Source organism: Lytechinus pictus, chromosome 7, assembly GCF_037042905.1.
Source record: "Lytechinus pictus isolate F3 Inbred chromosome 7, Lp3.0, whole genome shotgun sequence".
NCBI lineage: Eukaryota > Metazoa > Echinodermata > Echinoidea > Temnopleuroida > Toxopneustidae > Lytechinus > Lytechinus pictus.
In genome coordinates, this window is record NC_087251.1 from 23,940,417 (window position 1) to 24,012,505 (window position 72,089).

General features: G+C 35.9%; 1 protein-coding gene across 2 annotated transcripts; it reads right to left on the reverse strand.

The window, feature by feature from the left end:
- Positions 1–773: 773 nt before the first annotated feature.
- Positions 774–29,021, reverse strand: LOC129264716 (lysocardiolipin acyltransferase 1-like). 2 transcript variants are annotated; one of them, XM_064102288.1, is made up of 6 exons: positions 28,885–29,021; positions 22,523–22,731; positions 18,086–18,274; positions 17,394–17,525; positions 9,641–9,772; positions 774–9,102 (listed from the first exon to the last, which is right to left on the reverse strand). In XM_064102288.1, exons 2-6 carry the CDS (start codon positions 22,539–22,541, stop codon positions 8,603–8,605), a joined length of 972 nt encoding a protein of 323 aa, XP_063958358.1. In that variant the 5' UTR covers positions 22,542–22,731; positions 28,885–29,021; the 3' UTR covers positions 774–8,602. The 2 variants fall into 2 exon arrangements, with proteins under 2 accessions (XP_063958358.1, XP_054758615.2); XM_054902640.2 differs by having other exon boundaries at positions 22,519–22,731.
- Positions 29,022–72,089: the final 43,068 nt, after the last annotated feature.

Genomic DNA, 72,089 nt, shown 5'->3' on the forward strand with positions numbered 1-72,089 from the left:
AAATTAACAGAGAGAGAGAGAGAGAGAGTGGGTGGGGCTGGATTCCAAATATTTAGAATTCAATTTTCATAAAAGAAAAAAGTTATAAAAAAAAAATTGTTGACTAAAATCCATTAGAGAATAACATATAATCATGTGTTCTGTTTAAAGTACTTTTGATTTTATAATGTTACATGCAAGCAGTTCTACCATAATGTTATGTGGATCGAGAATAAATAATTAAAATACTCTTTCCTAAAGTTTTAAAGTTTTTACTTTTGATTTTATAATGTTACATGCAAGCAGTTCTACCATAATGTTATGTGGATCTATAATAAATAATAAAAATACTCTATCCTAAAGTTTCAAAGTTTTTACTTTTGATTTTATAATGTTACATGCAAGCAGTTCTACCATAATGTTATGTGGATCTATAATAAAAACACTCTTATCTAAAAGAAAATGATTTGAGTATTTAATATACATGTATATTCAGACACATTTTAGGCATACTTGTTTCTTTAATGTACTGTATAAAATAGTTATTCATCATGAACTTCAAAAAAACACAATTGATGGAACTTTTGCCAAACCTTCATCAACGTTCCTCCCATTTTCTGTTTTTTTTTTAAATTGAAACCAACTTGACATCGGGATGAAACTCCTCTTGTTTCTTGAAAATGAGTTAAAAACCATTTTGAATTGGGGATTGATATACAAATCTTAAAGTCCAAAGCAGAAGCACAACTGTATTCAGACAGAGTTAAAGAGTTTAAAGCCTGCATCAAGTCAAATAATATATATAAATACATTTTATTCTTAATACCCAACATTCATAACAAAATTGAATAAAACATATCTAAGAAGAAGATAACACAAAAACCAAACTCCACATTTATCACATTTCACAGATTCTCAATTCTATTCAAAAATTAGCATGACTGTATTACGGTTGAACAGCTGTCCTTTGTTAAAGAGGAATTAACTACATGAGAAAAAATAGCATTCCTAACCTTCATTTCTTGTCATTTCCAGATATTGTTATGACTATCATATCCAGATCTAAAAACAATGCACTCAATAAACAGAAGAAAAATTGGTACAAGAACCTTAATTCCATCCACATTACTTAACAACAAACTAATGAACCCTATAAAAAATCCTTTGAAAACATTTATTCACAGTATTTGATACTATCCATATTAGTTTCAACCATAAGGCTTATTTGATACCTGAAATTAGATATCAAGAGAGAAACCTGTATCTGATGCAAACCATAAAAATTACATGTTTCGGGACAAGACATGGCACGTTCCCTGGTCAGTACTTGATCTTGATGTGATGACACAATCTCTTCAAGTGGTCATAAAGAATACGCAGCACCAAAGGAAACATAATTTAGTTGCTACCATTACATAGACTATGTTACTTCAATTGAACTGTTCAGTTCTTGACCAATATTATTTTTACAGGGGATGGGGTGCTGGTAAAAAGAACAGCCTTTTTCCCGGCTAGATATCATGGTGAGAATTATTAACTTGTGAGTGCTATATTTAATCCATACATATTGCACATCCTTGCTGCAACCTATGAATTCATATCACATCATCCCTCTCAAAAACGCCATACAAGATATACATTTGTATTACAGAAAAAGGAAAGACCTGACTGAAACATGTTCCTAATACTGCTCAGAAAAAAAGAAAAAAATATGAAAGAAATTGGCATTGTGATTGGGTATTCTTAGCACCAAAATGAATTGCATCTTGCGTAAAATGTACATTTCTGCTTGTAGAAGAAAGCAAGATTATAAGCCCCCTTTGGAGTCACAGTGAAGACTTTGGCATTAATTCTACAAACAAAGTATATTTTACAGACTTGGCCCCCGAATGGTTTGACATGGACACATTCCTTCCTGAAAACATGCAAATAATGCACAGGTCACAATGTGAATTATAATGTTGCAATAAGCACAGGGCACAAACACTAAACATGTTTGCAAATTGAGAGAAATATCTGAGATGCCTGCATGTGTGTTTGAGTTTTTTTCACAGAGGTGCATCAATCAGATATGATTATTTACAACAAGACCGATCTTTAAGTTCACTATCTGAAATACTTGACGAGGTAACTGTTTCATAAAGCTTTTAGTAAATTACGAGTGACTCTACAAAAGACTGGTGATCCTTTCTTAGGCATTTAATCAACATCAATGAAAATTTGGTGTACATCATTTACAAGAAAGGATAATCAGTCAAACAATACCTTATGAAGAGCATTATGAAACTACAAACTGGGCTCAAACCACCTCAAACCTCTGTTTTAATTTGCAACCTACCCAACATAGCTTGGATTGTTTGCATTATTGGTTTCGTAAAACAGCTACCAGTATGAATTTCTACAAAAATTTGTTCATAAAACTTTTTCAATTTCCACGAATTGTACAGGCAAGGCAGTCACATTTACTTCCCCTTATAACTTGAAAAGCCTAACCATAAAGTATGATGCATATTCATATCACTGTGTGCATGACTCAGTGTACACACCATTGTCAATGCAATAGCAAAGTCTTCACTTGGAAAATACATAAATTATCAGTGTCTCTTTCTTATATGTCCTACAGGTGCAGTGATGCATCCGAAATGCAAGGCCTAGGGGTTTGGTAAAATCAAAGCACCAGCACATGACTTGTACACTTACACTATTGGCTATATTCTTAAACCCTGTTTATATTTTGTTACTATTATTATAATAATAATATGGTCCACGACTCCATTTATATAGCTCAGCTACTATAATTGCATATACTCTACTGAGCTTCATACTTGGTATCATATTATTACCCCGGCTGTAGCTGAGTCGCCATATAGGCGCTAAGGCATTCAAGGAATAAATCCTACCGGGAACCCATTCACCTCACCTGGGTCGGGTGCAGCACAATGTGGGTAAATTTCTTGCTGAAGAAAAACATGCCATGGCTGGGATTCCAACCCATGTCCCTCTGATTGACAGACAAGGGTCGTAACCAAGAGACTATTCCCATTTGTAAATGAATACTTTCCAATTCTGTAGAGCTATTCCAAAAGATACAATAAACACACATTTTTACTTCGTTTGGAGATCTCGGCTGCTATGGATCATTGCATGTCAAATAAAAAATGTAGTTCCAAAATTTGTTACACCTTATAATAATAATAATAATAGAAAGATTGATTATTGAATATTCTAAACATTCTCTCTGAAATATACCTGTACATCAATATTGAACAATGAAAAAGGTCAAACAACCCATCACAAACTTCAAAAGAAATGGGTATAAAATAAATATACAACACATTGCACAGAATATTCACTGTTTCATAAATTTGATAAGTAAAATTCAAAACATCAAAATTCAATGATAAAAGTTAGGTATTCAAACTATTAAAAAAGCTATATAAAAAAAAAACAAGTGGAACGCCTCTGGCAGTTTCACCTGCATCGCGCAATTCAATATAGCAGCAGTGCTGACTTTGAAAACTACTATAAAATAATTATTAAAAAAAACATCATTCATATAAATTATAATGATACAATACTATGTTCATCGACAATAAATGACATTTGACCTTGATCATGCGACCTAAGACTTGTCAGTGATACTTGATTACCCCTATATCCACATTTTATAAACTATATCTATAAACTTTGAAAGTTATGACAGCAATCTAATAATTACCTCCTAAATGGCCAAAGTTCAATGACCTTAAATGACCTTGTATTTGGTAATGTGACCTGAAAATTGTATGAGATGTTAAATGATACTTGATTACTCTTTATGTCCAAGTTATACACTTTGAGAGTTATGATGGTTATTCAACAAATACCACCTACTACAAGGCCAAAGTCCATTGACCTTTGTCAAGTGACCTGAGACTCGCACAGGATGTTCAGTGATACTTGATTACTCTTATGTCCAAGTTTCATGAATCAGATCCATAAACTGTTAAAGTTATGATGGCAATTCAACAGATTTGGCCAGAGTTCATTGACCCTAAATGACCTTTGACCTTGGTCATGTGACTCGAAACTCAGGCAGGATGTTCAATAATACTTAATCAACCTTATGTCCAAGTTTCGTGAACTAGGTCCATATATATTCTAAGTTATGATGACATTTCAAAAACTTAACCTTAGGTTAAGATTTTGATGTTGATTCCCCCAACATTGTCTAAGTTCATTGACCCTAAATGACCTTTGACCTTGGTCATGTGACCTGAAACTCAGGCAGGATGTTTAGTAATACTTGATTAACCTTATGGCCAAGTTTCATGAACAAGGTCCATATACTTTCTAAGTTATGCTGTCATTTCAAAAACTGAACCTTCGGTTAAGATTCGGTGTTGACGCTGCCACCGCCGTCGCAAACTATGAAATGAAATGCTCAACAAATTATTGTCCAAATAAAAACATGCAAGAAAAATATCGGTAAAGATCTCTACTGAGAGTATGGGCACATCACTATTTTCAATATTATTAAATGTTCAATTAAAAAAAAGGGTTTTCATTATGGTACAGTGTACATGTATCTTAAATAGCTCCCAACAGTAACACTAATCTACAACCAAATACTACTTGGTGAATCCAACCATGGACCTACCATGATCCAACTCAACTAGTTAATCACAATTATCTTTTACAATTCACTTAATACAATGAAAACAATATTCATGAATAACTTTGATTAATAGTCATGAAATGGTTTCAGGATTTTCATAAAGACCTAGCAACATCTGTCGCCAAATGAGATTTACTTAAATAAATAGAGTAAAATTCACAGAGCAGAATGCTGAAAATTTAATCATAATTGGATAACAAATAACAAAGTTATTGAATTTAAAAGTTTATCAATATTTTGAGAAAAGTTATATGCACATCATCATTAATATTCATTAGGTGGGCTGATGATGTCAAATCTCCACTTTCCGTTTTCTTATGTTATTATATGAAATCATAATTGTTTCATTTTTTCTTACATGTGTAAATGATGTGTCTCCATTATGATGAAATAAGTTGCGGCAATAAATAACTAATGCACTTAATCGTTTGTGAATCCAATTGTTTTAGTTCTTGATAGAAAAATATTGAATAAACCTATTTTCATATAATAAAATACAAAAGAACAAGTGGGGATATGACATCATCAGCCCACCTAATGAATATTCATAAAGACATGCTTTGAACTGTTTCACCAGAATGTTGCAATTTTCTTTAACTGGCTACATGGCTACTACTTTTTGCCCCACAACACAATCATATATTAGTGTCTAGGATCATTTAAATGAAAGCACTCTTTCTTAGTAGCATTATCATATTTACTGTCATAAAAATACTATATTTTCTCTATTTTGACATCTTTTACATGAAATTAATCATTCACATATTGTCATTTACTGAGGGTGAGTTGGCAATCAGTATATGAGTTGATGGGACAGACATTTCTGGCTGAAATTTTCAAACAAATTGAAGTTCTTACTAGTCACTTGAGCAGATGATATGGAAAACTACTGCATATGGTGTAATGGACACTAACTTGGATAACTGGTTATTACAATACATGATCTGGCAAAAAAATCTTTTTGGCATCATTCTATCAATGCAATATGCACAGACTCATAGATGCTGTTTAATAGACTAACTGCTATAAATTCTGTGTTTACTGAATGACGTTTGGCAAATGAGCAGGGATATTATATTACATCAAACAATATCCATGTAATAACATCGTAGTAAAAACATTATGTATCCAAGAAAACCCTATCACTACCTCTATTTGACCACTATCAATTACATTAACTTGCTGAAAATTGCAACAAATGAACTGCTGAACCTGATTTAAAAAAAAAATCCTAATTTTGTTTATCAATACATCTATAAGACAAAAAACAAAAGGGAGAAATGTTTAATTTAGTTTTGTTCATGTCATGAAATCCGAATGATGTGGTTGTGACCTTTAACATTTAAAAAAGAGGACATACATGTACATTGAACATTTCACAAATATCAATAATGCAACAAAATTATAATAGTCTAAAAACCAACCTTCATTTTTCAGTCTACAATAATAACAATCAACAAGAGCACAATACTGAATATGCTTAATATTTTCAACATTACATAATCAAAGTCTCACCATTTAAAAAATGGTAACCCGTATTAAAGAAACTCCATCAATAAATCAAGGTAATCTAAAGAGACATCATAAAGAAATGCTATGCCTATGGTTGGCAATTTCTTCAGTGGGGTTGTAATAAGCAAATAATCACCACTGTTGAAGAAGATGGGCAAACTATCACTGTCAAGGCAAGCTGGATATAGCTATCTTTCAGAAGCAGCACTGAGGAATAAACATAGCGAGTACATCCAGCTCGCTGAGTTGTGAAAATGATGTAAAGTTAATTTTCCCAGAATTACATTTTTGCTTCACAAAAATGCTTTACAACAGTTTGGATGACCGCTAAAATAAAGACATTAAAAAGAGTTTAAAGTACATTGTCCTCAAAAGATCAGTACTGCCTCAATAAGCATTTTACATTCATAAATGTTAAAGGTTTCCATGAACCAAAAATCTTATGAAAGAACTTGTGCTTACTTTAAATAATAGCATGATGTGGAGTATAATGAGAATCATACAAAATATCTAAAGAATCTAAAAGTACTGTAAACAATGCCCTTTATTCAGCACTTCATGTAGCACTGTCCTGTTATGGCAAAAGGAAGCAAGTAACCAAGGTTAGATCTGTAATTTACTAACATATTTTACATATACAGTGTAATTGAGTTTTTACAGACATGCATCAATCAGATAGGCATTGTATTGTAACTTCTCTATGTAGCTTGGATTACAGGTGCATGCCACAATGCCAATTTTTTTTACCGGGGGGGGGGGGGGCGCTGTTTCATAAAATTGTTTTTATGTTACCTGAGACTTTACAAATGTCTAGAACAGGGGTTCTCAAACTTTTTTTGAAGGGCCAGATGAGACTCCTAGTAAACCTGACAGGGCCAGGGTGAAGTAGATACTTAGAAAAAAAAATGTGCGCGAAGCGCAAAGACTTTTGCGGTCGGGGTCCTAGATGCTCTCTTGTGCAATCTGGCCCTTATTTTGGGAGCATTTAATCCAACAAATTTATAAGTTTCATATGGAACGCAGGCAAAATAATAAAAGATTTCAAAATACAGCGAGAGTCAAAATTAATGATCACAAAATTGTAGTACTTTGTTAAAAGGAATCTAGATTATACCTATACATACCTGGTATTAGGGAGACGGATAATGTCTTGAAGTATCAATATTTATTGTAGTCAAAGTAGATTGAATAATAGAGCATGTCTGTTGTAGACTCTAACAAGGATGTCAGTCTCCTAGTCACTTTCAATATGGGGGAAGTGACAGTCTGTCAGCAACAAGTTGCTTGAACCTTGGTACAAAAGGTGTAATTGCCAGACGAAGGCACTGGTGCAAAGGTTCACTGGTCAAGCAGGGGCCGCAGAAGCGGGGTGGGACTTCAGCCCCCCACTTTTTTCCAAAATCATGTACAAAAACGTAAAAATTACCATATGATTGTGATTTTTTGCATGGCCAGCCCCCCCCCCCCCCTACTTTGAAAACTGTTCCGCGGCCCCTGTCAAAGGACTTCGGTATGAGTTAGTTCTTTAAAATGTTAATTGTGGATAATGCACTTTCGCACCTGTATGTAGATCCAAACATGGTGAGAACAGCGCTGGTCATCTAATAAGAAAGTAGATCGAACAGACAGAAAAGACTCCACTAAACTTTGTTTAAAAGTCAAATTAATTTGACTGCCATTACTTTTATTACGGTCATGACGGTTAGGTCTACATGGATACACAATGTAATCATAATTTTGAGCTATGTTTCATATTGTGACTTAAAAGTGATAAAAAAAAACCCAGCAGGGTCTCGCGGGCCGCGGGCCGGATCCGGCCCGCGGGCCGTAGTTTGAGAACCCCTGGTCTTGAACATGCACTGGATCAGAATCTTATTCATTTAAATCCCCATCAGTCAAACAGAAATATGTTGGTACCTCATTACATAGAACAAGAATGCAATCCAGTTACTGTAATTAGGGCTGAGTCATTACATTAAAAAAAATAGAAATAAATAATGTGAAAGTTTTGATATATAGATCTAGACAATGAAATACAAGTCTTAAAATGGTTGATATTCTTAGTCTTTGGTGATACTGAATTTTTTGTGCATTTCTCTTTTTAGCGGTGCACCGGTCTGGAAGATGTTGCATCAGTGATTGGTGGCATTGGTCGCTCACTGGTGGACCGTCAGCTTTAAATCAGCCCTAATTGTTATGTTATGCATAGTTTAAGAACAGCTTTTGAAACAGAGATTTATAGAAAATATTTGGCCGAAGAATTTGAGCACGTCAAGTAGAATATCAATCACTCAAAAAATGTGATTGGTATGTAACTTGCTTCCTTTGCCAAAGAAGGACAGAGTATACCTTATATAGATTTATTCTCATATCTTCAGAAAGAAAAGGCTTTGTTTCGAAATTACATTCCGCTGTTTTTCTTTGGCTGTAGATAACCGGCATACAGTTAATGAGCTATGATGACTTCTCTCGTGTAGTCCGTCCCACATGCCAGTTATAAGCATTCACCATCAGCCTCTCCATACCACCATAGAAGATCCCGACCCCTGTGAAGAACAATCCAACAATCAGGGTATGCCACCATGCAATGGAAGTGTACACCAACAGACACGTAATGAAGCACAAGAAGGAGATCCAGTAGACGAATGCGAGGAAGAGAGTGATACTGATCGCGGACACATATCCTCTGTCCACGCCGTCCCCGGTGGAGCTGCCGGATACGAACCTCCTGTCTCCGGTGTAATAATCCATGAGTTGGACCTCCTTCGCTTTCCATCTCTCTACACACCAGTCTTCATAGTTTGTATCTTGAGGTAGGGATTTGATGTCATATCGCTTCACATGGTAGTGGACCTCGTTGGGTAGCTTGGCCTTGAGGATATCCATCTCTCCACCTACAGGTATCCTATCAGGGTAGGCCACTGTCACGTCATAGATGGCATCCACTGCTTCATCTGTCAAAAGGTCAAAGGTCATCAGATATCATTCCTGCATTGATCTGATTTATTCAATGCTTGTTTATAACGTAAATCTTGTAAGTTCTATTTTCCATGAAGAAAAAATGATTTCAATGAAATGAAAAGGAAAACTTCTATTGACATTTTACATGTGACATATCATCAAATACAGGGGAATCTTTTCAAGCGTAATATTACATATGAAAAGTAAGAATTGTCTTGATATTTTCATCTCCAATACCACTGATAACAAAATAAATGCTTTAATTTAGCAAGCTATTCAAAGATGAGATGCACTTGTCCAAATATAAAGGGAGTACATCCAAGTAAATCCAAAAAGTGTAAAAAATTACAATAAAAATTGTAACTGCCGTACTGTGACAGCACAAATACAAATAATTCAGAGTTTCAGACCATCAATTTATATCTGTAGTAATGCATTTTTCATACATGATCAACTTGTTTTGTAAATTAGTCTCCAGTTTATTTGCTTTATGTTGTTGCTGTGTTTATTTTTTTTCTTCAAAATACTCACGTTTTCTTAGATGATCCATAATAAATTTGAAACCAGTTGTTCGAGGATGTAGAACATACTCATACTTTGGTAGATTATATTTTGTTGCATAGGAATCACTTCTATTCTTGCTGTCATCATTGTAGTCAGTTCCTGTATATGTAAAATAGAAAATGCAATGTTTGAGTAATCTTGCTCAACAACACAACTAGCAACTCTGAAACTATAGTCTTCGACTCTAGTACATATACAGTAAAAAAAAAATAATTAATTAGGGAAACATGTAAATTAGGAACAGATTAGCACACAAAAAGCATTCTTTATCCAGAATGATTAATTCTGTGTCTGTTTAACGCTATCCTGCTAGGTATCTTAGAACTATGATGCAAATAGTACATTAATGTCCCATTCAGCTAAGAATCATTAATAATTTGCCAGGTAAGGTTTTCTGCAGTAAGCCGCAAGAGCCATTTGGTCTGTAAAAATCAACTTTAGCAAAATATCTGAAAGAATAATTCTTTGTCTATGTGATGTAAAAAAATTGAACCAGATGAAAAAAGTTTATTTGAGACAATTTGATTTCAGACTGCTGAGTTTTATATTAGGCCTATACATATTATGCTTGAGTGAATCAAAATTTAAAGACCTAATTTTCACCTAGTTCATTCGATCTTGCCATGAAATGGTTCTACATTATAAAAAATATTTATACATTCATTTTCATATGTAAATAACATTTTAAATCTTGGGACCTATCAAACCACATCAACATCTCAAAATTAATTTTGGTCCAGTTAATGTGGATTTTAGCTGAGAGGTCACATCTTTAAATTTAATCACTAGAGGAACGCCTCTGGCAGTCTCATCTGTATTACATGATTCAATACATTAGCAGTGCTAACTTTGAAAACAACTAAGATGAAAATGATTCACAAAACACACCATTAATATGATAATATTAAAGTTATGATGACATTTCAAAAAATAGCCCCACATGGTAAGAGAAAATTGACCCTAAAAAAAATTAATGTAGGTTAAGATTTCAATATTGATAACCAAGACATGGTCAGAGTTCACTTGCCCTAAATGACATTTGACCTTGATCGTGTAACCCGACACTTATGCAAGATGATCAGTGATGCTTCAATATTCAAGTTTCATGAACTAGGTCCATATACTTTGTAAGTTATTATGATGATTTAAAAACCTAACTTTGGTTAAGATTTCAATGTTAACGATGCCGCCGCTGCAGTAGTTGCTGCCACTGCCGCCATAGGAAAAGTGACGCCTATAGTCTCACTCTCCTGCAAGACAATAAAGCTAAGTAATGTCATTTATGCAGCTATGTTGCAGGGTCAAACATCAGGGGAAAATTTCCTAAAGGAGCCCATTGCTGAATGAATATGAGTGACATGATCAAGGGATCTACATAGATATCATTCCTATCTTTCAACTAGAGTATCAAGTGGGATTTACTGGGTTTTATGCTGGTGGTAGTTCAATGAAAAAAAAAATGGAAAAGACCATGAATTAGAATTTACTGATCTTCCAATAAAAGAAAACAAACAAATCTTGAAGTCTTATTACATCAGAAAATTTTTTATGCATTCTTTATCAGCACAATGGCCTTCAAGAAATTTATCTCAATGGACCAACTATTTAATATTATCTTATAAGTAACTGGATTTCAACAAAGATTAGGCTAATTCATCTCTCTGATTGAAAGGCATTTCAGCTAAAAAAATAACATTCATGAATATTTGCACTTAATTTCACGCTTGTGTGTAACAGACCAATCATGAATGCACGTTTTTAGGAAAACAGTACTATGCTTATGTCAGGGAGCCGTTTCATAAAGCTGTTCGTAAGTTAAGAGCATAGACTAATAAATACGTATAGACGGAAAGGTAGCACCCGCGGAAAAGCCTCATTTAAATAACATTTGCATATAACGTACAGATACTCCATAGAAGCTCCATGGTGATAAGCGTATTTTGTACCACTTTTGGCCACACCTCCTGGGAGACATTTGAACCGAATCCTAAGCCCCCATTTGCATATTGCTAATGAATCATTTATTTTTTCTTTGCGTATTCGCAAGATACTGTGATTTGATTGGACATTACCTCATGAATAATGTATTTTTCTATTGAAATTCGTACGTCATAATTTGACCCCTATCGTCACTTCGGCTTAATCAAGGGCTGAAAGGTGACGTCACCCGCACAGAAGAAGGTTATTTCCTTGAAAGATTTTCGGTGAGTACTGTCAGATTAACGCTGAATTTTAATTCATTTACAAAAATAAATCAAAAGATCTGATGTTATATGGGATCTTTAGATGTCTGGGTATAACGTGAATTAATTTTTGTTTATAAAAAGTGAACAATTAGGAAGCAAACGACTTGCGAAAACTCAAAACTATTTCCATCGTCGTGAGCTAAAAATGGTGGCTATAAAGCCTATATTACTTGATGTAAATCTCCATCTGCTACCATTTGAGACCTCGTATATCAATTCACGCCAGACTTTCGGGCGAGAGTTTCTCTGAAATTTCGATTCCTACCGAAGATCTCAGCAGGCATGAAATGAACTAGACCAAAAGCTTCAGTCTCTGTATTTTGGTTGTTCCGCTGAACTACGTTGGCTCCACTCACCAAACAGTAAAATGTCAGAAATTGTTGAATAAATCCCCAGAAACGACGGTTATTCCTGTCTAGAAATGAACTAGAATCTAGATAACGTTTAGGCTACACATATTGAGTTTAGAAAGACATTCACTCCATTAACCCGTCCCTTTGAATTCACATATTAAGACAATAGGACCGTAGCCTCTAGAGTAGATCTAGAGTCTAGTCCTCGATCATTTTGTAAAAAAAGATGTTTTTCCCAAACTTATTTCTACTAATAATACGGTACTACACTAGTTCTTATGTTTCCTTTTATTTTTTTTAAACTTGAAAGTTGGGCCTACCGCCTTGATCTAGATCTAGACCAAGTCTAAGTTAATCTAACTTAGACTAGTAACTTAGAGTTAGACGTAGGGCCTACCCCGGGGTCTGAACGTCGCCACTTCGGACAGCCTCGGACTCGGCAACATAGATCTAGAGGGGAGTAGAGATCTAGTCTAAGTTGGGCCTAATTCATCGGTAGATCTGATTACAGGTCTTGGCTAAAGCTAAAAGAAAACATTTCTACCTCCCAGCCTATCTAGCTTAGGCTAGGTCTAACTTGTTATAGACCTAGACTAGACTTGGATCTAGGCCTACAACAAAGTCAAAGCGACCTGTAGAATCTATATAGGCTTAGTATTATTTCAGTCAGGGTCTTAAGTTAAGGCCAAAGGGTTTATTTAATTTTGGAGGTTAGCTTTTGTTTGGCCTAACGTGCAGATTTTCCATCGGAGCACTTGTCATCAGAGCAAATGTCATGAAACTATTTTAAAGACACGTCTAGGTCAAGACAGCTTTAGTCTAGATCTAACACTTGTATGATTCAATAAATTGAAAGTTCGCAGAATAGTAGGTTTAACAAATATGAAATTTAGATCTAGGCCTACTTTTGATGTAGATCTAGATCTACTTACATTTAGTTCCAGATCTATGTACGTCAGAGTCTATGACTAGATCTAGATATATACGCTATAGTCCAAGTGTTATGTTTTTTTTTTTTACAATAGCTTGTATTGCTAACATTTCTGTCTGTGTATTGTTTTAATCAACAGACATAGAACATGATGCTGCTTCACATCCTCTTTTAAAGACTCAAGAATTACAAGACCAAATTAAGCTGCAGGACCCTCCTGATTCAAAAAGGTAAAAAAAACAATAATCATCCTATATATCAAACTGAATGACTTCATGTATTTACATACCAAACGACTTTATCCAAGAATGATTCCAGATGTCGATTATTTCATAATCCTACAATGGTTATATTAAAACCCATTTCAAATTTCAATACCCATGTTCAATAATTTACAAGATAATTGTTTAGTAAATTCTTTTTAGTGTCAATACACAAATTAATTTCTTTGAAATTTTGCTAACTCATAGGTTTTGACATCATTGGCATCTGGAGTCATTAATTTTAGCCATGCCTTATTTTGGTGCAAATCAAAATCTACATCTCTGCAAAGAATACATACTGACTATCCAACCATGAATATGATATCAAATTATTTGGGAGAATATACTCTTTCTATTGGTATATAATATGCGTTCATGACATATTTTTACCTTAAATTGGGGTTTTGTGAGGTGTCCCTTTTTTTTTTTGGGGGGGGGGGGGCTCACACGGTAGACCAAGATCTAAGTTTTATTGAGTAAATGAAAAAAAAATCAGCTCAGAGACTAGGCTGGAGTCGTTTTGACAGGCTCCATTTTCATTTTCACCTGTCATATTTTCACGGGACAATTAATATCACCTACCGGTAGATCTAGCTTGTCAAAATTAAATAAGAAAATCAGAATATACTATACTATAGGCTAAGCAAGTGGAAAGTCATTTTGTAATCAATTTATTTGCTTCCTACCCACTCATGAATTCTTCAATCCACACCAGATTTTGTAAAGGCGACTCATTCGGCTTGTGATTTCATTAAGCTTTTATATTTTTTTTTATTTCTTTTTATTTTGATGATGGCTTGATTGAATTGCTAACATTTCTGTCTTTTTGTGTGTGTTTTTTTTCAACAGACATGGAACAGGACTCTGCTTCACATCCTTTGTTTTAGAGACTCAAGAACTACAAGACCAAATTAAGGGTTTGCTTTTTTAATTCCAATAACAATTTTCTGGTGGAAGAATTAGGGAATAATGCATTGACAATATGCCAAACATCCTATATCAAACTGAATTACTGCATGTATTTACAATAGAGTATTGTAACCGCTTCCCCCTCACCACTGACCAAACAAAACCCACAAACAATTTTAGAGGGATAGGGTTATTTTAGGGGTAATTATCCTTGCTGATTGTAGCAGTAGTTTTTACAAATATGGATGTAGTTAATGATGATGTTTATGATAATAATACTTAGAATAATAAATTCATTACGATGACATAACAGTAATGATGAATAAATATGATAATTCAGCACTATAATATGTACATGAAATTGTGTAACAATTTTGGCAATGAAGAATTTTTAACAAAAATAATGATCAATGAATTCGGGGGGGGGGGCATGTGACATTGCATCTGTGTTTGTGAGGACAGTAGTCTCTTTCACACCATTTCATCTTAAGCAGATGGGAACGAGCTCTGATCAAAATTTGATCTTTAAACTCAAGAGGAAAATAATTGTTACCTGATTTATGTATTTGGAATAAAATGAATTGAAATAATAATTTTGTCATTGTCACTGAATTAACAAGTCTTCTATAATTCTTTTAGCTGAGAGTTCAGGTGAATCAAGATATTTGAGGAGACACTGAAAGTACTAGTAGAATTAATGGACGAGCAATAGTGAACAAACAGCATAAATTTAAGAGTAATGAGACCTACATTTTGCAGCCATGGATCAAGGTTGGAGGGGGTGGTAGTTGCAGGTTTTCTCTGTAAAAATCACCCCCATTAAAAAACATAACAAATAATATATAAAGATATTTTTAAAAAATGAATAAATTTGAAAATAAAATAGAAAACAATCCTTTTGAGAACCAGGACCTTTAAGGTGGAGGGCAAAAGACTCCCCCCCCCCCTTAAAGAATTTTTGATCCATGGCTGTTATGTAGATGTGATAGAGAATTTCTAAATATATATATTTTTTAAATGAGAAAGATACATGGGTGATTTCAAGTTTGCTGTTGAACTTTTGGTGTGGCGTCTTACAAGTTTTACATCATCATCACAGCACCAAAATTACAATCAAATTGATTCATAGATTCATCTCACTTGATGTTGAGCTATTAATGTGATTTTGATTATTTTTGTAAACTCACATTAGGTTTTGGAGGAAGGAAGAACTAAATTGTGCTACGAACACCAACGCCAAAGTTAGAATCACCCAGTGTATTTTCTTTTTTTAATGAATTGCGAGAAGAGCTGAGAGGTGGAAAATATAAGAGAAAGAGTTGTGTGTGTGGTTTAATAATGAGAGTGCGATATGGCAAAGAGAGAGCTGAAGAGAGATTAAAAGAATAGATAATGTATTATAATGATAATGTGAAGGGGCATAGGGTGCACAAGAGAGTGGACAGAGCCAATTGACAATTTACCCACAAGGAGAAACCATAAAGGGCCATTTTATTCTTTATTTATTTTGAGAGGAGGCGGGGATAAATGAGGGAGAAACAATTTATAAAGAGTGGGGAAGAGGAATAAGATGAATAGAGATGACTTTTAAAGACAAAAATTAGGCCAATCAGAGTGTGTGTGGGGGGGGGGGGCAAAGCCGATCAGTGCGCCCCCCTCCCCAAATTTGACAGGCTCAATTAAAAATTGTAATGTAAAGTGTGTCCCCCTTCTGAAAGTGAAGACCCCCCCCCCCCTTTTTTTTGCTTTTCAAATTTTTCCTTGAGAAAATGTGCCCCCCTTTGGAAAAATCCTAGATCCGCCCTGCCTGAAACTGATGAAGTTTGGTAATGACATGTCACTTATCTGTGCTCTTAAAAAGAGTGAACACAAAGAAATTAGATTACCCCCCCCCCTGCAAAAAAGAATTAAATGATCATTATCAATAATTGGAAAGGCTTAGCGTAAAAAACACACTATTAATTAATTACAGAAAATAAATAGGTTCTAATTAAATCCAATCCTATTTTCTAAAGAATTTTTTGATTCAGAATTTGTTTTTACTATATCATTACTAACATACACTGCGATGTGAAACATGCCTCTAGTGATTCTGATCTGGAGAACAGCAGAGAAAGGTCGTATTTTTTTAAAATGAAAGAACCAAATTACAAAACCAGTAAGTGAAACGTTCAAACTGAAATACATAGTTATTATTTATATTGGCGTATTGTTATTGTGAAATAAACTAGTTCGTAAATATCTTCCCCTTTCATTTACACCGATGTTAAAAAGAAGATAAAAACAGGCTGATTCACCCCCCCCCCCCCCATCTCCAGGTTAAACAAGATTAAGAAAAGTGTCAGGCTGCGGTGCTAGTGTACGTTGCATGTAAACTGCATTCTATGCACGGATTGAAAAACATGCATTCATGATGACTCATTGTAGTGAAGAACGCTGATTGGTCAATAGTAGTAAGAAGTAGATTAATCACGTGATGAATATATTAAATTTCATGAATAATTAACGCAAAGTTGACCTCGCTCAATGCGCATGCGTGACGCTGATCTCCACTTTCTGCTTCGTCATATAAAGAGTCTATTGGGATGTGTGGAGCAGCGAACTGATGAATTATTCATGCATATGCAAATGGGGGCTTAGGATTTGCCCAAATGTCTCCGACAAAATGGCGGAGCTTCGGGGGCCTGGTTAAGAGCGACTTTAAGAACGACTGGTGAACCTTTCTTACGCGCTAAACCATCACCAATTCAATATACTATTTACCACAAGAAAGGATCACAAGTCCTTCTTAAAGTCGCTCTTAACTTACGAACAGCTTTATGAAACACCCACCTGTTTCATAAAATAGATCCATATACAAGTTGAAACATTTCAAAAACTTAACCTTGTTACGTTTCTAGTTGATGGCTGTCACCGCCACCGTCGATGAGTGGTGCCCATGTCTAGCTTCTGCTAAACATGCAATATAAAAACAAATGGAAAAAAAAAAAAAATGAAATGAAAGAAATATCTTCAAACCTTCAGGAAAGATGAGATACTGAGCATTGTATCGCATATCACAGAAGTAATCTAACATCATGGCCAACGATTCTTTGTCTTGTTCCCAACGTCTTTTTAAGAAGATATATGACGCTATCTGCATTGCCCAGCCTGAATGCAAAGAAACAAATTAATATCATCCAAATAAATAAAGTAGTAGTTTTGGTACGTAGAGGAAGAGATTTTTTAGCATACATTATCATACCCCACATAAATCAACTTGAAAGGAAAACATCTTATTTTGTTGCCTCCATCAATAATTGATAAAGTGCTCTAAACCAAATATTTAATTGATTTGTTCTGGGCAAATTAATCCAGCTTGTGGAACAGGCTTTCAGACCCGCTTCAAAACATCACACCTTAAAATTTACAATATTTAATCAATTCTTGCCAAGTTTATTATACAGTTGAAATTTGTTTTAACAAATATGATGAATTTTACAAATTAGATTAAGTGGTAGAGAAAATGCACTTATTGGTTTGTGTAGTGGACAAGACATTGTGTGATGTCTGATATGCGACAAAATAAGTGCATTCTCTCTACAAGGGTATAATTGTGTTTCACTTTGATTAGGATATTTTAATAGACTATTCAAAATTACTTGATCATTGTGAATTAATCATAAGACAAAGTCAGTCCTTGAATAATCATGTTTAGTTGCTTCTCTGACCTGGCCCTGGTAAATGTTTGAGTTCATTCTTGAGGATGATCTTCTCTGATCTGACAGAACTGAGAGAGAAGAGGGGTATCCAGAAGAACATCCAATCCAATCTTGTCCGATGGTTCATCATGATAACGCTCCTCTCTGATTTTCTCGGTCTGTCGCCGCTCACCCTACATTTCACTCCAAATATTACTTCTGCGAAACAAATGATAAAAGGCTTAATTCCATAGAAAAATAAGGTCTACTCTAAACTCAGTATTCTAAGGGTTGTTTATTATAAGGAATTGATACTGGTATGACTAAATGAATAGTGGTTCATTTCATTCAAGTTTAATAATGATAACAATAGTAATAATATCAATTCAATTATGGTTCAATTAGGTTTCAATTAATAATAATACGAACAACAATAAGACCACCATACCACTATTACTACTAATCATAATGATATTAATATTATAATAAAAGGTAATTCGGGTAGCAATGACAAGTTCATCCAGTAAGCCACTAGATAAGATGGAATGTAGAAATTATGCAATTTACTTCCAAAATCTGACTTGATTGACATGAAATATTCATTTTTTTGTGTCTTTTCATTCATGTCCCGTTCATCAAGTAAATATACTAGTTAAACGTTTTTAAACATCTTTATGATCTTTTAAAATAATAAAATAAATTTCATATTATATGAAATAAATCAAATTGAATTAAGATAGTTGAGGGGTCATTAATGCCAAAAAAAATATCAGTGCGCAAAGCAATCTTTGTCATGATAAAAGTAAGCTGGGGAGATAAATCAAAAGTTTTAGTTGATCTTGTTTTCATTATGCAGCATACATTATTTCACAATTTTTTAACCTAATACACTCTACCGAACAAAAACTCTGTCTGGCTTTCACAAAGGACTAGAACATCACCATGGTAACTGATTGTGAGCTTAGTGAAGGATAATCAAATTTCCATTAACTCTAATGGCCAATGTGATGTCCAATGACAGTAGCTGAATACTACATGTATGTGCACAAATCATTATTAGCCTCTACCATTATACTTACTCAGGACTATGCATGTACATGTCAGCCTCATATTTGCATTTAGAAGTATATTATCATAAATATTGAGGATGCAATAAACATAAATTGTAGTGAAGTGATATTTTTGGTTCATTTTGAATGATTTACTGGTTCATGCTCTGCTGACTAAAGGCTAGCAAGAAAAGAGATCTCCATACACACCCAAACAAACCATCTAGGGTAGTATGTTGTGCATTGTCATTGCTCTATTACTGTTTTAAATAGTCATGCATGTATTGCTATGATTGTCACCCCCCATAAGTAAAATAAGATAAAATGAAATAAAATGAATGATCAAATAAATAGATACAAACTGAAAAATTGGGGGGAAATTGGCTTCTCTTTTAATAGAATGATAGCTATACCCAGATCACCCAAGAGTCTCACTACCTTCATCAATGTTATTTTACTTGCTTACTACTTTCACTTTCTAATCAGTGTGTTGATTTGTATGTACTATTCATAGGACATTATTAATGAAAGAAAATGCCGAAGTTAAGTTTTTATATATATCATGGATATTTATAAGATATTTCACAATAAGACCCATCTTTTATTACTGTTAAAAAATTGTGATTGTAGGTGTAATGGTGCTTCATTTTATGTATTGTGCACCAGATTAGATTTTTCTACTCTATATTATTATTTTTATATCAATAGGTAAAACTTTTGCACCTATTCTTTTACATATAAATAACAATAAATTTTTGGTTCTTTAAGTATTAACTGGTAGAAATTTAGAACACAATTGATAAAAGAAAAGGGACAGACCACTGTCCATTGGGACAGCATTATGTCTTCACAATGACTATTTCCTTCTTTCAAATAATCATTAACTGGACATCAAGGTTGGCATATTTTGATAACATGTACAAATATTCAACTAACATAACAACATATGTCCATATTGTACAAGATGTCCCCCCCCCCCCTGGGCCCCATAGGGAGAAAAATTGTGTAATGTGGTAACATCGTCATTGAGAATTCAGAGATTTCCACATGATATATTTTGGTAGAATGGTAGATACAGTGTGCTTCTACATTTAAATGCCCTTGATACATTTCACACTGTATTTATATGTTTAGTTTTTTTTGTATGTTTGATTAGGAGTATGATATCAATCACATTGAAAAGTAATATACATGTTACCGGGTACTGGAATCTGATACTTTTTTACTAGTAAGTGCAAGAGGTGGTGGAGCACAAAAAAAACAGAAACACAACATGGATAAAGACAGTGAAAAAAAAACAATTAACTCACCTAAAAAAAACTGTAGTTTTCCATTTGTCATGAAAATGAAACAAATAAAAATAAGCTTTGTGAAAGAGATTAAGCAATATGAATATGCGCAGTTCAATATCAAACATCCTAAAACTTATAAAAAAATAAACAAATCTATTCAAGTAAATATTTTCTGAGAATCTTTTTTTTATGAAAAAAAATGAAAAAGAAAAGCTAAAATGCATGATTGATGGGTATGAAATGATGGAAGTTTTAATATGTTATTTTGAAATAAATCAAGTCAACATCACCTGGGCATAATTTCCTTGTTTCTGTTTATGTTTGTAATTCAGGTTTAACACAAGGAGACAACCAATAGATGAATATGAATATGCGCAGTTCTTCAATATCAAACATCCTAAAACTTATACAAAAATAAACATAAATCTATTCAAATAAAAATACTTTCTGAGAATTTTTTTTTATGAAAAAAAAAATGAAAAAGAAAAGCTAAAATGCATGATGGGTATGAAATGCTGAAAGTTTTAATATGTTATTTTGAAATAAATCAAGTCAACATCACCTGGGCATAATTTCCTTGTTTCTGTTTATGTTTGTAATTCAGGTTTAACACAAGTAGACAACCAATAGATGACCTTATATTCCAACGAATGTGTGTTAAAAGTTCAACAAGGAACCAGATTTAAGGGTACTCACAAAATATGGAGACTTTCCTTCTGTTTTCACAGCACATAAGTTATTAAACAAAATTGATAAACTACCAGAAATTTATGGACAACTGTCCTTCAAAAAACATGTATAAAGTAATTATCACCTCAAAATTGGAAAAGAAAAAAAAAGAAAATTTGCTACAAATAAACCGTCCTCTCCAATACAGACTAAAATTACACCTAACCAACTATGAAGTAAAAAAATAATAGATGCAGAAGTTAACATACACATACAATGCAGTGAAACATTTATAAAATTTCAACTTGAAATATCATTTTGTTTCTGACAAAACATCATGAACTGTAACTATCAAAACATATGAATATGCTCAGTAAACTATAAAACATCCTAAAACTGACATCTATTCAAATAAAAAAAAAACGATGATTTTTTTTCATGAAAACAGAAATGAAAAAGAAAAAAGCAGTGGGTATGAAACAAATCTCATTTCAGATCAACATTTCATAGGCTTTTTTTTTTAATTTATCATAACTTTCTTTATATTATACATGTATTTGATCAGATCTTGGCTAAAATACCCTTATCTGATACCTCCAATTAAAGTCAAATCTAATCCAATTTAATTTTGGAATTTGTATAGCAATTAATATTTAAAAAAAAAAAAAACCACAAAATAGTTATTTCTGGAAATGATGAATGTAATAATTACTTGCAAAGCAATCTGAAAAAGGGGACAATCTTCAGTCAAGTTCTAAATGTGGATATATTCAGCTGGCCAGAAGATTCAGTTGAGTATTCCATAGCCCACATAGTCTACATATATATACATTGTAGATGTACATTCAGTAAATGGCCCAAATTAAAGTTTTAAAAGTGAAAAAAAAATCTGACAAGCAGACCTATGAATGTTTAAACATAATTGTGCAAACATAAGCAAACAATAAGAGTGTTTTGAAATCTTATTATAAAAGGTTGTAATTATTTCATCAAAGGGGATTTCAAATTGACAACATATGAAATGTCATTGTGATGTACGCATGTAATGCCATGTTTGGTACACAAAATGAATGAAACATCATCCTTTACAAAAGCTTTACTCTAAATACTTTTTTTGTTTTAGTTTGCAAAGAAAAAAAAATACATTCTCATACTGATATATTTTTGATTACCTACTATCTATTATAGGTGCATAAGCTGAGGAGTTGTCCCTACTAATTTTCACTTACAACCTAGTTGCCAAATTGCCAATTTGAAATTCACAAAGTCCTAGTAACCTTGTTCTACAAAGAGATATATCACTTTCTTATTCCTTGTCCAAGTTCTTTAAAACTTTCACCATAGCATTCTGTTTTTACATTTCTCTTTTTAACCGAATCATGGCATTACAAAGATTGGATTCCCCTTTAAGTTTTGGATGTACTCTGGGACTTTATACTTACTGTACTAGTACTTACCACTGGTAGTGTCAACCATAAAACCATGAGGTTATCATTGATGTGTCTGAATGCAAGAGGTCTGATGAACATAAGAGGTATCAAGGGCCCCATCATCAACATGGATCCAAAGAAAGCAGTAAACGAGAGGAGGGACACAAATAAAAACCCTCCTACCTTATTATTCAAGATTCCACCCATCCTAAACGTCTAATTCTATCGAGAGTGACCTGTAGGATGATACAACATGGTACTGTAGGATTAGAAAGGTAGGAATACAGATCATGTCAGCAGATTATGCATTAACACTTTTGAAAACTGCACAGGTTTGACATGATTACAGGCGATTAATAAAAAACAAGTGGAGCGCCTCTGGCTGTCTCACCTGCATCACGCGATTGAATATAGCAGCAGTGCTGACTTTGAAAACTACTATAAAATAATTATTCACAAAAAAACACCATACATAATGATACAATACTACGTTCATTGACAACAGATGACATTTGACCATGATCATGCAACCTAAGACTTGGCAGTGATACTTGGTTACCCCTATATCCACATTTTATAGACTAAATCTATAAACTTTGAAAGTTATGACAGCAATCTAATAATTACCTCCAAAATGGCCAAAGTTCAATGACCTTAAATGACCTTTGACTTTGGTCATGTGACCTGAAACTCACATGAGATGTTCAATGATACTTTAATTACTCTTATGTCAAAGTTTTATGAACTAGACCAATACACCCCAACATGGCCAAAGTCCACTGACCTTTGACCTTGGTCATGTGACCTGAAACTCCTACAGGACGTATAGTGATACTTGATTACTCTTATGTCCAAGTTTTATGAACTAGACCAATACACTTACAGAGTTATGATGGTATTCAACAAATACCCCCAACATGGCCAAAGTTCATTGACCTTAAATGACCTTTGACCTTGGTCATGTGACCTGAAACTTGCACAGGATGTTCAGTGATACTTGATTACTCTTATGTCCAAGTTGTATGAACTAGACCAATAAACTTTCAAAGTTATGATGGCAATTCAACAAATACCCCCAACTTGGCCAAAGTGCATTGACCCTTGACCTTGGTCATGTGACCTGAAATTTGCACAAGATGTTCAGTGATACTTGATTACTCTTATGTTTTATGAAATAGATCCATAAACTTCAGAGTTATGATGGTTTTTCAACAATTACCCCCAACTTGGCCAAAGTTCATTGACCTTAAATGACCTCTGACCTTGATCATGTGATCTGAAACTCGCACAGGATGTGCAGTGATACTTGATTTCTCTTATGTCCAAGTTTCATGAATCAGATCCATAAACTTTTAAAGTTATGATGGTTTTTCAACAAATACCCCCAATTTGGCCAAAGTTAATTGACCCTAAATTACCTTTGACCTTGGTCATGTGACCCAAAACTCAGGCAGGATATCAGTAATACTTGATTAACCTTATGTTCAAGTTTCATGAACTACATGTAGGTCTATATATTTTCTAAGTTATGCTGGTATTTCAAAAACTTAACCTTCGGTTAAGACTTGGTGTTGACGCCGCCGCCGTCGGAAAAGCGGCGCCTATAGTCTCTCTCTGCTTCGCAGGTGAGAAAAAAATTGTACAACTAATCATTTTCATAATACCTTCTTGACAGCAAATTATGATCTATCAGAGAGTGATCAAAGATTTTACATACATTTCATCATTCATGTGACAAGGTTCATAGATCAATGTTAGATTTACTTTTATTGAAAATTATATTAGAAAGACTGAGTGAAATATCATTTGCATAGAAATGAAAACTATCTAATTCTCCCTATAGCTCTTCATTGTAAAAAATCAATGTTTTTAATATATTTGGAAAAAAAGAAGTTTCCCTTTTGAATATAGATGTTTTGAAGATACCCTTATTGGTCTCCAAATTCAGTGGTCAATGGCGACAATAGTCAAATATGACTAATCGCCACTCAAACCAACATAAGAAGAAGGTCGCGAAAATCAGCTCAATTACATATGGCGATGTAAACAGTGGCGAGTTAAATTCCATCTTCTAACTACACATTGAATTCAATATGACTTAATACTTATCTTTAAAGGTCAAGTCCACCCCAGGAAAATGCCGATTTGAATAAATAGAGAAAAATCAAACTAGCATAGTGCTGAAAATTTCATCAAAATCGGATGTAAAATAAGAAAGTTATGACATTTTAAAGTTTTGCTTATTTTTCAAAAAACAGCGATATGCACAACTAGGTGACTCAGTCGATGATGTCCATCACTCACTATTTCTTTTGTTTTTTTTATTGTTTGAATTATACAATATTTCATTTTTTTTTAGATTTGACAATAATGAACAACTTGACTGAACCATATAGTATTAAACAATGCTAATTCCACATGTTCAGGGAGGAATTAATCGTTGTCTCACTTGACAATGAGGAGAAAATTAGAATATTTCATATAATAAAATACAAAAGAAATAGTGAGTGGATGACGTCATCGTCTCCTCATTTGCATACCAGCCAGGATGTGCATATAAAAGTTCTGTTTTGTGAAATTAAGGACGTTCCACAGTTAAAATGAAGTCCATGTCATTTTCACAAAATTTTGCAGAGAGTTACTTTGGTATCTATGCATTATGAAAAGGCAAAAAGTAATATAGGTTTATGTGCTTTTTTTTTTCCTACGGGTCTTCAAAGTCGCCATATTTGAATGGCAATCTTGCGCAATCAAGAGAATCATGCCTCTCTTAGACCTCACGAATTCACCAAATGAGTTTAAATCATCTTTACTCAGTGGATACCGCATCAAACTTCATCAAATTTTCAAGCTATATAACAAAGTGTATACCAAAGTAAGAGAAAGTTTTTTAATTGGTAAAACTATATCAGTTTGGAGTCAGCAGCGCCCTCATTTGGCAAGAATGGTGCAAAAACATGGAAAAAACAAATCTTTAAAGTCGTGAATCAATTCAAAAATTAAAAAAGTATTTTGCAAGCTGCACTTTTATCAAAATCCATGTCATTTTCATCAAAGTCGGCTAAATTGTAGAGGAATGCATATCGAAGGCGTAGGGAAGTTAAAAATATAGGGTCCATGTGCTCGTTTTTAAACTATTGGTGTCTAAAGTGTTGCGAGTTGGCTTGAAAATTGCCTAAAAAGCGCCGAAAACATGCAAAAGTCTCTTAATACCCTCTAAAATGCAAATGGTTCCATACTAGTATTTCGCTCCCAAACATTAAAAATCCATGTCATTTTCATCATACTCTCTAGATTTGTAGAGAAATATATTCAAAAGGCATTAAAATATTAAAAATATGGGGTCCATGTGCTCATTTTTAAACTATCAGTGTCCAAAGTGTTGGGAGTTGGCTTGAAAATATTGAAATCCACCTAAAGTGATGCGAAAACAAGTAAAAAGTATAATACCGTCTAAAATGCAAATGGTTTCATATTTCGCTCCCATGCATCTAAAATCCATGTCATTTTTATCATACTCTCCATATTTGTAAAAGAATATATTCTGAAGACATTAAAATATTAAAATTATGGGGTCCATGTGCTCGTTTTTTAACTATTGGTGTACCAAGTATTGCAAGTTGGCTTGGATATCGCCTAAAAAGCGCTGAAAACATGCAAAAGTCTAATAATACCGTCTAAAATGCGGATGGTTTCGATCCGTAGTTTTGCTCCCTAACATTCAAAATCCATGTCATTTTCACCATGCTCTCTAGATTTGTAGAGGAATATATTCTGAAGACGTTAAAATATTAAAAATATGGGGTCCATGTGCTCGTTATCAAACTATCAGTGTCTAAATTGTTGCAAGTTGGCTTGAAACAGTCTATAATGCGCCTAAAACGGGCAAAAGTCTAATACCGTCAAAAATGTATAAAATACGAATGTTCCTTAATCCTGCTCCCAAACATTAAAAAATCCATGTCATTTTCATCATACTCTCTAGATTTGTAGAGGAATATATTCTGAAGAAGTCAAGACATTTAAACTATGGGGTCCATGTGCTCGTTTTCAAATTATCAGTGTCCACTGTCCAAACTATTGCAAGTTGGCTTGAAACAACCCAAAATGCGCCGAAAACAAGCAAAAGTCTGTTAATACCGTCTAAAATGCGAATGGTTCCGTAGTCTTGCTCCCAAACATTGAAAATCCATGTCATTTTCATCATACTTTGCACATAGATACTTTAGCACCTGAATATTCCAAATATTCAAAAATTAACATGGGTCCATGTGCTTGATTTTTTGCTATAGAGCTTCAAGTTAACCCAAAATGGATGATGTTCTTAAAAATTGCGCATCCAAAAGAATTTGGCATTTTTACACCTCACGAGATCACAACAATGAGTTTAAAGCTCTATTACTCGGTCAAAATCCATGAAAATTTCATCAAATTTTGCAATATGATTAATATTTGTATCTTTAAGATGGATAATCTATTTATATTGCTGTCAATTGTTTGCTCATTTAAGTCTAACAACACTCTCAGTTCTTAGAAATTGCGGGAAAGATACTCAACCTCAAACATTTCAAATTTCAATAACAAACTAGAGAAGTAAAAGAAATGCTGCACTTTATTCAAAACCCATGTCATTTTCACCAAGCTTTGCAAAGTTGTAGAGGAAGGTATACCTAAGAGGTGCAAACATTAAAAAATATGGGTTTGTTTTCAAACTATCAGCACTCTTATTACAGCAAATTTGCTTCTTAAAACACCCGAAAACGCGCCAAAAGCTTTGTATCTATGTGAGGAAAAATTTTGAACCACTTTTCAATTTATTCAAACTCATACTTTGCAGCACTACAGAGAAACTATTTTGAAATTGTAGAGGAATAAAAAAATGGTCTATGGAATAATTCCAGTTTATTAGCTTCATAAAATAACACATTTGATCTGCAGTTAGTGCAGATAAGGAGAAAAATCAGCTCACATTACCTACATATAGCTGATTAATCACCAGTTCATCCATTGTGACGTCAGCGTGCAGAGTGTAAAATATGCGCAGATCATGATGCGCACAAACATTACTGTGGAATGTCCTTAAGCGAAACTTTAAAATGTCATAACTAAGTTATTTTACATCCGATTTTGATGAATTTTTTTGTTGGGGTGGACTTTTTAGGGCTAGAACACTCATTCCGCTACTCCCCAGGGCTTTTTCTGGTGACGGGCGTTCCATTGTCAATTTTTATATCATTTTTTTATATAAAAAGCATATAAGAAAGAGCAAAATTGCATACCTCAGCATGGAAAAAGACTTTGCATGTTTCTTCCCTGGAAATAAAAAGAAGATCGTTGGTGGCGCTAATACAATTCACAACCTTAATTCAGCTCGTCTGTATTTTATAACTAGATTCTAGATTCATTGTATGCGCAATTCCCATGCATGATTGTTTGATAAAATATAGACACCAATAAATGCAATAACAAAAAACATACTTTTTAGATTATTTTTGCTGACGATAATACTTTTGGAAAACATTCAGAGCGAGGACAAATTAAACAAAAAAATTTAGAAAATTCTAAGCCAGCAGCGCTACCGTTCGTAGCAAAAATAGTTGAATAATTGACTGGTTGCCAAATAAAAAGAAGAAACCCCCCCCCCCCCCCGTTTGTCAACAAACTTCCACCAGTCTTTACAATAAAAATTAAGATTGGACACTTTGCCGACCGTTGTAACGCTTTACATCGATTTACATGTAAAATAGTTTTTGTGCCTAGTCTTTCCCTTGCAGTGTCTTTGATATGAAGATAAATCGCGCTCAATCTTTAGCTAATTAGACGAAAAATTTCGGAAATAGAAGACTGCTCCATATTTTGTCAACGAGAAGAAAAATCAGCGCTTAAACTAAGTAAGTTACATGACGCTATTTGAGGGATATTCATGATTAGATTTAGAGCTAGGGAATCGACTTCACAATCACATCGTTCGGAAAGTTTTGCAGAAGGACTTTATTTTATCAAAGCTTACTCTTAAATTCGTGCAAGGGCCAAGCAAGTGTTGCAATTTTAAATGCGCCGTGCCTTCAATTTTCCTGTACACGGTGGCACACTTTATAAATGCACCCATGCCATGGGTGAGGGTAAGCTAACCCCACTCACACAACATGCGAGGTTAGTGAGCTAACCCCAGCAGAGCTGAGCCGAGTGAGTCAATCCCCGGCCCCGCCGTGGTTCGAACGTCTAGTCGGGCGCGGTCGGGCTATCGCTAGCGTATGGACCGGGAGCTGATGCTACCGTACCGCTATACCGGTATGCAAAAAAAAAAACACACACGATCGCGAAATTACGATAGAGATTTTGGGGAATTCTAGAAAAGAGGGATAAGTCTTCATAATTTAGTCACTTACCAAAGACTCTGAATAAAACCAAAGATGATCCTGTTAGTTCTTCGTTGGTTCTTCCGCTCCCAATTTTCACTTTATATCACAAAAATGACAGTATCAAACTTCGTGTTGTCCCTTTACCGTCGCGAACTCGCGATGATATTATGAACGTAGAGAGTGTATGGTGTCGTTGAGATATGAAAAAAAAAATATTCATCAAAAAGGTTCACCTGATAATAATCATCATTATCATCGTTATGCACAAAAGGGGGGTTTGGGTTTGTCGGTTTGTTTCCATTTTTTTTTCATTATATTTTGCTTCGACTTATTTTGGAGAAGAAATGTCTCCTGTTTGGGAATTGATAACATTCTTTTTAACATGTTAAATTTTCTGGGAGGAAAAACGAGAATCAAGTTATGATAACTTTTTGAACTTCCTCTAAAAGTATCTTGAAATGCTTGCATGCATCATCATCATCGTCATCAGCGGGCATCATCACCACCATCGCCACTACCATCATTATCACCATCATTACCATCACCATTATTATCATCATCATCATCATCATCATCCTCCTCATCATCGTCGTCGTCGTCGTCATCATCATCATCACCGTCATCATTATCACCATCATCATGATGATTAGCAAACTGCATTGTTATTCACAATTGCCCTAATTCGTTTTTACTTCACCTTTTAAAAGTATTTTTAAAGGTCAAGTCCACAAAAAATAATTTCATTTCCGTTTCGTAGATGAATTGAAGCGAGATGAGCTATTTTGTCCATATCAAGCCTTTGAATTCATTCATGCAGGAGAGTAAATATTCTGCCTATAATGAAGAGCATCTGATTAGGACAAGGACGAACATCCTCTGGACGAAAACAACTTGTCAGTCGCTGACAAGAAGTTCAACAATGTTATGAAAATAGTCAGGCTAAGATGGTCAATTAAACTAAGAAAGAACAATTGTTATCAGAAGCTATATTATATTAAAGCAACGTATAAAAACGTCTCAACTCTTTAACTTCGGCGGATGGAGGATCCCCCCCCCCCCCACACACACACACACTGACACTTTTCGGAGAGGGCGAGGCCTGTCAGTCTGTCACAACTTCCGCCCCACACCTTTCACGACAAATCTATTTTATTTCTTAGTCATCAAATAATTGACATTGCTGTTCAGTGGTTCATCTTTATCAAATGTCGGCAAAATTATGCTTAATTTGGCATAATTTTGCATTCTAAAAACGCCTGTCACTCAGATCCCGCGCTATCTTACAAAAATTTGGCTACGACGTTATGAGTTCAATAATAAAATGACTTTTGAATATGGTTATAACATTCATCATCGACCAATCAGAACATTATTCTTCGAAAAAAAAAATACTGTGAATTAGGGGGCAGTAGCCCTATATCGTGGCATGTTTGTGGAAGCAGGGGCCGATTGCACGAAAGGGTCTTTCCAAGGACCGTCTTTCGTGTCGCCCATCTTTTATGATGCGCTTATAAGCGGGGTGTTTCTGAAATTTATGATAAACAAATAGAATTCGTAAGCTTGCTTTTAAATCAAATTTTAAACAATTTCATGAGATATAACATCATTTTATAAACAAATATTTTGTTTATTTTAACGGACAAATAAAATATATTTGCAGATAATTTATTTGAAATGCGTTTCACATGGCGTATCATAAAAGATGGGCGACACGAAAGACGGTCCTTGGAAAGACCCTTTCGTGCAATCGGCCCCTGGTGATTTTGTACTATGATTTTGTACCCCCAAACGTACGGTAGCCTAGCTACACACTAAGAAATTCCGGTGCAAATGGGGTGTACGATACGCGCGTGCACCTCGCAAAACCATCTTATGCGAGAGTCCGTGTCTGTTGCACACTGGTTGCACACCCATGTACTCTTTGCGTGCACCCCACGAGTCTCGCTGATAGACGTATGGTATAGATAAAGTTGATTTGTAATAGAAGATTACCCGAAATAACAGTGCACTAACGCCACACTTTACCTTAGTGAAATGATTTGTTAAATATTTAATATTTATGTGATGATAATTGTTTCAAAAACACATTTGATTACGTATACATTTGGAGAAACAGTAAATAGAGCAAGTTGAATCAGCAAAAGTAAAAAAAGAATCGGATCCTGTCGCTAGAGACCTCTTCCTGTCTCAGCGCTTCTCGCTGGCATAGCGGGAAGAATCTTGACTACAGATAAAACGAAGTGAGTTCGAAGCATAACTAAGATAAATAAAAATTGATACAGAAAGTGAATGAACCGAAAGTCTCGAAATCTTTTTTTTTTTTTTTTTTTAGGTGGGAGTACATTATGCACCCTAAGGGGTAGACGTGCACACCCTCTAAGGTGCGATGGGCACCCCAAATAGGGTTGCACACTGTACACCCCTATTCGGGGTGTACGTGTGCACTGCTAGGGGTACTCGTATAGGGACAAGCCTGTGCACCCCATAGGGGTGTGAAATTGAACCCGAATTTCTTAGTGTACAAAGAGTTATATATATAGGCCCAACTTATGGCATATTGAATTGATCAAATTTATGCCTTCAATAAACACAGCAGTATTTCATAAAACTTTTCATTTCAATATGAGACTTAAACTCTAATAAATATTTTGAATGTAAATTAAATTTTGCTCAGAATTTTGAATGTTGCATCTTTTTTAAATATAATGTCAAAGATTATTCAAATCTGTACTTTCTGGATCTTATTCTTCTCATTTGCATCATTTTGCTATTTCCACGTATTGAAAGTTTATGTTATTGTCTGTGACTGGCCTGAAGTCACCCCCGTGTCTCGATAATCAAGATCCCATGTCTTTTCCCATTCTCACCTAACCTCTAACCAGTAAGTAAATGAGTTTTTATTGAAAAAAAAATCGATCGACTGTGTAGTTCTCATTTCATTCGTTTTGATATAAAAGCTTTGTATTTTTTCCTTTTCTTCTGAAGTTTCATTTCGTTATTGATAGGTGATCCTTATTTTCCTCTGTAGCTCATTATTTTTAACTGATAATAGAATAAGCATCGTTTCAGAGGCTTGCTCACTATATATACGCTCGTTCGCCACAGATTTTCAGTATCTCTCATATACATACCCCTTGAAAGATATTTTGGAGACAGTCTTCCAACTACTAGCATATGATCACTTGCTTTGCTCGCTGCATACATAGCTGCTCAACTGTAATCACAATAAAAATAGACCTTAACTGTCATCACCAAAAGTGGAGGCATTATGGACAGATTCATTTTTCCCAGTATAGGCCTACCGAGCCCATGATGTGGGGGTGCCCCCAAATTTTGAATTTTAAAATTTTCGGCTCAATATATTGCTATCATGACCATTCCCCCTTGTGCTCGGACCAGATTTAGGGAACTGATTTTTTATCATCCTGTTAAATTTCTTGAATCTTGTAACTTTATATAATCATAAAGTCATTAATTATTATAACAACGTGTGTTATTATTATTATTATTATTGTTATTTTCAACATTTTTTTTAAAACAGTAGGCCTATCATTGTCCGTCATTATTTTAAACCTGTATGCCTTTGAATTTTTACTATGAGTTTTATATATAGATTTGTTCTGTCACATACATAGAGAATAAAACCAGTTAGCAATCAATCAATCAACCAATCAAACAATCAATCATTTATGAAATGACTTCATAGACCAATCAGAACATTATTCCTTGGAAAAACAAAACTACCGTGAATTAGGGGGTAGTATATCGTGGCATGTTTGAGGAAGCGGGTGATTTTATACCTCATGTAGCCTACAAATAGATATACTGATGGCATTGATCAAATTAATGCCTTTAATAAGCACAGCTGCAATTATTATCATTTTGTATGAAATTTTCTATATTATGTATGTATGAATTTCATATGAAGTGAATGAATAATAAAGATTACAAAGAGATTACAACAAAACAAAAAATCAATAAATCGAAATATTCAAGATAATGTCATGGTTCTAGGGTTTGCTTGTGATGAAGAAAAGTATTCTGCTTTAAATAATCACCCAGTAGATGGCGCTATACTAACTTTTCATTTTAGGTGTGGTGGAGGTGCCATGGCCGACGAGAGGGAATCACTGAACTAGTATCTCTAGTTCAGTGGAGGGAATGCGCTTGGCGAGACAGTTATGTAGACACATGAAAGTCCGGGGTTCGATCTCTAGTCACGGCCAGCCCTTGCACAAGGCATTTAATCAACCTTGCTATTTTATCCTATACATTGTAATAAACGGGAATGCGAATGACATCATTAGTACCAATATGTGCGAGTGTTAAACACTCCCGGGGTAAACACTATTTTCCTTTTATGGTAAACCAACTTATAAACTTATTCGGGGGGGGGGGGGCGAAGAGAGCCGCGGCGCCCGCCCCCTCCCCCCCCCCCCTTATTGGCGCGCGCAAAAAATAAAAACAACTGAGGCGATATAGAAGAAAAAATGAAGGAGACTAGAAAATGAAGAAAAATTAAAAGCGGGGGAAAACAAGGGCAGGGAGTAATTTAGAAAATAAGAAGAAAATAATAAAATATTGCCTTGAGTGAGATTACAATCTCCTCAAGAGGATGGGGCTTAGAATATCATGTTTTAAGACAATATGCGCACATTATTCTGCTCGTGATTCGAGTTTTCCTTATTTTGTTTCAGCGAGATAGTATCCAGTTAAAAATTTGAATTTCAGCTCGCGCTACGCGCTCGGATTATCTAAGTCCTGATTCCTCTTCATAAATTCCACAAGCAGTCACCGAAATGCTACCTTTTCAGGTCATTATAGGCTTGAATAAAATATTTTCATCGCTTTGAATCAGAGTTATTAAGATATACGCAGTATATTCATGCTTGCAAACCATGCAGAATGTACATGGGGATTCACAACTTAAAGAATACTGAAAGTTTTCCGTTTACAAAAACGAGCAATATACCTATCTGAAGAGAGTGCACCTCTTTTCCAAAGAATTCTTACAGATTCAGAATATCATTTCATTACCTGGTTATTTATATACCAATAACACAATCAGATGTTACTAAAGTCTCTCCAAATTATTTTAGAATGAATGATTTGTACCATTCATATCAACTAGAAATTCAAACTACCACCCTCCTTTGCCACGTACACTCTTAATCAAACGATTTTTTTTTGTTACTCTTTTGGAATTCATTACCCATTTTGTTAAATATTACGTAAAACTTCTAATCTCTTTAAAAGTGTATGTCTCCGGGACAAAACACTTATAAACACGGCTTTTCTTTCATTGTAATGATCTGTTTTTACCCCGGCCCTCTCTCTTATAATTATGTTGTACTATATAGTATTTTTATCGTTTTGGTGCTAAGTTTACATGTATTAAGATTTTGTAAAAATTTGGGGGGGATATCAATATAGGGCCAATAAACAAGCAGTTGTGCTACATTTGACCCCTTCACATGTGAAATATCTTTATATGTCAACGATCTGTATATATAATTTTTAACTGTGGAAATAAAGTTAAATTTGAATTTATAATGTCCCGTTTTTGGGTCTAAATATAAAAAAAAGTTCGCGCTTCGCGCTCGAATTATCTTATAGTGACAATCGTTACCCTCCCTCTGGCGCTGCATAGCAGCGATCATTTGGCCAAAGCAAATTTTCGGAGTATTTCATTTCATGTCTATTTCGATCATTAAAATATGGATTGGATTGGATAATGTTCATATTATGTTCAACAGTGCTTTTCGGGTCAGTATATCCATCTTGTGCTTTAAGCTCGCATTCATTTTTTTAAAATGAGATAATGTTCTGTATTAAAAAAAAGTGCTTAAAATGCCCAGTTTTCATATAGCATCATTTATTTGGAAAACATTCCCACAAACATTTAAAGGTCAAGTCACCCCAGAAAAATGTTGATTTGATTAGATAGAGAAAATGAAACCAGCATAATGCTGAAAATTTCATCAAAAGTGGATGTGAAATAAGAAAGTTATGACATTTTAAACTTTCGCATATTTTTCACAAAACAGTGATATGCACATAATTCTGAGTGACATGCAAATGAGACAGTTGATGATGTCCCTCACTCAGTATTTCTTTTGTTTTTTTATTGTTTGAATATTATATTTCATTTTTTTACAGATTTGACAATAAGGGCCAACTTGACTAAACCATAATATAGTAATAAGTAATGCTAATTTCACATACTCAGGGAGGAATTAATCTCAGTTGTTTCCACTTGACAATGAGGAGAAAATTTGAATATTTCATATTATAATGAAATACAAAATAAAATAATGAGGGGATGATATCATCATGCAGTCTCCTCATTTGCATACCAACCAGGATGTGCATATAAATGTTTTGTGAAATTAAGCATAAGTTTAAATGTCATAACTTTCTTTTTTACATCCGATTTTGATGAAATTTTCAGTGTTATGCTTATTTGGTTTTTCTCTTTTTATTCATTTCAACTTTTTTTGGGGTGGACTTGTCCTTTTTTTTTAAATGTCCCATTTTTAGGACTAAATCTAAAAAAAAGGTCAGCCCGAATAGTAATAGTTGTTTAAGGCGATACATATAATTATATATATATATATATAATTTTGTCTTTATTAAAGACATGCTAAAACTGTTCTGGTTTTCAGAAAAAAAAGAAAAAGGGGGAAAATGCAATTTGCGCTCTCGTCGTGTTCAAGATAACGGTGTCCCAAATTGTGTCCAAACTGTCCCTTCTTAGGTTTCACCAAAAAGGATTCAGCTAGCGCTTTGCACTCGTTTACTTTATTTTTTATTCAAAAATGTGATTAAACTGTCCAGTTTCGGGGTTGGAATATTACAATTTTCAGTTTTGGCTTTGCGCTCATTTCAATAACTGTTTAGTTCGATATACCCATCCTGCTTATGGATACTAAATGTGCTTATAGAATGTCAAATTTTCAGGTCAGAATATCAAAATTATTCAAGTTCGCATTATTAATTGGTGAGATATCCTCTTTATTAGTCACTTCAAACAGGGGCGGATCCAGAATTTTCCAAAAAAGGTGACACATTTTCCCCATGAAAATTTGACAAGCCCCCCCCCCCCCCCAAAAAAAAAGAAGGTTTTTACCTAATTGAAGGTCATTATGTCAGCGGAAAATTTGACAAGCAAAAAAAAAGGTCCTTAGTTTCAAGAGGACCGGCACACTTTGAGTTAAAACGGCATATTTACATTAAAAATTTTGATTAAGGCTCACAAGGGGGGAGGGGGTGGTTACAGCCCGGATGTGCCGGATCCGCCACTGACTTCAAATAGGTCCCTTTTCATGTCAATATACAAAAAATTCAGAGTCACGCTTCTCGCTTCCAGTTAAATACGCATCTTGATCGTGATTATATAAAAACTGCTTAGAATGTTCTTTTTTTAATGCTGAATACATGGAAAAAAAAATTAGCCAGCTTTACACTTAAAATCCTCGAATCATTCATTTATGAGATTGATTGATTGATTGATTGCATTTATTCTTTTTCATTCCAAAATTTAACAAAAGTTACAATGTATAGCAAAACACAAAAATATAATATACAGAAATGAAAAAAGGGAACCCACTGGAAAGCAAAGCTTGTTAGTATGGGTTCCCTGCAATAAATAGTTAATTAAAGTATATCTTTGATCAATGAAATTCAAATCGTAAATTAAAAAGGTTTGTACAATGAAAAAGAATACTAGTGGGGTCAAGCTATTTATGCCTACTATGTTACAATTAACAAAAAATATTATATCATATACACCCCTGCTGTATAAAAAAAACATGAGTACAGGAGTGTGTGAAGAGACAATCACTTGGACAAGACAGGACAAATACTAAAAGCAAAACAAAGACAAAAACAAAAAAGGCACACAAATAAAAACAAAACAAAACACACTACAAAACATAGATAAACAGGAAAATAAGAAAAGCAATAGATAGGAAGAGAAAGAGAAAAAAAATGTGAGAGGGAGGGGGAAAGAGAAGAGGGAAGAAAATAAGAAGGGTAGAAGAACAAGAGGTGGTAGCTGCTTATACAGAAATGTTTAAGTTCTGGGGTTTATACCCAAGGATAAGAATTTTCTTTAACCCTCGACTGAAACTTAAATGTGTTGGTTTGTTACGTAATGATTCTATAAGGGAGTTCCAAAGTTTGATACCTGTAAAAATAAATGTTTTATTTAAAAGGACTTCTAGCTCTTGGTGGATGAAAGAGCCCGCGGGCGGACCTAGTAGGATAATGATGAATATCGACATTTTTTGTAAACATGGAATAAAAAATATTTGGAAGTTCATTTTTATCTAAACTATACATGAGTTTTCCGAGATTGTATCGATACAAGTCACTAATCTTCAAAATATTATATTTATAGAAAAGTTCGTCAGTGTGTGAACGAAAATCTGCATGACAAATAATACGAATAGCCTTTTTCTGTAAAAGTAAAATTCTGTTCAGGAGGCAGTCAGCACAATTCCCCCATGCTGTTATACCGTAGTTTAAATGAGGCAGGATCAAAGTTGAAAAAAAAAATTAAATAGTATATGAGTGGGAAAGAAAATGTTTACTTTGTTTCTGATACCAACATTTCTCGAAATAATTTTACAAATGTGATCAACGTGTTCTTTCCAGGAAAGATTATTATCGATGGTTACCCCAAGAAATTTAGTACTGCCAACTCTTTGTAAATTAGTATTTTCGAAAATTATATTACCTGGAAGTTCATATATGATATTACTAAAGAGCATATAATTTGTTTTTTGGAGATTAAGGACGTTCCACAGTTATGTTTGTGCGCATTATGATCTACGCATATTTAACACTCCGCGCGCTGACGTCACAATGGATGAACAGGTGATTAATTAGCTGTGGGTATGAGCTGATTTTTCTCATCATCTGCATCCTAACTGCACATCCGATGCGTTATTTTATGAAGCTAAAAAAATGGAATTATTCCATGGACCATTTAAAAAAATATCTCTACAATTTAAAAATACTTTACTCTGCAGTACTGCCAAGAATCACGAATATGACCCCAAGTTTGAATAAATGGTAGAGTGGTTTTGATTTTTCTTCACATAGATACAAAGCATTTGGCGCATTTTTGGTGTTTTAAAAAGCACGTTTGCTCATATAAAAATGCTAATAGTTTGAAAACAAGCACATGAACCCCTATTTTTTAATGTTTGTACCTCTTAAGTATAGATTCCTCTACAACTTTGCAAATTTAGGTGAAAATGACATGGATTTTGAATAAAGTGCAGCATTTATTGTACTTTTGTAGTCTGTTATTGAAATTTCACATTTTTGAGATTGAGTTTTTGTTATCTTTTACGCCATTTTTAAGAACTGACTGTGCTGTTAGAATTAAAGTTGCAAAAAAATAGCACAATAATTAGATTCTCTATTCTAACGATACAATTATTAACTCTCTTGCGAAATTTGAAGACTTTTTCATGTATTTTGACTGAGTAATAGAGGTTTAAACTCATTGTAGTATTCTTGAGAGGTCTAAAAATGCCAAATTCTTTTGAATGCGAAATTCTTAAGAACATCAATTTGGGTGAACTTTGAAGCTCTATAGCAAAAAATCAAGCACATGGACCTATGTTAATTTTTGCATATTTCGAATATTAAGGTTCTAAAGTATCTATGTGCAAAGTTTGGTGAAAATGACATGGATTTCACTTTAACTGTGGAACGTCCTTAAGGGATAGTTTGTTAGCTTTGATCCATACAGATACATGTACTATATAGTTCGTGATTAATGGTGGCAAGCAAATGGTGTGGATCCTTATGGGAGAAAAAAATATTATAATCGTCAGCAAACAGAATAAAGGATAAATTATTGGAGGACTTACAAAAATCATTTATGTATATAAGAAAAGTAGGGGACCCAAAATAGAGCCTTGCGGAACCCCACAAGCAACAAGTTTTGTTTCGGAGTTAAAGATACATTATAACTTGTTTGTAAGAATAAAGTTCAGGGGCCGCGGAACCGGGGGGGGGGGGGGGCTTTTCCATTACCGTGTACACAAACGTAAAAATGACCATCAGATTGTAATTTTTTGCATGATCAGCCCCCCACTGTTGGCTCACCCCCTGCACTTTCAGATCCGTTCCGCGACCCCTGCTTGCAAGATTAGGCTACACCTCAAATTTGGTGCTACCGGGTTGCTTAATGTGCAAAAATTTCCCATTTTGTACTTTAAAGGTCAGGGACGGATACAGCTTTCGCCATGGAGGGGGGATATTTCAATCCACATTTTCCTTGATAGGCTACCTCAAGAGTTAAGAGCTAAAAGCAGGGGTGTTTTCCTTTTTATCCGTCGGGAGGGGGGGGGGGATATGTAACCCTAAAGACTGATAAGAACATTTTAGTTTGATTTAAAAAATCACATTTTTTTATTATTTGCATTGAGAAATGCTCGTTTGCACCATAAGGTGCATGATACTTGATATTAAGAAAGGTTCAAATTTGTACCTTTACATGGTGCATCTTTTCTCCTTGGGAAGCTGCTATTGTACCCCATGAGGGATCAAATTTGAACCCCAAATTCTTAGTGTGTATATAGGCCCTACTCTTAAACCGGCTCTTAAATCGGTACCAGTAATAAACACATGATTCAATCCTTACAATAAAACTATTACAAATAATTTGAAAAATGCATGACAATATGATTTAAAGAAAAATAATGAAAGCAATAAAGAAATCAAAATAAAGCTCTTGCATCTGCAGAGGGGTCAGTGTCGAGCCCGCATGAACTCTTCCCTGGATAGAGCTGAGAGATCGCTTGTATTTTGACCTGACATGTACAAACAAGGGCACAGTAGCAGTACACAGAGTCACTAGACGTGGTGGAGGCGATCCCCGTCTGCTTCGATTTCGAGAAAATAGCTCATTCGCTACTCTAATACACCAACTTAGAGAACATCGAGGCTTCGTATTTAGAGGTAAGTATGGCATGTGTATCCCTGCTAAAATTAAAAACGAGCAAAATCATAGGAACATCTCATATCTGACTTTATTGCCTTTGGCTCTGTTTGGCTTTGCCAATGTTGAAGTTGAGATCGAACTTTCTGCCCCTGCGCCGCGCAGCCGGCCGGCCGGCCGGCTGCGCTAATGTGACCTCACGATATGCCGTTTCGTGGACTTGTACTTGAGAGTGAATGACTGTCTGTGTATAATGTGTGTTAGTTTACCATTAAAATCAAGTTGATAGTATTTATTTTAATTATGCATCGTACAAATTTGTCTGAACATTATCACTTTCACTGTGCCATGATTTTACCCTGGTGTTTTTGATGATGCACTTTTTACAGGGAGGGGGGGGGGGGGGGGGGGGGCGGTATCGGGCCTTATGTAATCTAAGTGGCTCTTTATTTTCCATTCTGAAGCCTGCCCCATGAATAAAATCTGTACTGCCAAAATATTGGCCCTGGAACCGGGGAGGGGGGAGTCAGCCCCCCACTTACTCCAATGAGATGTGCACAAAAACAAATATTACCATCTGATTGTGATTTTTTGTTTGCATGGTCAGCCCCCCCCCTCACTTTTGGCTCAACCACTCCCCACTTTCAAAACTGTTCCACAGCCCCTAAAAAGGAAAATGACACAGTTATTGAATGGAATGGAGACCTGCTCCCTTCAATCAAGAAACAAAAACTGTTTAATGCACCTAATAGAATAACAAAATAAGTGATAAAGTAAAATGTCAGCCAAGCTTAATGCTCCATTCCTTCCAAAACAACCATTTTAAAATGTTTCTGTTCCATGGTTATTTGTCTGACACCCCCATCCCCCCAAAAAATAGAAGAGATTGGATGATGTGGGTCATGAAAATTGGAATATGTAGGAAGGCCCATAAGTTTTTGATAAGTTTGTTTAATGTATATTAGCAGAAACCTGAGTGCATTTTCAACTTTATTCAAATATGCATTTTTTTGCTTTGTGTAGTAGCTACTAGATAGTGTGTAGCAATCAAATAAGCAGTGTCTACTATTAATACATTCTTGTTCAGAACACACTCATATTACGATGTTAGAACATATGCTTTTCAAGATCTCAAGATATTTTTAAGTTTTCTACTTTGATTTTTTTTTTTTCATCTTGAAGATCATGAAGAGATGGTATCTTTTTAAATAACCATTGTTATTATTATTTTCTCACTGGAAATGAGCTTTACCCCATATCTCAGATATATCATACCAAACATTATTTGAAATACCCGTGTAAATTACTAGTTTCATGGAATAACTCATTTCATCGTACATAATTTCCAGATATATGTTGAGATGTTTTAAGTAAATAATTATGTAGAATAGAAGAATTGTACATTTAGGCCTGTATGTATTTTTTTATTCAGAAATGTAAACCTCTTCATTTTACATGATTAAACACTGTTTGTGTTGACTCTAGTGTTGGCATCAGTTGATAAAGAATGTAAATCCACACCAGAATTTTTGTTTTGTTTTGAATAATGCAAGTGAATTTTGTTTTGAATAAGTGAATGCAAGTGAATGCAAGTGACTTGATTAAAATGTCTCCCTCTACATTAAATGGAGGTAAATGTTCCTAATAAAGGGACACTACATGTATCTAAGATAAGTTTTAGCGTATTTGAAATTAGATGTTAATCTATTTTGATTGAATTATAATGTTATTTCTTTCTCTATCTTCTTTTAGGAAAAATGTTTTGAGAGCAATTTTAGCTTACAATAGTATTGTAAAATTGTTTTACATTAAGATAATTAGTTGATCCTTTGATGAAAGGCATGAAGCCAAACAGGATATATTTTTGTTTATAAAAATGTAAAATAAATAATACCAACTTCAATGATAAGCATAATAAATGGAATAGAAATAGCTATCACTTTATTCTTCATAGTATTATGGTAGTTATTGCAAGTGTAATGAATTGTGATCTTTTCACTCAGTTTGGGAATGTAAGTAGTTGGTTTCCCACGTGGAGGTGTTTCACAAATATTTAAGTGTGACTTAAACTTGCTATGAAATTCCCAGATGCACGCGGTATGTAATGCGTCAACCCCATTCATTGGTAGGAGCATGCCCTGAGGATGTGTGCTACTTGTAGTTATTAATGAGATGAATATGCTTTGAATATCAAGTGTGCTTGATTAAAGTAGACTTTAGATCACACTTAACTCTTTGTGAACCCCCCCCCTCCCCTTATAAAATGTTACGGGGTCCATTGCCATCCAGTTGTAAACCATAGTAACAATTGCAAAACATTTTTCAGAATCAAGGATTTCAGGGAAATACCATAATACATGTACCATTTGTGCAACAAGACCTCATTCTTGCTATCATTAATTATACATCTTCAGGGGTCTGTTGCAGAAAGAGTTGTGTTTAAACGCAAGTCAAAAAATCAATCTCAAGTCCCAAATGCACGCTGTTGATTGGTAGAAAATCAACTTACGCATGTTCTTTAGAGTTGCGATTGATTGCAACTCTTTCTGCAACGTGCCCCAGGTTTTTGCCAAGCTTTACAATCATACATATTTTTCTATCCAAAGATCTGAATGAGACATTAGAGGTGTTTCAAAGTTCAATGTACAAATTGACTCAAGGATAGAATTTGACAGTCAATTGATAAGATAATGCTAGTCAAAGCTGATTCAATAACACGTCTTTAAATGAACATTGTTTTATGTCCTTGTTAAACAATTAACCAATTTCTTTGCAATTTCAGTCCTATTCAGAGAAGATGTTATTCATTTTAAGGAAGAGTCTGATATATCTTGAGACGACTTTGTGTGCATGAATTATAAAATCGAAAATACTATACTTTGCTATCAGTACACACAGGTGTTGCATGACAAAGTTCATGGCAACAGCCACCTCTTATGATATATTAAGTAGTGAAAAAGGAGAATAAAAGAAGGCAAAGACTTCAGAAGAAAAGTTAGCAATGTATTACCCCTGTTATTAATTTGAAAACAAAAATGATCACCTTTATCTTGTCTACGCCCCCCCCCAATCAAAAGACCCTGGCACCATCCCTGAGTTCACATACAGTTAGATAAAATCAAACATCTTCAGATGCCCTCAAATCAATAGTATGCCTCACCTTGTCTGATAGATGTTTTGCGTGACTACATTGTTAAAGGACAAGTTCACCCCAACAATTTATTTATTTATGTAATAATTCATGTTTTATTTATAACAAGTGATAAAATAAGGTGGAGGGTAGTTCAGTTCAGTTAAAAAAAAACTGCTTTTGGTTCAGTTATAAAAACTGCTTTACAAAAAGTCATTTGAATAAAAAGAGAAAAATCCAACAAGTACATAACACTGAAAATTTCCTCAAAATCGGATGTTATGACATTTTAAAGTTCACATCCTGGTCGGTATGCAAATGAGAGGACTGATGACATCACCCACTCAATATTTCATTTATATTTCATTATAGGAAATATTCTAATTTTCTCCCCATTGTCCTGTGGAACAAAGTTATATTCCTCCCCAAACATATGCTATTACCATTGTTATAACATATTTGTTTGGTAAAGTTGTTTCTTAATGTCAAATCAGTAAAAATTGAAAATTCAAACAATAAAAAACAAAAGAAATAGTGAGTGATGGACGTCATTGACTCTTTCATTTGCATGTCACTGAGTTGTGCATATAACTGTTTTGTGAAAATTAAGCAAAAGTGTCAACTTATTTTACATCTGATTTCGATTTTTAGCGTTATGCTTGTTGAATTTTTTTTTTATTCAAACCAACATTTTTCTGGGGTGGACTTGACCTTTTAAAGGTACTTAAGCTTAAATGTCTAAGAATGAGGGCTTAGTTTGAAATTTTATCTGTTGAGTTTAATTGCAAAAGTTGTTGGCCAAATACTGTTTCATGTATGAATGGAAGGAATCATCTATTTATAAGGGAAACATTAAGATGACCAAATATTAGTAGTGCTCAATATTAGTGTTATGAAGGTCAAGTACTAAGTTGTCAATTTGGCAAATTAGATTTGAGACTTTTGAGTTACAGTGAGAGTGAGAATAATGAATTGAACAACTGCTTTTAATTTAATTGAGTTCATCTTTTCAGTGTCATAAAACAAGTCATTCAAGAAAAGAACCCTGCTTCAATTAAGTATCTGACTAAAGTAACACATGCCTAATGACTTGACAATCATCCGTGCTGTGTATTTCAGGAAAAAAGTCTTAATAATGACCAATCCTGGTCCTTACACATGACTTTGTTTATTCATGAAAACCGAGATGAGGACGGGAATAGGGCATTCTCACAATACATCTTTTTTTTCAATAAACAATTTTTCCTTCTTCTCAAAACATTCTGGGAGTTTGATTTGCATTCATTTGAAAATATTGACATACCATTTAACATTCTCTCCTATACTTGTGGGAAAATTTGCCTGTTTGAAATTGAAACCTATGATAAACTTTGAAATTTGGTATCAGACATTTCATCATCATGTGAGCAATTCATGAAGGTTTTAAAAATGGGTGATTTTCACTGACCAATTTTGCTCTATGCCAATCAGATGCAAGGATTTCCAGTAGCTTGTAACATTTGTTGTTGAAAATCACTGATAAAACCCTCATGAAATGCTCCCCTGGTATCTGGTTCTTGCTAAACCTAGATATTGTTTGGTCACTTTGTTGTATTATCTTTTTATTGTTCCTATATAATCTCATTAATGTTGTAGCAACATTATTTTACAATTACATTTTATAATAGAAACCCCTTTTCAATACTTAACTCATATTCCATACAAACTACAATATGAAGCATCAAATTTAATATTACAGTAGAAGTGAATTCATGAATAACTGATTTTCATTCCTTTGAGGTTTTTAAACCTAATTTTTGTCAGGGAAAAGCCCAATTTTAGGTATACGTATTTTGATTGATGTTCAACTTTTTTTCAATCTTGGGTTAATATATGAAAAAAAATCCATGAAACAATTTGTTATGAAAATCCATATTTTATTGTTCGAAATAGACATCACAAATGAAATACCAGTACTTTGAAAATTTGCTTTGCCCAATTGATTGTGGGCCTGGCAGCCACTGTGCAGTGCCAGAACAACGAGGCTCTATCTCTTTAATTGTTGAACGCCAAACAGGGTAGCAGGAACTCCCATCTTTTAACATCTATTGGTCTGACGCGGCCGGGTTTTGAACTCCCGACCTCCCGGTTGTGAGACGGACGCTCTACCAACTGAGCCAATACAAGGGTCATATCATAGGATAGGTAATGAAAATATGTGATTATTTAGATTTTGTAAATTAAAGATTTGAGTGAATAGAAAAAGACATCATCATGGTCTGTAATTTATGATAGGCCGATAACAAAGCAATGCCATATTTATAGCACTAGTTTGCCCTCTTGTTTTAGTCTTGTTGAATTTATTGGCATATCTATCTTATTTCATATCTAAAGATATGAAATAATTTTGCAATTTTATGATCTGACAGAGAGGAAGGGCAAAAGAAATAGGCTCTCAAGCATTGCCAAAATGTCAAGGGGAAATAATGATTGGTTTGGACATTTGCATTAGTTCTATCGATAGGCCAATTAAAATGAAGGGTACATGTATGCGTGTCGTCAGGAGCCTGGCATCTGAATCAGTATGCAAACAGTTAATTAAAAACTGCACAGAAATCACTGATGATGTTCAACTACAGGAGAATTTTTTTTGGCTTTAGTCATTGTGCAGACGTGCATGTTTCATTTCCGTGTAGGCGGTTTAATTTGATAAATTATGCCAGCGAATGAAGTAGCAAAAAAGACCATTGCAGTTACATAATGTTTGAAATTTGTTGATACAGTTCTATCCCTGCTCTATCATAGAAAACTAATTTTTTAATAGGATTTTTAAAAATCAAATTTAAAACCAAAGGGTTGATATTTTGTATAGTCATATAGCATACTGTATGTAATATAGTCTTAAAGAGATAAGCTTTAATTATCAGATGATATAGTAACTGGATCAATTTGTTTAGTACACATGATAATATGATATCAAATTGATTTTAGAATGTATGTAAAGTTAATTTCAGAAGTGACAAAACAAAGGTGGGCCATTTATATCAGTATTACCTCATATACATGCACTTTGATAATTAAACAGTTTTGGTAAATGTTGCTTATTGATGCTAAAATTTATGCTGATTTTATCAAAATGAATTCTGATCAAATGTACATATTTCTAGATATATGAAGGGAATGGATCAACTGTTTAAGGAATGTTCTATTTCACTATATAGCTTTGTGAAGCGTGTTTATTATTTTCCACCTTCATGTAATACTTTGAAATGGGACGTAGCTCTATATCCTGTGCACAGCAGATCCATTCTGTGTCTCATCGCATCAACATTACATTCAAGACTCGTACACTGCACGGCTTGCCCCCCAAAGACCTCAAAGCTGCTTGCCTCATAAAAAAGAAAAGGGAAAATCCTTCGTCATACAACATAAACCCGGGCTTCTCCGTCTTGGAAAAGCAAGAGTGTTGGCCCTGGAAATAGATGTAGATGGATGGAGCGCATCTCTTCCATTGCTTGGCTGGAGGATGAGTTATGTGAGGATGAGGAGAGGGATGCTAGCAGAGATGCGGAAGATGGTTCTACCAGATGTTCTTCTCCCTCTCCGCAGCCACAATCCCAAAGGTTAATTTCATCACAGCCACACGCCTGCCCTCAAGAGTCACTGCATTAATGCTAAGAAACCCATTTAGGAATCATCTCTCTGACTAATTGAGGGTCAGCGGGCAGGGTAGGAGGAGGGACTTGTCTTTTAGAATGCTCTTACCCTCAACATACCTTGATTCAGAATCCTTGGCAACTGCCATTTCCATTTTGATTCCATCAACATATTTGTGTTATTTAGTCACAACCTAATCCTTCCTAAAAGAAGTATAAGTCTAAAAAATTCAAAGAAGCCTATCCGATGTGAAATAAGGAAGTTATATGTGTTTGGCAGTTTCACAAACAGTTAAGTTGTGATTGAATGGAGAGGTCATAGTTCCTATGTTGTGAAATCTATTAAATGAAAATATTTGCAATATCATGTACTGAATATATTTTCAGTTAATATGTTTGTTGCATTCTTCTTGGTTTATATATCAATTTGGCATTTGAAAAAAAAATCTGATTAAGATTAAGTGGAATAGAAGATGGATGAAGGTTTGAAAAAATCAAAGAGTGTCTTAAATTTAGTAGGGATAATATCAAAATATGTTACATAGAGAAGATCTGTGAAGGATTTAGTTGCATTAAGCATATACAAATCATCATCTGGGAGGGAGTTTTATATCTTCGGTAGAAAACAAAGTATTGGATGCCTCTTACTGTTTGTAGGATTCATTTTTAGAACTTCATTAAGAAACAACACTACAGTCAAAGTGGATGTGAATATATGTATGGCTATACTAACATGGGCCCCCAATTTTTGAATTCTAGAATAAAAACTTATGTAAACTCCTTTAGACTCATGAGGATAAGTGTACCATGATCTCTTCGTAATTTTTAAAAATCAAATGTTCAGCTCACACTGTGCTGTATGTTTATGGAATGAAACTTAAAAATGTCTTCAAACCTAAAAGATATTTAATTATGAACCAACTACCTTTAAACTAAGTTCATCATCATAGCTTATTGAATATTACACAAATTGCTTCTACATAACTATGGGGTGCGTGTAGGCATGTCCACTTTGTGCAACTGTAAAAAGAAAATCATTGAAAGAATGTTGAAAGCTTCTAACCTGGAAATAGGATGAAAGTGTTTTAACAGGGTGTATTCCATCTATCCCATCACTGATCTCTGTGCCATCCCTCCCGTTCACACTTAAAGGAACGCTTAAAAAAATCCTTATGAAGAAAAGTATGAATGGTCTGTCTTTGTAGAATGAATATTATACTCATATTATTAGGCACAATGGCATCTTATAATGAGAAAAAAGAATTATGCTTCATAATTCTTATGTTTTATGTAGAAATTTTGTAGAAATTGATTTCAATGGATCTCCTTGCTGGTCTGTTTTTAGTTGCATCCACAATGCTAATCATTAATATACTTTATAGGCTCCAATCAATTTTATTCCATTTTGTATACCGGTAAGTTGACTTCAAACCAAAAATGAGATCAATGTTTCATTAGATTTTCATGATTCAAGACTTCTCTGTAGTCTGACATAGGAGATTAGCATACCGATTGTACAACAAAGAATGACCAAGCACAGTTGTGTATGGATGGAGTGCGTTGACAGTTTATTACAAGGTCATCACGTGGGTTACATTAGTCTCAATTTGTTTGACAACTGTCATGAGAGTGCAGGTAAATTGATATGCTCTCGTTCGTCATCACTCTGGGGCTGTGCCCAACTAGATAGGGGGCTAAGAATAAAATGGTTTCAAGAAAGGGGCAAGCAAAATATGGTGTGGTACAAGTACAGAGGGTATGAAGTTCTTCATGAAGTCAGTCAAAATCAAATGCACCTCTCTCTTAATTTGCATGAAAGGCCTGATTTGGGGGAATTTATAGCATGCAATATTTTATTGGCCTGTATATGATTAAAAGAAGGATTAAATAATCTGACAAGTTGTCAGACCTGACATCTTTCCTTAATTTTGATTGGCTGAGAGACACTGTTTTATGGTAATTGTCAGATAAAACAGGACTTCTGACAAGTCCTTTCATGAAATACTCCCCAGTTGTCATCTTTTTCACCTCAACAATAAATTCAGTGGGCAAACAGTTAATGATATTGTCAAAATAGCAAAGATGATACTTGCTCTGCGAAAGATTTAATACTCTAATTACATTATGGTTTCTTTTGTTGTCTGGATCATTTTTGTAATAGAGGGAAGGAGCTAGATCTAAGATGGCATCCCTCCTTAAATATTAGCCTTCTACCTTGCTCATCCTACATACATGATGAAATTGATATGCTTACTTTCTTGTCTCTTAGCCAGGGTCTACCTGTAACATGAGTAAAGCTAACTGCTTTCAGTGGTTTGCTATCTCGCTCTGTGCGAGGCCATCCCTACCGCACCTTACACACAGCAGGCTTCAGAGAGAAAATGGGGTGGTAAAAAAAAAATCAATACCATCACTGCGGTGAAAAAGCTTGCATTGGGTGGCTCGGTGGCTATTTGCGTGTCATTCTCGTCATTTCTCGCATTGTCCTCGAATGTTAGCTTGCGCTTCTTTGATGGAATTTCACTTCCTAATAGTTCATCCTCTGAGGTTTGTGACATTTGAAAACGGGTGTCCTTTGGGTTAGCAAACCGTCACTTGAGGTTTGTCGGTAGAATGAAGTGTGAATGTATTACCTGTGTGTGTAAATATACTCTCGCCTGTCTCTGTGGATTCCTTTGTATGTAAATGTATGTCACCAGTCTAATAACCCATATTACCCCTGATCTGTGAAAAAATCTTTGCTTTCCTATAGATTAAAAAAACACACACTAATTTAATTGCAATGAAACATTTATGAATTTGTACATAATGTTATGAAAAGCAAAATTTGACATGTTTTGTGTACTATGACATTCCTCAAGTTGATATTCCATGTTCGTCAATATTACTGAAGTAATGAATACTTTATTTGAATTTCAAAAAGTATGCCAAATATCATCATTGGCAATAATGTTAGTTTTGCTATCACAAAATATGTGATATGAATATGACATTATATTTTAATGTATGGCATTCACTTTTTTTTTTAGTATTAATGAGAAATTTCTTTGTTTGTGATATTAACCAAATACAGAAGTGGCAATTACTAGTAGAGAACATCTAAAACTTGTCAAAACTTATATCCCTGCAAAATACTTTACTATTATAAAATGGTTTTAAATACAGGGAGAGAGTAAGATGTCTAAATACCAATACACCAGCACAAACACTCCATCTTACATGTTTGCCAGAGTTTAGAATCATTAGTTGCCTCTACTTCTAATCAGTCCTTTGTTCTCTATTGATTGACCTTTGAGTCCTATCATTCAAAAATGGAATCTGACACAGTGAATTGACCCTTGATAGAGCCTAGGTATCCAATAGAACAAACCCTCTAGCCGATTAAGGTATTGACACAAGAGTATTAAGCAGTGTTGATTGTGATGACAGTTATTGAGTTGTATGTCATGGAAATTCTTGCTTTTTTATTATTTCCATAGGATGTACTCCGATGACCGTCGGTGATCAGAACAGGACTGGGATACAGGTCCATTGATACAACCGGTGAGCCACTGAATGAAGGTAGGCAGTGGGAATACCCTCTGGAATGAAACGTTCATTTAAAGTTTTCTATTCAATTTGACACCCTAGTTTCAGAATGTTTGTCAGTTGTGGGAACCTAGTAGCAGTGGACAGACAAGATATGCCACAATCAAACGATGCTCTGGGTTATTAGTGAGATAATTGAATAACTCACAAGTGTGAAGGAGTTCATCTACCTGATAGTGTATGGCAAAGTTCTCAATTTTAGTTGATAAGATACTACACTGTCATCATTGATTGCTTAAGATCGACCTAGTTCGTTCATAGTAATATTTTTTCCATTATTGATGCCAATTTTTGATTAGTTATGGTTTTGAATATAGACCTAAATGGAATATAGTCTGGAGTGAGCAATCATTTGTGAGGGAAAATAATACAAATCTAGGGCCTGTTTCATAAAGGACTTGCAATTGCTGTAACTTTGCCATTATGGCAACTACCATGGTAACAGGGCTCAGCAGCCAATCATAATCAAGGTTACCATGGTTGTTGCCATAATGGCAAAGTTACAACAGTTGCAAGTCCTTTATGAAATGGGCCCCTCCTATTATAAGAACCAGACTGAAAGTGACGAAATCATCATCAGAATGATAAGATGAATTTCCTGCATATTACTTGTGAAAAAAAAAGTGAATCAAATTGGAAAAATCATGCATTGTTAACTTGACACAGTGACAGTGTGTCTACGGTGTACAAAAGACCAGCAAACGTTCATGAATACAACTTTTCAGATATCAACACACCTTACAAATTACTCAAAACCATTGCTATTTGCTTCCCAGGCTTTCATAATTGATTCCATCAGAAAGAGTTGTCCCATCTTGAGGTCACCTATTGATAGTTTGAGAGATCATTCCTTGGCAGAGGGATTCTAAATGGGTTTATACCTAAATAGACCATTGTTGCCTTCCCTGTTATAGACCCTCTTGTCACAAATTGAGTTTACACAAGACTGAACAATGCCTTTATATCAAACACAATACCTTCCTCTAGTTATCCAACTGGTGTATGGAATGCATTTACCAGAAGGTGGTGGTGGGTTGTAACCCCTTCTTTCATCATTTGTATCACTTTCAAGATCAACAGTTTGCTTCATTTTAGGTGTTTTGATAAGGGCAACTATTGTTAAAAGGGTCTTTTGTTATTCGGATGAATAGTCTTCCTGTGTCATGTCTTGGTGTATCTTTCAGAAGTTCGTTTACTAATTAGGTGGTAATAAATACATCAGTATATTGTAAAAAAAAAGAAATGTGTTTTTAATTCATAGAAAATAATACACTTGAAATGACGAGAAAGAAAATGTGAATTTTAATCAGACACATTTCAAGATATTTTTCTTTCAGAGTGAATAGATTTTTTTCTTTGTAAGAATAAGAATTAGGCAAGAAAAGTACTTTATAAATACAAGATGCAAATCTCTTGCCTGAATATTTTTATGTTATCAGGGTTCTCATACATGTAGCTTGAAACATGCATCATTCATCTGAGGTTGAGAGCCTATTTTAAGATGTCTTTGCCTCTTATAAGCCCTCCAATGCACCTGAATTATGGATATATTATGAACTGTTTATTGTGGGCAAATATTGACTATGAAAACATCTGTCTGTACTTGAGTCATGCATACATTCATGCAATTCACACTCGAGGGACAAATTGTACCAGGCACTTCAAGAAATGTTCTCACCTCATCATGACCTGGTGTATGCTTGATAAGAAACCTTAAAGGGAGTGCTTGTCGAGTCTTGGACAACGTTCTCACTACCATAAAAAATTGTTTAGTGGAAACTATTTTAACGCATAATGAGAACGGTCCAAGCGGCCTTGGAAGTGATCTTCCAAACAAGTTAAAAAACCACCTCTCAATGTAGTTTCCAAGATTGCTTTGCCTCGTTAAACTGGTTTTAGCGTAAGTGAGAACACAACAGTTTTTCGGGAAGCGATCTTCGCACATTTTGAGCACACTACACACTCTGTGTAGAATGTCTACGCTGCGGTTTCAAATTTCACGCGAAACATGTCACCCCCACTGAGAGCATTCCCGTAGCAACAAGGCCACTTTACGTGAAGTGGTTTTGAAAACCACTTTCGGCTGATCAAATGGGAACACTGGCAAAGCAATCTTCCAAACTGGTTTCCTGAACCGGTTTCCAGTAAACTGGTTCTAGAAAGTACAATGAGAATGGTGTCTTGGATATCATGAATCTTTCAGTGATCCACTACAGTATAGCATGTAGACTTTTTTTTTTGGAAGAGGTTCATCTGATTTCTGAATAGAAAAGTGAAGATGGAATTTCTTCTTGAAATAATTCTTGTCTTGTTAGTCTTGTCTTGGGTTGTGTGTTTTTTAAAGACAACATGCAGATCTAGTTATAAGATTGTATTATGGAAGAAACTGCTTCAAAAATGATAGTAAAATGTTTCATCATAATACTCCCAACAAGTGATGCGTACTGTAAGATTTGGAAATAGCCAAAATGATAAGATGTTGACTCAAGGCTCATGAGAGTCACATCCAAAATGCATTCACACAGAAATGCGTGAAAGGGACTACGCCCATAGCTCTCGTCACAAGCGTGTAAGCTATCATAGGGTCATACATGAACGTTTGAGCCAGCATATCTGAGAAGGGATCCTTTTTATACTTCCTAAATATGAAAAACTTTCTTTCCGAGAACAGGAGTTACTCTTTTGTTAGGTGTATCAAGAGCCTGAGAATGAATGTTCTTGTATGAGTTGGTCACAACCTAACAGGTAAGTATTTTGTCAACAGTTTGCCCATATCAGAGTCTAGTGTAATTAAACTACATGTACTTTCAATAAAATTGTCAGGAGTATGGTTTCAGTTAATAGTGTGTCCCCCGGGGGGGGGGGGGCACTCAGTATATAATGCATAGTGGGTATGTGCCGCGGAGGGGACCCCCATTTTCACACTCAAATTTCCGTTCCGAGGCATAGCATTTTTGTCTTATTGAGAAAAAGAACAAAGAAAGCCGCTCCAAAGCATAGCATTTTCTTCTTCTCGAGAAAAAAGAAGAAAAAAAATCCGCTCCAGGGCTTCGCATATTTTCTGTTACGCCGTTCCGGTCGCAATTTAGGTGAAAAGCGGCCGCAGCTCGCTGTCCGACCATCGCCTCTGCACTAGCGCGCCCGTCAGTCGTGCCGCCGGGCTAGCTGCATGCACGTTCCATAGGGATGCATACGCACTCGCACGCAGGCGACCCGTTCCAAGGACCCCCGTTTTCACAAACATTTATAGTTCCGAAGCCCGTTCCGAGGACCTTCCTTTTTACAATAAGCCCGCTCCAAGGCCCCCGTTTTTTGTCTCGCCCGCGGCACACCCCTACCACTTTTTTGGTCGAGTGCCCCCCCCCCCGGGGTGTGTCCAGCCTTTTTGAACGAGTCTAATAGTGAGTAAGGTTTATGCATTTTTTTCCACATATTTTGTCCATAGCCTACTAGTGTGAAAGGTCCAATTAAAATAAGTTTCAGGTTTAGTTTATCCAGCGCCTAGTGTAAATGAGTCTACTATAAGTTGGCAGGGGATACACCTGTATAGGAGAGAATGCAAGAATCCAGGGGCCATATTGTTTCCTCATTAACCCTGTGAATCGTGATCAACCAGCATCTCAAAAATTGGGTCATCCCGTCATGGTCAATCAAAGGTGTGCCCATTTCACTTTTCCTTCTTGAGAACAAGACAATTGATGTCAAGTGGTTCATGGGTAATCCATAAGCCTTCTTAGAGATCCTTGATTTGTGAGAGAAGAATAGGAAAGAGCTCAGAAAACCGGAGGGGGGGAGTCAAATGTATTGCTGTACACATGCGTGACCAAATTATTTCCAAACACCCCCTAAACAAGTTTTTTCTCTGTGTGCAAAATAACCCCATAAACAAGTTTTACGTGGGCTTTATTTACACATTTTGGCCGCTAAACAAGTTGTCGCCAGAATATGACCCTGGGGAAAAAGCTTGGGGAAAAAATACCCTAAACACGTTTGGCTAATTGTTAGTCTTAAAAGAAAAAAAAAGCTTTGGAAAAAAAATATCCTAAATACGTTTGACCCCGCGATTGGCCATTGACCAGTCTTTCAAAACCTCCCTTTCCCTTGAAAATCTGTGTTTTTTATATCCTTAAAGAGTGCACGCATGGCCCGCGTCCAAAACTGAAAAAACACCCCTCTAAAAACGTGTTTTTTTTTGTCACGCATGTGTGCAGCAATATATTTGACTGGCCCCCCTCCCCCCCCCCCCTGGTAAGAAAATATCAGTTGAAAGGAAGGGAGAGAGATAGATTGAAACCTTTTCAGGATGTCATTATTTGGCATACCAAAGAAAAGCGAGCACCCAAATGGAGAGCCAACATCTGGAAATAAAAATAGAGGAGGTGAATTGAAATATCCCATATCTTGAAAAGGTGTTTGAGTCTAAATATCAATGTTGAAACCTACTTAGGACATGACTGCTGCAAAAGATGCAAATGAAGTCCAGCCCAAAGAATGGGTGCTTGGAATGGCCTCAAATCCAAGATACACCAAGCTCATGATGTCAGTAAGCATTAAAAAAAATTGAGCCCAATTTCACAAAGCTTAGCGATTGATGTTATGGTCGATCTATATAATTGATTGGGCATAAGAATAATTGCAATGATAAAAGTCAGCCATACGATCAATCAATATGGTTCATGTTATATGGCCCAGAGATACAGGTGCAGCCCAGACCCAGAATCTCAAAACACCAGGAGCCAGTTTCATAAAGGACTTGCAACTGTTGTAACTTTGTCATTATGGCAACTACCATGAAAACCTTGATTGTGATTGGCTGCTAAGCCCTGTTACCATGGTAGTTGCAATTATGGCAAAGTTACAACAGTTGCAAGTCATTTTATATGAAACAGGCCCCTGCAGATGATGTGTAGGCAATTCTGATAACAAATTTTGTTTGGTTATACCCAGACATCAAAATCAAGGTATTAACTAATAACAGTCAAACCTGTGTATAATGGCCACTGAAGGGAATTAGAAAATGTGGCCCATGCTATAGACAGGTGGCCACTATAGACAGGTTGGTGGCTGTCTTGAATTTATGTGTATTGTAGATCTATACTGTGCAATATTTACTGAACATACAGAATGTGTATTTAATAACTATCTATAATCAATTGACCAAATACTTTAAGTATTTGGTTGATTGGAATAGATACATGAATACATATATAGGCCTACATGAATGCAATATTATATATAAAAAAATTGAAGTATTAAATCTTACTCTTTTAGAGTTATTAGATTCATACAGCTGCAAGTGCAAAGACTAGCTATTCAACCACTGTTGGGGAAGCTCATTTTAAGTGGTCACTATAGAGGGTCTGCTATTGTGCAAAATGAGTGGCCACTGGCCGTGTTAGACAGGTGGCCACGATAGACGGGGTCTAAAACACATAAATTTCCTGCGGGAATTTTAAGTGGCCGCTTTAAGCAGGTGGCCACTATAGACATGTGGCCACTGAGACAGGTTCAACTGTACATTTGAAAGCAGTGCCATGTTTTTTTCAGATGAGCTTCTAAATATCTTCAAAACAATATTTATTCAAATCACCTTTGCATTGCTATTAGTATGTATTTGTTTCTGTGAATGTAACATCAGTCCACAGACAGAACGCGTTATTTAGTATATTCACTTGTCTATTGATTTTTTTTCTGTCCAAGATTTTAAATACCTTCGGTATATTTATTCCAATATTGAAAAATACAATCCATATTTAATCCACTTGCAAATCTCATTCAATAATGTGTACGTGTAAAGTATAGACCTTTCCATAATGATCAGAATATTTGGTAATAGGCAACACTCTCACCCCCCCCCCCCCTTCACTCCCCTCTACATTATCCTTGAATGTGTTTATGTTTAGCTCTAACAGGTTTATGGGTAGGGTGGTCGACCCGAGGCCAACAGACGGTCACTGGGCAGCGTTCCCATTTGGGTCAGCGTAGTTTGTAATGAAATAGGATTAGTTTAGTCTTGGTATAAGCTCATGGTCAGAAAGTCTATGGAATGTCAGTGTAGGATAGTGTAGATCTGTTTAGACTGAGATATTTTGTTGTGTATAGTTTATTAACTTAGTCTTGTATGGCAGTAGAATTAGGGGAAACACAAGATGGTCAGTATTTTAGTACAAAAAGAGAACAGGACTTATGACGTGGCATGGAGAGCTGCTACATGAATGGAACAGTGGAGATACATTTTTTTGCTTTGAAAAGGATTGGACAGAGTTGGATTGGATGTGAAGAGAAAGAGGACACAGTTTGGCAGTTGTGCTGGAATATTTAATATTGTGGTGAACCGTATATTGAGCATTTTGAGCAATTTATTCATTTTTATCCTGGAATTTGCCTTAGAAGAAGACATAAAGTTATACACAACTTATTTGCCCCTCTGCACCCAAAAACGTTGGTATTGGAGTCAAAACATCTTGATAAACGCTATCCAGCTTGTGAGTATTTTTAAAGCAAATTATTGGAAACAAAACCATTTGGAAATCGGAATCAATTAAGACGCTATCCTGATTTATGTTCTTTGATTGTGAACATTCGTTTTGGTCAACACTTAATAAGAGACGCTATCCAGAGTATCTTCTTTAATTTTGGATCCCTTGAGATGCTATCCTGATCGATTATTGAGACATTTATTATAGGAGAGATTCCACACTTCCTTAGCTCCCGTTATATCCATATCATCAGACACTGAGAAACAAACTGCTTCCTTTTATTTTCTTTGGTTCTCATTGTGAATACTGACCGATCTATTTTTTGTTTAATATTATTTAATACATTATTTGAGTTTGTTTTCTGATTCTGTCCAAGTCGTAATATTACATTTTTGTTACCTGTATAGCCTTGTATCTTTATAGCCTTGAATATATATATCCCCAGTTATTCTACAAAGCCTGTTTGACTTTGTTTTTGTTTGACTCCTTGACTACAGAAAAGTATGTTAGTTTGAACCTTACATAATTTGGTGTCAGAAGTGGGATTCTAGTCAAGGAATATAATATTTAAGGCTACCCAGTAGTGTTTTTATTGCTATTCTTGATTTAAAACATTATATTACCTATTATCATTTCCTCCTCCTCCATTTCGTAGACAATTTCTAAACTGTAGGATGGCCACAGAAGGTAATAACGGGGGTGCCCCCATCTCTTCCTCAAACCAAGGCACATCTCAAATAGTGCCGCTCCCTTACTTTCCATTATATGTAACAGTACCAATTTTCAGTGGGGACAACCTTGAAGCCACTCAGGGGATAGAGGGGTGGATTGCAAGAGTGGAGGCAGCCTACAAAGCATGGAATATCCCCGAGGACCAGAAATCACAGGTCATCATCCATCACCTCGCAGGAGAGGCCCGCAGGGAGGTGATGGTTTTAGATGGTGTGTCACGGGCAGACCCTTCTAAAATATTTGAAGCTCTTCGAGATATCTACGGAGAGAAAGAGACATTGGCATCCTTACACAATAAACTCCATGGACGACATCAAAGGCCCGATGAGACAACAAGACAGTTTGCCTTGGCTCTCCAAGAGCTCACAGGGAAGATTGAGAGTAAGTCGAAAATACCCAACGTGGATGAGGTGTTGTGCGGATGCTTCCTTGAAGGGATGCGCCAGGGTCCCGTGAAGATCGCTGTCAGCCGATTCGCTCGTCGGAAGGGGGCTATCTCGTTTAGGATGCTCAAGGAGGAGGCAAGGAGGATAGAAGCGGAGGAAGTTATGTCAGGCCGCAGTGAGTGTGGTCTGGCGGAGGCATCCGTTTTCAAAACAGATGGGGTCAGCAGCTCGGCAAGTAGTGATGTTCCCTTCACCCTTTCTCAACTGACTGAGGAGCTGAAGGCCCTTCGGATTACTGTGACCGAGCTGAGTCAGCAGGTGGCCAAGAGAGGCAGAGGACCTGGGAATCAGCAGGGAGGAAAGACCAGGAACCAGAGCTGGGATGACCAAGGTCGCCCAAGGTGTTTCCACTGCAACGAGTGGGGACACATGGCCCGAAACTGTACGCGACAGAGAACAGAGTCGTCAGTTACAAGCTCACGTCAACCATCTGGCCAGGATTTAAACTAATTGGGACCGTCGCCATGAGCCAAGCGACAGGATCCGCCCCTACCAGGGCTCACAACGTGAAATACCAAAACCTTGTAGGTGGACAATTGTTTACGACAGTCAAGATAGAGGGCTTCGCGACAGAGTGTTTAATAGATACTGGATCTCAAGTAACATTAATCTCTAAGGACTTTGTGTATTCTTGCTTGGGAACACCCCTTGATGGATCACTGCCTTGGCTTAGTCTCAAAGGGATTAATAGACAAAAGCTTCCCTACCTTGGTGTGCTGAATTTGACATTCACAATTTGTGGTAGGGAATTTCAAAATGTTGGCGTAATTGTGGTCAGTGATATCAGCACCAGTAAGGCCCAATGCCTTATTGGAACAAACCTCATCACTAGGTGCAGAAGTCTTCTTGACGTACCCGCTGAGAGAATTGAACACCCAATGTCTCCAGGCTTAGTTGCAGCAATAAAGATGGTGGATACTCAAGAAGCACTTGTTCATGCAAAATGGGTTCGGACAGTTGGAAAAGGAGAGGTGGTGGTACCAGCGGAGACTGAAGTAGTGTTGAAGGGCAGATGTCTAACGAACCTACACCTTACAAATGGTATGACCGCCATCCTTGAACCAGTAGACCCAAAGGACCTTCCTGGGGGTCTTATGGTAGCCCGGACTGTAGTAACTGTGAAAAGGGGCTACCTACCTGTAAGAGTAGTAAACTATAGTAGACAGCCAGTTAGATTGACCAGAAATGTCAGACTGGGAAGCCTTGAATCATTGGACAAAACTCAAGTCAACATCCTGCCCAGGGATACTCCACTACTTGAGCAGGGAACCAAAGATGACATGATTGACATTTCTTCTCAGTCCCTCAAAAGGAAGGGAGAGGAATGCAAAGAAGGTGGATATGAAGCCATGATACACCATATCGAGGGAGTGGATAACACAGACACAGACCCATGTAGAGTGCCCATTGAGAATACTATCCCAGACGTGGATATTCAGCAGAATCTTGAGCCGGAAGAGCTTGAAGCAGTACACAAGCTGTTGACAAGACATCGGGAGGTGTTTTCGGCTAGAGAAGGGGATTATGGCCGAACTGACACCATAACACATACAATCCCCACTGGTGACACCCAGCCTTTCAAAGAGAGATTCCGACGAATCCCACCACAGCTGTATGCAGAAGTGAAACAGCACATCAACCAACTACTGGAGAAAGACGTCATCCAAGAGAGCCACAGTCCTTGGGCATCTCCAATGGTCCTTGTTAGGAAAAAGGATGGCACTATACGTCTCTGTGTAGATTACCGGAAACTCAATGCACACACCAGAAAGGATGCTTTTCCATTGCCCCGTATTGAGGAGTCCCTAGATGCGTTGGGTGGGGCAAAGTATTTCTCCACTCTGGACCTCGCCAGTGGCTACTGGCAAGTGGAGGTTCGCCCCGAGGATATACCAAAGACAGCATTCACCACACCAATGGGTCTTTACGAGTTCAACAGGATGCCTTTTGGACTCAGCAATGCTCCAGCCACATTTCAGCGACTGATGGAGCGTTGCTTAGGTGACCAGAACTACCAGTCCCTCCTCATCTACCTGGATGACATAATCATCTTCTCTAAGGACTTCAAAACCCATCTGGAAAGGTTGGACCTTGTGTTTACACGATTGACGAACCATGGACTGAAACTCAAACCATCAAAGTGCAAGATACTCAAATCCGAAGTGCAGTATCTTGGGCACGTCATATCAGCAGAGGGAATAGCAACGGATCCAACTAAGTGCTCTACTCTGGAGAACTGGAAGGTTCCCACTACAAAGAAGGAAGTTAGACAGTTCCTTGGGTTTGTTGGTTATTACAGGAGGTTTGTGAAGGACTTCTCCAAGATTGCAAAACCTCTATTCAGCCTAACAGGACAACTAAAGAAAAAGCGCAATCACCAAACGAACCATGGAAACCCCTTCTTGTGGACAGATGAGTGTCAAACAGCCTTCGACACACTACGCAAGTGCCTCATGTCACCGCCAATCTTAGCATTCCCAGACTTCCAGAGACCCTTCAAATTGTACACGGATGCAAGCAACTCAGGGCTTGGTGCTGTCCTAGCCCAAGAGATAGATGGGTCAGAGAAGGTAATCGCTTATGCTAGCCGTGGACTGAGAAAGTCTGAGAGGAATGACGCTAACTATAGTGCCTTCAAACTGGAACTTCTTGCTTTGAAATGGGCAGTGACTGAAAAATACAAGGACTACCTGACTGGCTCCAGAGTTGATATATTCACGGACCACAACCCCCTGGTACATCTGGACACTGCTGACCTTGGTGCAGTGGGACAAAGATGGATGGCAAAATTATCTAACTTCAACTTCAGGATACATTACCGGCCTGGGAAACTCAATGCCAACGCAGATGTGCTGTCACGTTTGGCACAGCCTCTAGACTCAGACTCAGAACAAGGTGATGAGGTTGAAGTTTTCCAATTAGAGACTCAGCCAATCTTAGAAGGGAGTCAGATTCTTCCAGGTATATCTGCCGAGGATATTGCACAGCAACAGAAGCAGGACCCAGTGATTTCAGTAGTGCTGGAACACTACCTGACACAGAGAAGGCCAACCTTACCACATCGGAAAGGGTACAGCAAGGAGGTGCAAAAACTCCTGAACCAGTGGGAGCGGCTGTCGTTAGAGAATGGAGTTCTTCATCGTCGTCGCTTCGATAAGAAAGTAGGAAGGGAAACTCTACAGACCATACTGCCTTCGTCGCTTCAAAATATGACTCTCAACGCTCTCCACAATGAAATGGGACATTTCAGTGTTGCCAAAACCACTTCTTTGGTAGAAGAGCGGTTCTACTGGCCGTTCATGAGAGACGCCATCACACGGTGGTGCTCTCAGTGTAAGGAGTGTTCCTTACGAAGACCGCAGCGTGGAATCAAGGCGCCCCTTGTGCCATTCATTGTGTCAGCACCTCTCGAACTTGTGGCTGTGGATTATCTCTCCCTAGAACGCTCTGCGGACGGGTATGAAAATGTGCTGGTGATTACAGACCATTTCACGAAGTTCTGTGTTGCAGTCCCAACCCGCAACCAAACGGCAATCACCACTGCCCGCGCTCTCTGGAAGCATTTCGTTCTCCCCTATGGATTCCCAAGCAGGGTACACTCAGACCAGGGTGCTAATTTTGAGTCCAGGCTTATTCAAGAGCTTTGCAACCTCTACGGTGCCAGGAAGAGTCGAACCACCCCGTATCATCCAGCTGGCAATGGGCAGGTCGAGAGGTTCAACAGAACCCTCATAAGCATGGTAAGGGCCCTGGAAGATGAAAAGAAACGACGCTGGCCTGACCACCTCCACTCGCTAGTGTACAGTTATAATAACACCGCTCATTCTTCCACGGGATACACCCCCTTCTACCTTATGTTTGGAAGGCATGCACGCCTCCCTCTCGATGTAACACTCGGACTGGAAACAAATTCTGACCGGGAGAGGACCATTCCAGAGTGGATTCAAGAACACCATGCAGCATTCCACACTGCATACCAAATATCGGGGGCACAATTAGAAAAAACAGCAGAAGTCAGATGCAAACTCTACAACAGCAAAGTCACGGATCAACCCCTCCTTCCAGGCGAACGAGTTCTCTTGCGTGATCACGACCCAAGACGTCCTCGCAAGATACACAACAAGTGGAAACCCACCCCCTATATTGTGTTGGGGGTCCCACATAATGGTGTCCCAACCTATCGGATAGTGCGCGAAGACGGGTCTGGAGATCCAAAAGTTGTCCACAGGAACGAAATTAAGCCCTGCATCTTCCACCAGCAAGGAGATAACCAGAATGAGTCTCTAACATCAGTCAACCAGGACACGCTGCCAACAACAGCACACAGTCACAGCCGAGGTAACCCATTACTGGATTACACACCACTTATCGTCCCTCCACACACAGAAGAATCTCAAGAGAATGCTCCTTCACCTCTTACGTCCCCCCTCTCTGAGAAATCACGGCTGACACCCCCTGAAACAAGTAAGGAAAGTCCCCATGAAAACACAGAAAACGTCTTGACCTTACGTCCCCTACCTCCTTCGGAACCAGACCCCCGAATTATTCGAAAATCAGGTAGATCAAATTTGGGTGTGCCACCTTCCAGATATGATGCATCTTCTAACACGGTAAATGCAAATTGGCAGTCTCCCGTATTAGGCCTAAGTCAAGAATGGCTAAACAAGGGAATTTTCACAGCTGTAACAGAAGATTTCTTCTGGGATAGGGTTAGATATAACTTATCTTGGCAAAAGAGTCTGGCTGCACTGAGCCAACGACTTGAATAGACAGCGAGTTGGTAGAAGATAGTTGATAGATACTAACATTATTGGTATCTCTGCCAAAGTGGCAATTAAGTGACATATTTGTATGCATTACGTTTGCATATGTGGGTATTTAGTTGATTTTGTGTTTTGTCGATTGCGATGTCATTCTTTTTTCTTTAACTATCATTTCCTCTCTCTTTTCCTTTCCATATTATGTATTTTGTAAATAACTGTAAATATTTTCCAGTTCTTGCATAACACTGTGTTTTATTTTTGGGTTAGGTTCATTAACTAACTTGTATTTTGGAGAGAACTTCTGTATGTAATTAGTCTTGTAGATTAGAAAGCTTGCAAATACTAGCAGCAATGTATATATTTCGTCATGACATGTGGAAGTCATGACTTTTGAAAGCAGGGAGGTGTGTAAAGTATAGACCTTTCCATAATGATCAGAATATTTGGTAATAGGCAACACTCTCACCCCCCCCCCCCTTCACTCCCCTCTACATTATCCTTGAATGTGTTTATGTTTAGCTCTAACAGGTTTATGGGTAGGGTGGTCGACCCGAGGCCAACAGACGGTCACTGGGCAGCGTTCCCATTTGGGTCAGCGTAGTTTGTAATGAAATAGGATTAGTTTAGTCTTGGTATAAGCTCATGGTCAGAAAGTCTATGGAATGTCAGTGTAGGATAGTGTAGATCTGTTTAGACTGAGATATTTTGTTGTGTATAGTTTATTAACTTAGTCTTGTATGGCAGTAGAATTAGGGGAAACACAAGATGGTCAGTATTTTAGTACAAAAAGAGAACAGGACTTATGACGTGGCATGGAGAGCTGCTACATGAATGGAACAGTGGAGATACATTTTTTTGCTTTGAAAAGGATTGGACAGAGTTGGATTGGATGTGAAGAGAAAGAGGACACAGTTTGGCAGTTGTGCTGGAATATTTAATATTGTGGTGAACCGTATATTGAGCATTTTGAGCAATTTATTCATTTTTATCCTGGAATTTGCCTTAGAAGAAGACATAAAGTTATACACAACTTATTTGCCCCTCTGCACCCAAAAACGTTGGTATTGGAGTCAAAACATCTTGATAAACGCTATCCAGCTTGTGAGTATTTTTAAAGCAAATTATTGGAAACAAAACCATTTGGAAATCGGAATCAATTAAGACGCTATCCTGATTTATGTTCTTTGATTGTGAACATTCGTTTTGGTCAACACTTAATAAGAGACGCTATCCAGAGTATCTTCTTTAATTTTGGATCCCTTGAGATGCTATCCTGATCGATTATTGAGACATTTATTATAGGAGAGATTCCACACTTCCTTAGCTCCCGTTATATCCATATCATCAGACACTGAGAAACAAACTGCTTCCTTTTATTTTCTTTGGTTCTCATTGTGAATACTGACCGATCTATTTTTTGTTTAATATTATTTAATACATTATTTGAGTTTGTTTTCTGATTCTGTCCAAGTCGTAATATTACATTTTTGTTACCTGTATAGCCTTGTATCTTTATAGCCTTGAATATATATATCCCCAGTTATTCTACAAAGCCTGTTTGACTTTGTTTTTGTTTGACTCCTTGACTACAGAAAAGTATGTTAGTTTGAACCTTACATACGCACCATTGCACTATAGGTTTGATTACATCTGTGATGATTCATGTCAATCTGTATATGAATTATCTCATTTGGATGGGGGTCTGCATAATATTTGATCACAATGCCTGCAAACATAGTTTCCCAACATGCCCTGACAGGGGGCACTATTCCAAAAGAAGAAAATATTGATGAGAGGAGTAAATTGCTGTTCACTTAGCTAAGAGTCTGGTGGAGCCGGTAAGTGTTGCAATGCTGGCTGGTTTAGGGATGCAGTCATCGTTAGCAAGATGGCATTAACAGGCCTTAATTGTTCTAGTTGGATGCTGGAGATTGAGGCAAATCAATATGTGTGTCGCCACCGAGGTTCCGGAATAGCGGGGAACGGCAGAGGGGAAATTGATAGAAAAAGAAGATATGAATGATGGTGTCAGATTACGGATAGATAGAAGGTGGGATTCCTGAATTCAAAAGTATCAAACAGGAATTGTGCTTTTCAGAAAATCGGTGCAGTCTCCCCTTCATATTCCTACTCAAATATAGCAGCATGATTGATTCCTAATCATATTCAGGTATGAAATATTCTTAGCGAATAATGAATCAGCAAAATCACAGATATGACAATAATCAATAAGTTGAGGCAACAAATTTTCCAGTTTTTATTGCTCTTGAAGACTGGGGCATAAGTGAGGTGTGAAAACTCTGAATCCATTCTGTATTGCTTTCAGCACGATTTAATTAACTATTTTAAGTCCCCAACTATCATGAAGGATCTATTTCTTCATTTTTTTGTTACAAATTGGTAATATGGTTGCCAGTTTTATTACCATAAGATATGATAAAAGGGAAGAACAGTAAGTCCATTTACATCAGCTAGACTTATTCATCTGTTGATCCAAGTTAGAACAATTTGAAATTTCTTCTAATTTAAGTGGGGGGGGGTGAAAAAATAGATCACCCTCACCTCCTGTACAATAGGTTCACCATCACCACTTGGATTTACACCTGTGGTAGAAGATGCGCTGGATGAAAAATTCAGACCATCGCACTTTATTCAAGCATAGAGCCCAGAGTAGTCATTACTTGATAATTGCCCAAGGTCATATTCTGTGCTTCACCAGGATCCCAAAATTCATGGGAATGATTTTTTTTAATCTTGAGATTTTTCTCCAGATTGGCTGATCATTGTAAGAATCTTGAGATTGGGCAAACTTTGACACTGTTCTCATTACGCTTTCTAAAACGAGTTTACTGGAAACTGATTCAGGAAACCAGTTTGGAAGATCGCTTTGCTAGCGTTCCCACTTGATCACACAAAAGTGGTTTTCAAAATCACTTCATGGAAAGCAATCTTGTTGCTATGGAAACGCTCTCAGTGGGGTGACACGTTTCACGCAACATTCAAAACCGCAGCGTATGCATTCTACACCTGTCGTGTGGAGTAGCGCGCTCAAAATATGCGAAGATCGCTTCCCAAAGAACGGTTGTGTCCTCTCGCTAAAACCAGTTTAACGAGGCAAAGCGATCTTGAAAACTACATCACGAGATGTTTTCTGAACCGGTTTGGAAGATCACTTCCTTGATCGCTTAGACCGTTCTCACTACACGTTAAACTAGTTTCCACTAAACTAGTTTCTAGTAAACTAGTTTCTAGTAAACTAGTTTCCACTAAACTAGTTTCCAGTAAACTAGTTTTAGGAAGGTAGTGAGAATGGTGTCTAAGACTGCCCTGGTCACCCCAGCTTTGGGGCATTCATTCATGAAGTTCCATGACATTTCCTCGAGTGGCAGTATGGCTCCTATGAAAAATCTGCATATTAAGCCAAACAGTTCTCAAACCTAACCGTTGGCTTATCCCAATTCCCTCAGAACTATGGATTAAAATCATATCACTGCCTTAAACCAATCCTGACTTTAACCCTAACCCTACGGCCTACCTAATGTCTGCCAAGAAATCAAGACAAGCAATTTTACAAGTTCAAATGTCAGGTTACCCTTTATTCAGCCCACCGGTCATTCAATTTATCCTTCCTTCATTCATTCAATCTATCTTATTGGATAAGAAGTATAGTCTTAATTCTTGAGAGCTTGATGATGGATCAGAAGCTCGAGAGGGTTACTATTCAAGGAAACACTTCAAACTAATATGGCTATGTCTGCTTGGATTACTGCATGCATAGAAACTTTCAAATGGGTTTCATCTCAACCAGTGTACCCCATGGTCCACTTTGTGTAAATGGAAAATATACAGTGAAAGTAAAAAAAAATAGGATACTGATGGTTTACTCATACAATAGAACTCATATTTAGAATGGTAAAAATACTCATTACAAAATTCTATTGAAAAAAATAACATTCAGAATGGAATCTGAAATGATGAAAGTAGTTTTGCTTTGTTTCTACTTTGTTGAGAAACTTAGAAATTAAAAAGAAAAACGTCAACATAGAATGGTACCTCTTTTTCTGTAGATGATTGTTATGAAGAACTTATAGAAAGCTGGGAGGATAACATGATAGTGTATTCCTTTGATTAATATAGAGAATACAATTTTGTATAAGTGTTGAATAAGAATAAATAAAATTGTAATCAATTCAAATTTTGACAAAAATACAGTATTTTTCTCACTTTTTGTGTTGATATTTAGAATCACCATAGATGTTAAATATTTAACATAATCAGAACATGTGTTAACCATAAAGAATGATATCATAACAGAATGTACTAATAATTCAAGCTAGTAATCATGCAGAACTTATTGGCAAGCTTTGTCGATGATGCGTTAAATTGGAATTGTCCTACCACGTAAAGGGGATTGTAATTACAGAGCGTTAGTTAATTTTAGCAAAATCAAATCATTATTGTCCTAATTATTAAAAAAGATTATATTTATCATCATTTCATATCTTTCAGGGCAAAATTAGATGTTTGAGAGTTGTTTGCCTGAAATTTAGGAAGTGAGTAAAAGTAGGCCTATATATTTATTTTTTTGTTTATAAAAATAGAAAGTTCTAACTAGAAGCAACGGTAGGAATATAGAAGTAGAAGTACCCATGTGTGGTGGTTCACCTGCATCCTCCCAATTTATTAATCAATTCAATTCAATTTATTTACTGTCACGTAATTTGATAAAAACAAAAAAAATGTTAGGATATATAGATCTTCAGCAGTGAAGGAGGCAGATTATTCCAAAGAAGGTATTACATAGTCGTATGATTGAATAATTTGAACTGAATTGAATCAAATTTCAATTTCATACAATAAAAATTGATTTAAAATTAGTTGTTGTAGTCATGGTATTTGTAATAGTGTTATTATTATTTTTTATTCTATTAACATTGGTTTTAATATTATAGGGTGCTGAGAGGATCCTTAAAACTATTATTGGTAATTGCATTCATATTTAAAAAGGCTATGGGATTACATTTTATCACATATAGTCATGTTTGTAAGAATTGATCTAAATTAAGAAAATATAACTGCTCAATTTTCCGTCTTCTGACATATGATAAAAATCCAAGAGTAAAGCAATACAGAAAAAAATTGACTTGCCACCGGTTTATGTATTGCATTTCAGTAATCTCACTTTACGTGTGTCGGCTCGCATCAATTCTTGTAACAATCTTTACAGCTGCACACCGCCACCACAGTCATTAATATCTGACAAAGCCTGCGCCCAGTTCTAGTTCTCTGTGCACGAGAGAATGATGGGATGTACGTAAGTGTTGTGTGGAATACTCATTAGAGGCCTGTCAAGGTGCTTTCATCTGCTGGAATTGGACAATTGCAATGCTAGAAATTAGTTTCTCAAGGGTTGGATTTCATTAGATATTTGTTAATTCTTGTTTAATGAGCAATGTGTAATGGGAATGGCAGAAGTTGTTTTGTACTTTATATTGTGGAAATAGTTGTTGCTGCATATTTCTCTTTAGAAGTTTGATACTATCATTCAGCTTTCTATCTTTAGTCATGGAAAATTCAGTATCTGTTTATTGTGTAGTTCTTCTTGGAGGCCTGCATTAAAATATATATATTTAAAAAAAAACTGCTGTTTTTAAGAAAGTTTTACCTTTGTTCTTTTTTTCTCCAAGAACTTTTTATGGAAATAAGAAAAGAAAATCCCTTAGCCCTGTAGCAATTTTATAATCTTAAATCAAAATGAAATTTAGATGTGCATAGATAATTATACATTTGGGGGAAAAAGAGAATTCTTTTTTTTCTTTATACATTTTTTCAGAATTGTTTGAAAACTTTAAGTCTCAGAGTATGGCTAGAAGTGCTCTAATATCGGGACATGTAGAGAGAGGTATAGTGACTGATAATATGATAAAGTGGGATTTCCCTCGAAAATTTAAGATAATTTACTGGTATATTTATTATTAGACACGTCAAAGCTTTTATGGAAAATATTTGATCATCATGAACCCTTGAAAATGGCAATTTAGGGAATTGTTGCATGCAGTGATGTTAAATAATCTAAAGTTATAACTCTTTTGTCTTTTGATGAATTTGTCAGTTTTACCAAACTTTTACATACTTATACTAGTACTTGTCTAATTTACCTCTATTTTTAAAAAGTTGGATCAGTACTTTTTTTTCAAGACTTCCCTGGATCATGCATCTGTAAACAGTATAAAGACTTTATTGACTGAAGCATTATGCAAATTCAGAACTTTTTTATTGATATTGACTTCATGCTTGTCAGATTAAGAGTTGTAGTTTGCAGGCACATATTTTACATCCACAATGCTTTTAATCAAACATATAGATCTTAATCACGATTTGCCTAGTAGAATTTTATAGCTTTGCCTATTTCTGTGGTTATGACTGTTGTACTCTAACCGCTAAATATTTGGGAATTTTAAATGCCTATAAAATATCAGCAGGTAGGATGTATCCTGACTTGTTTATTTTATTGTAATAAATCTTCATGTTTTATGTTTGATGATTTAAAAATATTCTGTTAGAATAGATGTGGGCAAGTACGTGTTTTGGAATCTAAATGTATGTTAAAGCCTGTCTAAAGCTGTGGTATATGGGTCAGTAATGTGAATTACAATCGAGTATCAACTGACATACCAACCCTAGTGTAAAAGCACTGAGATCATCTTCCAACCGCCACTTCTTTGTGAAAATTTCAATTATAAAAATCTTAGATATTTAACACCCCCCCTTTGCAATTTTTTTTCTTAAAAAAATGGGACTTTTGGGATTATATCTTCCAAATTTAGTGATTGATATCCTAGACCTACAAACAAAGAATATATCCTGAAAGTTTTAGCCCATCCATGCTTTGGAATGGGTTTTACATTAAAAAAAACCATGTAGATATTTTATTTTGATCGGGCACCAGATCAAATTAAATTTTCATGTGAAATTGCAAAATTTATCCTGTAAAACACATTTCCATTTCATATCCTCCACATCATATAACTGTTTTAGGGCATACCCATTCACATTAGCTAGAAAGGAATTGGAAGAATAGTGATAGACACATTTTAGGGGATTTACCAACTAAAGACAGGCTGTAACATAATTATGAATAAGAATAAGGTTAAAATGCCAGAAGCAGCAACAATTAGAGGAGGAAGTGAAAGAATAGTTGCGATGATGGGTGTATGGCTTTCTGGGACACAAATCTTTCTTTGAAAGATGAGCATTTGATGATTAAAGTTGAATAGATACATTTTATAATGGTGAACGCAAAATAGAGTTTTAATTTATAAATTATTAACAACAATGATGATAGTAACCCGTACTTACCCAGGATAGCTACTTCGTCTATTAGCTAATTTTCATACCTGCCCTGCGTAACATAATATGTTATTAAAACCTTTTCCATTCTCGAAAATCAGGTGCCTGACTAGGAGGTAGAAGGTCTCATTTTTCAAGTCTTTGGTATGACCTTGCCAGGGATTGAACCCACGACTACCTGTTTGTGAGGCGGGTGCTCTACCACTGAGCCACTGTTGTTACTCTTTTATAGAGATGTATCACAGATGTGCTCACAGTGCCATCATTGTACCTGATAAATGTTTGAATTGTATACCAAGCAAAATTTTTATTCAAATTTGTGAAGCCTCACCAGTTCTAGAATAAATGTGATCTTGTACAGTCCTGATTAAAGTATTTAAAACTACAAATTATGAAAGGTAATTGCAATATGCGCAGAATTATGAATGGTGACTCCCCCTCATTGCAACTTTCAGATTACCAGTGTGACCAATCCATAAGTAAATCTGCAATGTTCTTAAAAAGAAGACAACCCAAAAATTTGAAACCACAAGTTAGGCTTCATTTACAGTCACATGACTAGTGTGGGACCCTATAGCTGATATGATTTTGATATGTAATTATTTTAGATCCTAAATTAGAAAGGATTTTCTCTTTGGTTTCTGATTTGCAAATTTTGTTAATTTTTGTTAACCCTTCCTTTTACCCTTTCCCATCAGGGGACCATAGTTCTGGATAGAATTGATGACATCTCGCAAAGTTGGTTGTTCTTTGTGAAAGACTGGAGTCACATTTCCTTGTGAATTTTGAGTCAAAAGCTTTCCAAGTGAGCAAAGAGCTAATACGGAAGATGCAGTTTTCAACAAAATTGATACCTAATCAGTCTTTATGTATGTGAAAGTATTTAAAAATAGTTTTGGAACACCATCCAAAATGTTGATATGTGTAATGATTTTTAAAGTCATTCACAGTAATAAAATAGCTTTAGTCCTTGTGATTGGAATGAAAATATTGATAAGGTAACCTGTTATTCTCACAAGATTGTTTTTGCAACGTTGCAAGATGTTGTTTTCCATTATACAGTATGTCATGTTTTAGTTATCTTGAACATTTAAACAAAGCACTTCACCCCTTTTGATACTCATGTAATTCAATAAGAAGGATGTTTAAGTAACATCCAAACATAGGGAGAATGTTGGGAATTGACAAATGGAAATTTACACATCCCACTTTCAGACCTACATATTTAATGGCATTAATATGTGATAAAGAAATTACTTGTACTTAAAAGTTCTTGAAGTATATATAGTGAGATGTATGTTTAAGCATCAGTTTGGATGAATGAAAATGATCAGGTTTCTCTCCAAGTGTGAACATTTGTTTAATTTTTTAAGCAATATGTGTTTTGGTGAGGCACACTGTTAAGTGGCACTGGTGATTTGGCAGCAGTCTTGTCATTTAACGTTTAGTATACAATCTGGATGCTTCATTGCAGTTCAGTAGGGCTATTCACATCATTTCTCTAAACAAGTTTCAAATAAACTGTCCCTAGTCTGAACATGCTATGAGACGTTCTAGATGATACCTTGGCTGTCTTCAGAGAGGTGTTGGACCCCACAGCAACGCTTCATATGATTACAAGTATACTCGACCCTACAGGACATACTTTATTTCTCATCGGTAGATAATCAGATCATTTTCTCTCACTGGTGTTCACTGCTGGAGCCAAAGCGACACATTTTCCAAAACGCTTACACTACGTTTCTTCCAGTAAAACTTTGGTAAGTGGATTAGCAATGAGTGGCAGTTTGCTCTCAGCAGCCATGTTATTTTACACAGCAGGAAGGTGTTCATGTCTCTGTGTCCCTTGTGGGGGGACTTGTCATAGACGCTTGTCATTGCAACCTGTCACAAAAACACATCCAAAATCGTTTTTCTGTCAAACATACACTTTGATCCATTGAGGAAGAAAAACTACCCTCTCACTGAGAATGCATACTGTTCATGCTTTAGTAGTGTTTATAGTTGGTAGTTGTAATAATTATGAAATAATTCTGATGAGATTCCCTCAGTCATTGTGGCTGATATAAGGGATTAAAACATATAATTCCATTTCTTTGACAGGATATTGCGTGTATTATGCATGCTTTGTTTAAAATGAATAACATGA

Excerpts from the sequence above, each read along its gene's own strand:
- LOC129264716 (XM_054902640.2), bottom strand. The coding sequence starts at position 22,702 with ATGGGTGGAATCTTGAATAATAAGGTAGGAGGGTTTTTATTTGTGTCC. Across the intron at positions 18,275-22,518 it reads GTTGACACTACCAGTGGTAA|AAGTAATATTTGGAGTGAAA; the intron begins GTACTAGTACAG and ends TTTGTTTCGCAG. Across the intron at positions 17,526-18,085 it reads CAAACATTTACCAGGGCCAG|GCTGGGCAATGCAGATAGCG; the intron begins GTCAGAGAAGCA and ends CTTTGCATTCAG.